Source organism: Pseudorca crassidens, chromosome 14 (assembly GCF_039906515.1).
Source record: "Pseudorca crassidens isolate mPseCra1 chromosome 14, mPseCra1.hap1, whole genome shotgun sequence".
NCBI classification, from domain to species: domain Eukaryota; kingdom Metazoa; phylum Chordata; class Mammalia; order Artiodactyla; family Delphinidae; genus Pseudorca; species Pseudorca crassidens.
Window position 1 is genome coordinate 77,172,356 of NC_090309.1, and position 60,948 is coordinate 77,233,303.

The 60,948-nt window shown below is 42.9% G+C and overlaps 1 protein-coding gene and 1 pseudogene across 2 annotated transcripts; both read left to right on the top strand.

Moving 5' to 3' along the window:
• Nucleotides 1-35,694: 35,694 nt before the first annotated feature.
• LOC137205714 (nucleosome assembly protein 1-like 1) lies at nt 35,695-37,356 on the top strand (annotated as a pseudogene).
• A 3,405-nt stretch (nt 37,357-40,761) lies between these two features.
• On the top strand, nt 40,762-59,613 carry LAPTM4A (lysosomal protein transmembrane 4 alpha). 2 transcript variants are annotated; one of them, XM_067703630.1, is made up of 7 exons: nt 40,840-41,132; nt 49,982-50,102; nt 53,133-53,209; nt 53,954-54,076; nt 56,987-57,082; nt 57,599-57,697; nt 59,004-59,613. In XM_067703630.1, the coding sequence occupies exons 1-7, from the start codon at nt 41,022-41,024 to the stop codon at nt 59,076-59,078; spliced, it is 702 nt and encodes a 233-aa protein (XP_067559731.1). In that variant the 5' UTR covers nt 40,840-41,021; the 3' UTR covers nt 59,079-59,613. The 2 variants fall into 2 exon arrangements, with proteins under 2 accessions (XP_067559732.1, XP_067559731.1); XM_067703631.1 differs by lacking the exons at nt 57,599-57,697; nt 59,004-59,613 and adding an exon at nt 57,168-57,358 and having other exon boundaries at nt 40,762-41,132.
• Nucleotides 59,614-60,948: the final 1,335 nt, after the last annotated feature.

The window sequence follows — 60,948 nt, forward strand, 5'->3', positions numbered from 1 at the left end:
TCACACCTGTTCCCCTGGGTTCCACCCTGAGCATTTCTGAACTGTGTGGTAGCTGTCATTTAACCTGAAAGGAAGGAAAGAAGATGGATGAACCTGTTCTTTCTGATTCTAGAAGTAACAAGAGGAGGCGGGAGGAGCATGGCTGTCCCTAAGCGGGGAGCAGCCAGGTGTGGGCCTCTCTGGGTCACTGGTGGGACCAGCCACCAGATATCTGTCTGCCTGGGGGACAGGGGAGTCTCCAGAAAGCATTAAAATGTGAGGCAGAGTGTATCCTCCAGACGACAGCCCAGACACGGCAAGCTAGACTCAGTAAGGACCACTCAGCCCCCACAGTGGAGGGATAATTGAAGGTCAGCAGTGAAGATCACCTGTCACTCAGATGTATTCCCTCTCCCAGCACCCCCTCATCCTCAGTTAAGTTAATCCCAGAGTGAAGTTAACATAGAATGCAGGGCTTCACTACAGCTCTGTGTGACTGGGGCTTTGAAGCCACCTGACAATGTGTAGCAATTTTCCTGGCATAATGTGGCTTCGAGGATCTCAGAGAAAGCAGAGCCACTGTGCACCTCACGAGGGCCCTGCTCACAGTCATGGCGGTGTCCTGGGCTGAAGGCTGTGCCTCTAGCGATGGCAGGGCTGCCTGGCAAACGTGGCCGAGTCCACTGGGATCCAGCAGCACATCCCAGGTGGGTGATGGTGGCAGAGAGGTACCTTCATTTAGACTCGATCCCCAGGGAATGTCAGCCCAGCCTCGGCCAACACATAGGGTACCTCTGAGAGAATTAGAAACAGGTGCCCCATCTGGGCAGATGAACCATGAAAAGGCACCCCTCCTCTGTTCTGAAGCAGGGCTTGACCGATGGGGCCCAGGCTGAATTTCAGCCTTGCTCCGAGACCAGGCTCTGTTGGACAATGACCCTGGACGGGAGTGAAACACCGTTGGAGAACCAAATGTGCAGGAATGGGGGAAGAGAATGGGGACGTCATGGCGAAGCACTCTGCTCAGAGCAAAACATTTTTAAAATCTAGGAAAATATAAAGAAGAAAACTGAGATGCTCATATCCTCAGTATTTGATGTTCAAGCCTTAGAAAATGTGATACAGAGAGAAATCAGATCCAGAGGGTCCTTTAATGCCCTTCCTTTGGATGGATGAGTGATGGATGAGTGATGGATGAGTGATGTTGAGTCTCACTGGCCAAACCAGGGCCTTTGCTAGATGGGGGACCCAGCTGCTCCCTCACCAGCAAGGCTCCGACCATGAGTAACAAGGTTAGATCTGTTCTATGCTGTTTCTCCCTGGCGGTCATTCCCGATACAGGTCCCATGATACCCCTTCCCTTCCGCCTACCTTTTGCAATATCCTTTCTTCTGGCTCAGGACTAGGCCCTGCCGTCACCTTAAAGGTCCCAGCCGATGACAGAAAGTGATCACAGTAGAAGGAAGGAAAGTGTCACACAAGGAGGAGGTGTATTTGAAGGACTGTGAGGTTCTCAAGAGGTGGAAATGGCAGAGGGAGGATATTTCAGCGAGAGCAGAGCAGATGGACCCTGGGGACTGGCCAAGGGAGCCTCGTGCAGCCTTTCAACACTGTCAGCCCCCTTCCTTCCTTCCTTCCCTCCCTCCCTCTCCCCCTTTCTTTCTTTCTCTCTCTCTCCCTTTCTTTCTTTCCTTCCCCTCTTTCCTGCCTCCCTTCCTTCTTTCCTTCATCACCAGAGATGGCCCTTGAGTCCCACAAACATGACCATTATTCTTGGGGGAAAACTGTAAAGTTATTAACTCATAAAGGACTGTGTATGGACGTGCTGCACTGTGTCACCAAAGCTCTGGCAATGTGTGTGAGGGTCAGGGATGGTCACAGAAGGAAGGGGAGAGAAAAGCTCTGGAAGCTTGTAGCATAGATGACAACACTGCACCTTAATTGTCGCTTGTTCCTGAGGAAAAGGGTGATTGCTGCAATAGGAAATATTGCACCAGACCTCTGTGATTTTTTTAAAAAGCTTTTTCTTCAGGAATGTGGAAATTCAAAATACATAAAAAACACATCCTTGGGCTTCCCTGGTGGCGCAGTGGTTAAGAATCCGCCCGCCAATGCAGGGGACATGAGTTCGAGCCCTGGTCCGGGAAGATCCCACATGCCGCGGAGCAACTAAGCCCGTGCGCCACAACTACTGAATCTGCGCTCTAGAGCCTGTGAGCCACAACTACTGAAGCCCGTGTGCCTAGAGCCCGTGCTCCACAATGAAGAGAAGCCACCGCAATGAGAAGCCCGTGCACCGCAAGGAGTAGCTCGTCACAACTAGAGAAAGCCCGCATGCAGCAACGAAGACCCAACGCAGCCAAAAAATAAATAAATTAATTAATTAAAAAAACCCAAAAAACCAAAAGCCACATCCTTGCTGACAGATAATTGCATAACATTGTTTTGAATTAAAAGAACTGTTTCTGGAAAATAAAAATATTATACAAGTTGCTCTATCAGCAAGCATGAATTAATAGTTGATATGTGTAGGGATATATTGTCAATAAACACTGTGCATTTAACTCCTCCCAGGCCGGTGCTCTGCACGTGTGTGGTGACAGCTGGCCACCCTACGTGGAGAGGGCTCCCAGGGGCGTGCAGGATGAGAAGCGGGAAGAAGCCGAGGGGGCTGCTGGGAACACCAAAGAACAGCGTTCTCTACACTATTTAAAAGAGTTCCTAGACTCCTTGAAACTCATCCAGGGAACCCCCAAGTTAAGAAAAGCAAAAGCTAACACAAAAATAAACTCAAAATGGCTTGAAGACTTAAATATAAGACACGGCACCATAAAATTCCTAGAAGAGAACATAGGCAAAACATGCTCTGACATAAGTCATACCAATGTTTTCTTAGGTCAGTCTCCCAAGGCAATAGAAATAAAAGCAAAAATAAACAAATGGGACCTAATCAAACTTACAAGCTTTTGTACAGCAAAGGAAACAATAAACAAAACAAAAGGACAACCTACGGATTGGGAGAAAATATTTGCAAATCATGTGACCTACAAGGGCTTAATTTCCAAACTATACAAACAGCTCTGGGACTTCCCTGGCGGTCCAGTGATTAAGAATCCCCACTTCCACGGCAGGGGCAAGGGTTCGATCCCTGGTCGGGGAACTAAGACCCCACAAGCTGTGTGTTGTGGCCAAAAACCAAAAGAAAACATACAAACAGCTCATACAACTCAACAACAACAACAAAAAACAACCCAATCGAAAAATGCGCAGAAGACGGGAGTTCCCCGGTGGCCTAGTGGTTAGGATTCTGGGCTTTCACTGTCATGGCCTGGGTTCAATCCCTGTTTGGGGAACTGAGATTCTGCAAGCCTCATGGTGCAGCCAAAAAAAAAATAAAAATGGGCAGAAGATCTTAATAGACATTTCTCCAAAGAAGACATACAGACGGCCAGTAGGCACATGAAAAGATGCTCAATATTGCTAATTATTAGAAAAATCAAAACTACAACGAGGTACCACCTCACACCGGTCAGAATGTCCATTATTAAAAAGTCTACAAATAACAAATGCTGGAGAGGGTGTGGAGAAAAGGGAACCCTCTTGCACTGTTGGTGGGAATGTACGTTGGTGCAGCCACTATGGAAAACAGCGTGAAAGTTCCTCAAAAAACGAAAGATAGGAAATTCCCTGGTGGTCCAGTGGTTAGGCCTCTGCACTTCTACTGCAGCGAGCACAGGTTCCATCCCTGGTCAGGGAACTAAGATCTTGCATGCTGCACAGTGTGGCCAAAAAAACCAAAAAACTAAAACTAGAGTTACCATGTGATCCTGCAATCCCACTCCTGGGCATATATCTGGCACAACTCTAATTAAAAAAGATACATGCACCCCAATGTTCACAGCAGCACTATTCACAATAGCCAAGACATGGAAACAACCTAAATGTCCATCAACAGATGAATGGATAAAGAAGATGTATTACATATATACAATGGAATACTACTCAGCCATAAAAAAAGAATGAAATAATGCCATTTGCGGCAATATGGATGGACCGAGAGATTATCATACTAAGTGAAGTAAGTCAGACAAAGACAAATATCATATGATATCACTTACATGTGGAATCTAAAATATGACACACAAATGAACTTATCTATGAAACAGAAACAGACATAGAGAACGGACTTGTGGCTCCCAAGGGGAGGGCAGTGGGGAAGGGATGGATTGGGAGTTTGCGATTAGCAGATGCAAACTACTATATATATTGATAGAACAGATAAACAAGGTCCTACTGTATAGCATAGGGAACTATATTCAATATCCTGTGATAAACCATAATGGAAAAGAATATGAAAAAGAATGTGTATATATGTATAACTGAATCACTTTGCTACACAGCAAAAATTAACACAACATTGTAAGTCAACTAACTTCGATAAAATAATTTTTAAAAAATCAACACATCTAAAAAAAGAAAGAAAAGAAAAAGCCAGAGTAAATTCTTTCTTCATGGAAAAATCATCACAAATCATTTGCATCGACAATCCTTATAAGAAAATAAATGAAAACAATGTTTGGTACTCTTGGTTTTAATTTAAAAATTAAACTTTATGTCGAAACGTTAATCTTGTTCAAATGCTGTCACGTCCTAGAAGTGGTAAAGAAAGCAGGAGTTTAAACATCCATCAGAAAGGTCCTCATTCTACCAGGACAGGACATGGGATTCCCCCATCCTGTGTGACAATGCCAGTTGCAATAAGAATTTCTTTCACCAGAGTAGATTCAGCAAAGATTTATCAAAAAAATAAAAAGTAAACAAACCCAGGTTATCTGATTCCAAACCCTGATTTTTTTTCCCCATTTACCACAAGTACCAAATTAGGCAGATCTTTAATGATTTAATAACTATGATTACATTGTTGAACTATAATCAAAGGGTATAATTTAAAAAGAAAATCATTTCATTTACATTCCCAGCACTGTGCTGAGCAAAGGCTTAGAAAAAGAACTTTATACTCTGGTCAGGGAAAAGGGACACAGAGACAGGCAGCAAGTAGGACAGAACAGCCTGTGATGAAAGGGAGAGAGCCATAGCTACTTGTCTAAGGGCAGGCCCGGCAGAACCTTGATGGCTCCCTGGCAGAGACGGGGGTGGGACCTTAAAGGCCAAGGAGAGCTGGTTGGCTGGAAAAGAAGTGACTTTACGTGTGTCCTTTCAACGTACCAAGCCTGATGTTTCCTCTCTGGCCCATAAGGGGGTGAGAACAGATTCCTCTGAGGACTGTTCCAACTCTAAATTCCAAGACTGCCCAAGGGGACAGCATAAGCAAAGGCCCTGAGGCTGGATTGAGCCACAGTGAATTGAAGGTTCACCCAGGAGTACTGCCTGCTCAGAGCAGTGGATGTGATGTGTCTCAGGAGATTAGAGGGGAAAGACTCCCTAATGCTAAAGCATGGAACTTGGTGCTGTAGGCAGCGAGAGTAGTAATTGTAGGTCCTAGAGGAGGGAGGTAGTCATACATTTAATTACTCCTCCTCTTGCCACCCCCTCTGCCCATTCCCTCCTGCCTTGCTGAGCTCTGGCCCTGGGGACCTCCAGCTACACCAGGTTCCTGGGGGGCATTTCCCTCCCACCGTCTCTCCCATCACCCTCCCCGCCCAGCTGCCTGCTGTAGCTATTCCTTGGATGTCCTTAACTTTGTATTGCCAAAAAAACCCCAAAACAAAACAAAACAAAAAAACAGGATTCCCCATTAGATTTGAATTTCAGAGAAATAACTATTACCCGAAAACTGTGGTTTGCCTCTTGGTGGGTGTTGAGTCAAAAGACACAACTGAGCCAAAGATCGGGAGAAGGAAAGATTTATTATTACTTGGCAGCAAAGCAAGGAGAACGCGGAGATCTTTCCCAAAGCAGTGTTTCCTGGAACAGCAAAATTGGGGCAGTTTTAAACTAAGAGTACATGTATATTCATGAAGGAGCTTGGGCAGTGGGCAGAGTCCAAGCTTTAGTTGATTGAAGTCCTGAGGGTCAGAAAACGTCGACATTATTATCCCTTAGGTCCTATTGATCTGGTGGTTGAGCGCCCAGGGGGGATTTAAATTCTGCAAAACAGCTCAAGACAGAGCTTCAGGCTAGTCTTTACCATTGAAATAGGACTGGGAGTCTTTACAACTGATGTGTTATCTTTGCTATGGTTACTTCTCTCACCTGATAAGTTTGTCCTTTTGTTTTCTTAAGATCATTATTACTGAGACCTGTTCCAGGACAAGCATTGTGGCCAGGCTTAGCTCACAAAATGGCTCAGGCTAAAATGGCTTCTCTTATGTCAAGAAAGTGACGCTTAGTTCTCTTTTGGGGGAGACCCCCTACCCTATCTGCTTACATAGCAAATAATTTTTTAGTGTGTGTCCCCAACATTAGAGATACAAGTATTTATCCTAAAAAAAAAATCATTTGCTGTTTAGATGAAAATCAAATTCAACCGGACATCCTGTATTTTTATGTGCTAAATCTGGCATTGGAATCCCCCTGAACCCGCCCACAGGCTGTACTGGACCCTTCATTAAACCTTTGTTGGGGTCTTCCGTTTCCTGCCATTTCTGACTCACACACAGCCGTCCGCTTTCCACTGAGGCTCTGGGTGTTGCTGCAGCAGCAGCCGGTCCTGCCCTCACTGACGGTGGGGCTCTGCCAGTCCCAGCCACCGAGCCCAGGTCAGCGAGCACACACTCCCTCCTCCCACAATGCATGATGTGTGGAGGCCCTGAGGGACCCTCATGTCAATCAAGAGGCGGGGCTCCCTTCATGGGGCCAAGCCCGATCTGCCTGTGCCTGAGGAGGACAGCTGAACAGACTTAGCCTGCCCTGCAGTCCTGGATGTCTGGGAGGAGACCCTCAGGATGCCCAAAGCATCATGGCTGAAGGTGGCACAAGGCAGCGGAGCAGCCCTGAACCCATAGATGCAAATCTTGGGCTGGGTGGCCCTGACCGCTGCTCTGAGTGTGTTTCCCCATCGGTAACTTGGAGATATACTCACCCCTAGGGTGGTCGGGACGAATATATATGTAAAAATCTTGGCATGTGGAGGGCATTTCAAAACTAGAAATTCTTTGTAAATATCGTTCATCCTATAGGTCTGTCTCCCCTGTGAGGCTGTGAACACTCAAGGGCCGGAACCGTGTCTTCTCAGCGTCTGCCCAGGGCCCAGCCGAGGGCAGGGCTTGGAAATGTCAAAGAAGCAGGAGTTGGGCTGCGTTCACCCTCTGACAAAGGTCGCAGAATGAGCAAGAGAATGCTCTTTCTCTGAGTTAAGCTTCTGGGAGGGAGAGCTCATTATCAGGGCCAGATCCAGACTTTTCGAGGCCCTGAACCCTAAGCGTGAAGAACAGAGTTAGTGCGATCATTTGCATGATTTTTTTCCAGCTGTCAGTACCCCCTCCCCCAGCTTTTTTGTGCATGTGATCCAGCTTTGCGGCTGCATTAAGTGTAAGCTTTAGCTACGTATTACGTGATCTGGTAGTGGGAGCTGGGACTGGGGCAGGGCATTTCTGGGGCAGGAGACCTCCTGCCAGACAGCAGTCAGTCCCTCGCATAGCCTGGGACCTTCCGCTCCTCGCGAGAGCCAGGACTCCCCTCCAGGGCCGCAGCTTGGCAGGACCAGCCTGATCGCGGCTGGTTTCCCCTGGCTCACAGCCTGCTCACCAGTTCTCGGGTGCCCTGGGCCAGGAGCCCAGGAGGTAAATTACATAAGGTGAAAGAGTTCCATTTACAGAGCCCGGAGGTACAGCACAGACACCCCTACTTTTAGGTGACAATGGGGCTTCTGAGGACCCTAGTTCTACCGCTGGGCCAGCTGACTCCTGGTTTGACGTCAGGCTGGGTGTGGGCTCCATCACGGGCCACCCAGCACAGGCTTCATCTGGTCTTTGCAAAATAAACACAGTCGGCAACACCTGGCCACACAAGGCCAGACCCCTCCTGGCCTCAGACCTCCGGGGCTCCCAGGCCCACATCTCACTAAATTCAATGCTTGGGGCCACGTCAGGCCAGGACAGAGGCAAACCAGTGGAGACCAGGGAGAATCGGAACCACATGGAAGATTGGAGGGCCCATCCCTTTGCTATGGGGCCACAAGCCCGAGCCCCACCCCCATCCGCATCCCAGATGCCCTTCTGCAGGGAGGCAGGAGGAGGGGATGGAAAGCCAAGAATAAGCTGCCCAGGTGCCATCACCTGGAGGAGCCATTTAAACTTATGCATCAGACGAAGTCTCTGGAATGGACTGAAGATGTTTTGCTTTTCTTTCTATCCCGTGGGTGGCAGCTTATTGGGAAGATTGAATCTACCCTCTACGAAATTTAAAAACCTGTTTTCTTTGCAAGTCTGAGCTGTGGTATGGATCAATTTGGGACCCTGTGGCAAACGGAGAAAGTGTTTCGATAAAGTCAAGAATTACACTCATATAGGCACTGAGGGAACCAAGGGTGTTTTGGGGACACTTCCCAGGCTGGTGTCCAGGGCAGCATACTTTTACATCTGTTGTAAAGTGGACTTGAGCCATGACATAGAGATCGTTTGAGTTCTCTTTGTTTGGTCGTTTTAGCAACAAGTTGTCTCTCTGTGGCCACATGTCAGGGGCCAGAGGACCTGAGCTCAGGGTGTGACTTCAGGTGGCCACAGCTCTGAGAACAGCTGTGTGTGGTTATAGACCTGCTGGAGGGCTGGAGAGGGTTCTGCTGACCATGGTTGAAATAGCCCCCCACACCCAACCCTCTCCCTGAAATGCGTCATCCTGGACCCATTTGGGTGTCTGGTGGGATCTTCGAGTGACATGTTTCATCCTTTTTCAAAGGATGGCAAGGAGCCTCGCACAGCCCTTGGAGATCATGCAGTCTGCCTCTCCCCTGCCAATTTAGGAGCTCTCTCACTCAGCAGTGTCTGTTCCTCCTACCCTTCCCATTCTCTTGCATCGGTGGTGCTGGTTATATTTGATGACCTGAAAGAAATAGACTGTCAGCAAAAATGGGTTTATTCAGGGTCAGCAGAGAATTGCAACTCGGGATCTGCAACCAGGCCAGCCATGTGCAAGTCCCTGCACAGCAAGGGAAGGAGAATGCTTCTATAGAGGGGAAAGGAAGGTGGGAGGGCTCTAGTAAGCAAAGAATCCATGGCTTTTCATTGGCTGAGTCCTTGCCAGGAAAGAGGAGGAATCTTTCTTCTTCCTGTTGGGCTCTGCTACAGTCTCAGGATGTGAGAGCTCCCCCTTCCGTTCTCCCAACTCTATTAGTTGAGATTTCTGTTTATTAATTTTTTACATATTCCACTTGCCACCCCTTCTTTGCCTGATCTCCCCTGGGAGGCTGACAGATAGGACTGCATCACACATGTGCCCCTGCTCCCTCGCTTCTGCTCACGTTTGGGAGGTACTAACATAAGATAACAGGGCAGGAGGAAAGAAAGAACTAGGTATTCATCCCCACCTTACACACACACACACACACACACACACACACACACCCCCTCTTTGCAGGTGACACAGTTCCCTCCCCTGGTCCCTTCAGCCTAGAACCATTCACGCTTCCTCTTATGCTGGTTCTAGGGGCTTTTTTTTTTTTTTTTTTTTTGGAGTATAGTTGATTTACAATGTTGTGTTAGTTTCAGGTGCATAACAAAGTGATTCAGTTATACATATACATATATCTATTCTTTTTCAGATTCTTTTCCCATTTAGGTTATTGCAGAATATTGAGTAGAGCTCCCTGCGCTCTACAGTAGGTCCTTGTTATCTATTTTGTGTATAGTAGTGTGTATGGCTCTAGGGGCTTTGACATCCCTTTGGCTCTCTTAACTCCGCCCACACCTCTGACCGGTCCTCTAATTCTTTGCAGTTAAACCTTTGCGAGTTCCTGCCAGGAAGGCAGCCTCAGAGAGGCCCTCACTGCTCTTCTAACACACTGGACACCCCAGGGTCTCTACAATCGTTTAGGAAAAGCCCCAGGCTAAAGACTGGGTCTCAGCTGTTGGGCAATGTTGATGTTATCTACTGCGTTTCTCAGATTCCCCTCCCCCCGGACCTCTGCAGTCTGATTATCTGAGAAGGTTTGGAAGCTGCTACCTCTGCCTGGGCCTGTCCGCACACAGCGATCACCTTCCCTCTATTTCTAAGACTTTTCTAGTCACTGGATGCTTTGGCAAAGTCATAGTAAGCTTTCTAGGAGACCAACCCGCTGGATCGATCTGAGGACCCTGGGAAGATATGACACCGCCTTGACCATCACCATCGTAGTCACTACCTCAAAAACATGACCAGAAGAGCACTGAGGTCAAATTTGGGTCACATGTGGCAGAGGCTTGGGTAAACGGGGCTCCAGAACAACGAAGGGAACTTTACACCTTAGACACCTGCAAACTGGAAGCTGAGAGTTTGCTCACTTTCCACCTGACAGAATTATTCTAGACCCAGCCGAGTTCTCTAATGTCACCTCCCCTGCGAGGTCTCCTTTCCTCAGCACAATCAATTCTGGATTGTGCCCCGCAGTGTGTGGGGACACATCACATTGTGTTAGTTACTGGTTTGCCTGCTGCCCTCCGTCCGCTCAATCAGGACTTGGATCAGGCAAGGCAACATTTTCTAGATGTTCACTGAGTATGTATCACAAAACATGCCTCAAATTTAATTTGCACAGGATCAAATCCAAGAAATTCATCCAGACAGTTTCATTTGCCTTCCCTGAAGACCAGTGGGAAACAGAAAAACAGAAACATCTTAGATCTTAGCTCCCCGACCAGGGATCGAACCCTCACCCCCTGCGGTGGAAGTGCGGAGTCCTAACCACTGGACCGCCAGGGAAATCCCCCTAGGATTTTCAATGGTTGGAAAATGAGCTCACTTCACAGGTGTCTCCTTTGCTGAGGTTAATAAGTGGAAGAAGCATCTGGCCTCGAGTCAGGGGGCGTTGACTGAAATCCAGGCTCCACTGCTTGTCCCTGGGTAACCCTCAGCAACTGACTTCAGCTCTCGCCTCTCAGTCTCTTCATCTGCAAGAAGAACTGAATACGAGAACGGATGTGGAGAACCTGGCCCCATAAGGAAACGTGATAATGGCGGGAGTCCAGCTAGGTGTGTCCTAGTGTTACAAATCCCGCACACAGATAGAAGGGAGTGGTGGCCCCCCAGGAAGGTGTCTGGCAAAACGGTAGATGGACTATTTCGTTGGGCTTTGGATTTGCTGAGTGGAGTACACAGACAGCCCCAGGTTTAGAGAAGGAGGAATTGTACAGAGTGCTCGCTGGAGCAGATTGGTTGGAGAGGAAAAAGGAGGAGATTTGGGAGGCAGAGAGAGAGAAGGAAGGAGGAGCTGCTCTGGGGAGAAGAACTTGGGGGAAGAATAGATTTATAGCAGGTGTCTCAGAGTACATGCAGAATAACATCTCCTCTTTGCCAGGAGATCCTCAGTAAGACTTACCCTAGGCGCCAGTGTCTTGGCAGTCGATATGCTATTTAAGGGGCTACAGTGACGAGCTGAGACTGGCCACAAGGGAAATGTGATGAAGATCACGACTGTCCCCAAAGCCCTAGTCACATTGGACTACATGGGGCTGGGATGATTTGGAAAGGAGTATAGCAGGCATGTAACAGAGAAGCATAACAGCCCTCCCGCCATGGATTCAAAGCCTGGACCATTTGACACCCCTCCTCCCTGGAGCATGGCTACAGAGTAGGGGTTGGACCTCGAGTTTCCTTGCAGACACCTAGACTCTTATACACGGGAGATTCTGCCCAGTCAGTTAAGAGTGAGCTTCTAGGTATAGGATTGAGACTTAACACGTGCAATTCCTCCGTATCTGAGTGTAGGTGGCAAAAATTCCTACAGAAAGAAAAGAAGCCAGTTTCAGAAAAAAAAAAAAAAAAGCTCATCCAAGATGAGTTAAGCATTTGTAGCTCTAGGAGGAGGCAGGATGAAGAAATTCCCTTTCTGGGAATTCCCTGGCTGTCCAGTGGTTAGGACTCTGAGCTCTCATTGCTGAGGGCCTGGGTTCGATCCCTGGTTGGGGAACTAAGGTCCTGCAAGCCACGGCACGGCCAGAAAAAAAAAATAAAAAAGGAAAGAAAGAAAGAAATTCACATTCTCAGAAGGCCCTTAAAAGCATGAGCTCATAATGGTTTAATAAGCTAGGTTATTGCTGATCTGAGTGATAAGAAAATGGTTAATATAGATTTAATTTCCATAGGACCTTGGGAAAGTGTCTTGACAATTGAATATAAATACCCAATATCTGGGAATTCCCTGGCAGTCCAGTGATTAGGACTCAGCGCTCTCACTGCCACGGCCTGGGTTCAACCCCTGGTTGGGGAACTAAAGATCCCATCAGCTGCGCGGTGCGGCCTAAAAAAAAGAAATCCAATATTTGTGTTCCTGGGAATGGTCTTGCCCCAAATCAAATAATGAAGTCACAACGTAGGCCAACGCAGAAGGGGTTGTTCTACCCTGTGTGCCCACTTATCTCCATCTCTCAGACGGTTTTAACACTATGATTTCTGTTCACATAATTCATTTCTTCCCTTTGGCTGCTGACTGCTTAAGGAAGTGAGCGGAACAGTAGTGCTAGAGGCAAGTGAGAACTAACATTCATTGACTGTCTTTCGGGCGGCAGGCACTGTGCTAGGTAGATTGTCCACGTTCCATGTGTATTGCTCGAGGAAGATGGTGTACTGTCCACGGTTGGGTGCAAGGGGTCCACATATCAAGAACTGTGAAGGGTCTCATATTTATTTTATCTTACTTGCAGTCCAGTAACTTAGCCCGCTACAGGGTCACGGATGCTGACAGGAGACACGAGACTCCTGAATCAGAGACAAAGACATTATTAGTCAGGGCAGAGCAGGCAGCCTGAGTTTCATGCTTATGCCGATTCTTCTTACCCCTCGAGGGCAATATGAGGCAATCCTGTGGATGCTGGACATGCAGTGGGTTTGTTTCACAGCTGAGGAACCACAAGTTTAGGAAGCTCCAATTTTTTATTATGGGCTGCAAGCAAACCAGCTCAAATCTTGTCCTGGAGGGAGACATTAACCTTTATTACACTAGACAGTGAACTGCTCTGGAGGGAGACACTGTCTCTGTACTCCAAGGCTGTCCACTACACAGCCATCCTTGAACAGATGTGCAGAACAAAATCTGCACTCACAAGACTTGGAGAAGCATGAGAGACCAATGGAGAATCGTTTCCCAAATACTAGTTAAGTATATTAAGTCACACTTGTTAATTACTTTTTCAAATCTCTAGCATTCTTTGTGCTTGACATATCAATACCTGATGGCAGTGTGTCAAAATCGCTCATCATTATGGCGAGTTTGTTCATTTCTCCCTGTAATTCTATCGTTTTTTTAAATATGTATTTTGAGGCTACTTAAATAGTGGTATACGGGTTTAGAACTGCTGTATCTTCCTGGTAAATTGAACATTTTGCCGCTATGTCATGATCTTCTTTTTCCCTGCTAATGTTTTTGGTTTGAAAATCATTTTTGGCCACTGTCAACTTTCTTTTGGTTACTATTTGCCTGACCTATTTTCCCATTCTTTGATTTTCAACTTTTTTGTACCCTTATTCCCAGGTGGGTCCCATGTGAAAAGCATATAGCTGAATTTTTTAATCCAAGTTGATAATCACAGTCTTTTAAATGGAAAATTAAGAACAAATAAATTTATTGTGCTTTTTGATGCATTTGTTTTTAACCATCTCACTTTGTGCCCCATTGTTCTGTTTTTTTCCCCCTTCCTGTATTACCTTTGATGGCTTCTTTAGATACGTCATAGAGATTAGAAAGAAAATCCCCAAGGAGGACTGAAGAAAGGGAAATAGCCTACAATGTTCGCCAGAGAAAACAACGCTTATTCTAATAAACCCCAACACTAAGCAGGCTGAGTGACTGATTTTCATTTGATCCACCCAAATACATGTTAGTCTCAAAACACTGACATCTGCTTATTCACTGCTCTTGTTTAGTAAAATACGAAAAAGAAAAGAGAAGTGAAAAAATTAAAATTGCAAAAACTTGCAGTCAGCCAGGCGACAGCTATTCATTAAGCACCAGTTTTGTGTAAAGCTCTGAGCCAGAGTTTGGGGCTTCCAAGCTAAGGGGGGAGACAGACAACAGACAAAGACACAGACCCACCATTTCCACATGTGCTCAGCAGCACATTAAAGACAGTGCTTTAGCGAGAGGCACTGGGACCGGGTTGGGGGGAAACTACTTTAAAGGGGATGGCAAGAGACAGTTCCTCTGGGCTGAGATGTGCAGGAGAGGAGGAGACAGCCTTGGAAAGGGTAAGGAGGAAGAGGTGAAGGTGGTCCCGGCAGTGGGAACAGTAGGTCACAGACTGAGATAAAAATAAACTCGGCCTGGGACTTCCCTGGCTATCCAGAGGTTAAGACTCTGCACTTCCACTGCAGGGGGCATGGGTTGGATCCCTGGTCAGGGAAGTGAGATTCCAGGAAACTATGATCCTGTATGTGCATGGCGCAGCCAAAAAAAAAAAGGAACAAAAAAATTAACTTGGGCTGTCGAAGACAGAACAGAGGTAGGGTGGCTGATGGAAAGGAGTGAGGCCAGGAGTAGTCTAGGCGCACTTGGAGATAACTTCGGAAGGAGGTGGGATCCAGCTCACAAAGGGCTTGGAGGCCATGGTAAGGAACCTGGATTTGAATAAGAGACGTAACATGATTTTATCTTTAAAAAATCTACCATTTTGTAGAAGGAACTTTGAACAAGGTAAACAACTCATCCTAGACTGCCTTTTAGGATTAAAAGTCCCATGTCCTAGGAAATCCGTCAGGACAGAGAAAACTGGGAAGACTGGTCATGGTAAGTGTATAGTAGATGCAAATCTTGGTTCACATCCAGATCTTGCCTTATTCTGCCTTAAGGCCATTCCTTCCGGACAGGTCATTATTGAGATTTCTTCCCCTTTCAGGACCAAGAGGGAATCCTTATTAGGTGCTCAGAAAACTGGGCGAGGGCCTCTAGTTGTCATGGTTACAGCAGGTACCCTGACTGTTCAAGACAAGGGTAGTCCCTTCAATGCCTCTGCCCCACAAGTCCCCCTTGGCACCCCAGGCTGCCAAGTTATCTGATCTGGTGATCTCGTTCCCTGGAGCCTTGGCTGGGCTCCTCACTGCTCTCAGATGCCAATCAACTGTCTCCCTTCCCAGTCTGAGAAAATCTCACCTCTGGCTCTGCTGCTGGATCCAGACACACTCTCTATCCTCCAGAACCTCTAGCAAAGAAGCATCTGTGATTCAGGCGCCCACAAGTACAGACATCGTTAGGTTGCTTTACAGCTTTCCTATGATTCCAGGACCATGGGATTATGAAGTCTGTCTATCTGCTTGAAAAATGAAATGCAGGGCAGGGGAATGAAGCAAAGAAGGGAAAAATAGAGGACTTTTCAGTAAACTTTTTCTGCCATGAGTGAAAGCAGAGAGACAAGTTAGGAAGCTATGGTATATTCTAGGAGACAGAGATGGTAGCTTGGATTAGAATGATGGCAGTGGGGATGGAGAGAAAGGGACGCTTGTAAAACATATTTTGGTGATAGGACCAATGGTACATACTACTGGAGGTGGGAGATGAGAGGACAGAAGGACTCAAGGATCACGGCTTAAGTAATCCTTTTGGTTTGAGCATTTGGTATAAATAACTTCTGATTTGGAGACTCGGGGCATGTGACCACACACCAGACAAGAATGTATAGCAGGCCCTGTATTTCTGCCTTGAATGCGAAAGCTCTGGCAGGGGGTGTGGAACTGGGCTGTCCATCCAAGGGACAGCTCTGTCACATGAGGGTGGCGGTTACAGCAACGTGAATGAGCTGCCACCGGCAGTTTCATATCTTGGAAGCTCTAAGAGGCCTTGGTTATATTTGTCTTGTGGAATGCAGCACTGGACACATGATGCAAGATAGTGAAGATACAAGCTGTACTTTTCTCAAAAATGCACCAAATGCACTCAAACCTCTTAAAAGAGTTCAGGAAATAAACAAAATTTTAATTACACGTTACAAAGAAAAGAGAAACATTTTTAAATACAGCTAGACCAGTGGGAAAACTCTGTTTTTAACTTTTTCCTTCTGAGTTAGTCGGACTTAGCAGTTGGTTCTTTACTGAGTCCTGAGCCATGAAATGCTGGTCTTCTGGAAAGAGGGAAAGGAAAAGAAGAAAAGAAAAATCTATTAAAGAATTCCCGGGACTTCCCTGGTGGTGCAGTGGTTAAGAATCTGCCTGCTAGGGCTTCCGTGGTGGCACAGTGGTTAAGAGTCCGCCTGCCGATGCAGGGGACACGGGTTTGTGCCCCGGTCTAGGAGGATCCCACATGCCGCAGAGCGTCTGGGCCCGTGAGCCATGGCCGCTGAGCCTGCGCGTCTGGAGCCTGTGCTCTGCAACGGGAGAGGCCGCAGCAGTGAGAGGCCTGCGTAACACACACACACACACAAAAAGAGTCTGCCTGCCAATTCAGGGGACACGGGCTTGATCCCTGGTCTGGGAAGATCCCACATGCTGTGGAGCAACTAAGTCCGTGTGCCACAACTACTGAGCCTGCGCTCTAGAGCCCACGAGCCACAATTACTGAAGCCCATGCACCTAGAGCCCGTGCTCCACAACAAGAGAAGCCAATGCAATGAGAAGCCTGTGCACAGCAACGAAGACCCAACGCAGCCAAAAAAAAAAAAGGAACTCCCTTCCCCCTCCTCCCTGAAGAAACTCCAACAAAACAGCAGAAACACTAAAGGTCTGCTTTAAAATGTGTGTGGGGGGGTGGGTGTTGGTTGAGTGAGTGGCAGTGGGACTGGGGTTCTGTTCACTGCTTTGAAAACATCTGACAAAGGAGGGTGTGGGGTGGTCAAGATGAGATGGGGAAGTAGGGAATCAAGTCAGTCCAGGGTTTGGGGGAAATTAGGGGACATGGGAGAAGGGAATAGGGAGGGAGGAGCATGGGAAAGCGGGAAGAGGGCTGGAGGAATTTGGAATCGCACAGCACACTGACAGCACACCATTAACCACTACCATATGCTGACCATCAAGTTGCAACACAGGCTGGCTTTTTTTGTTTGTTTGTTTTTTGAGCAAAGCCCTATTATTGTGGAGTCCAAACCTTAAAGACCTTATAAAGCAGAGGGTTCACCAGTCCACCCTGTTCAGGGATTTCCTCTGCAGGCCCCCTGTCAGGAGGGAGGGTCTTTACATAGATTTACAAACCCAAAATGTCGGGGAGAGTCTAGTTTAGAAAGAGATTTCCTCTGGGTGGGTTTAAAGGCCTGTGGGACCTATGTCATCTTTCCCATCCTTGGACCGAGAAGTGAACAGGCCAGACTTCACTGCAAAGCGAAAAGTAATGCTTGGTGGAGCCATTGTGCTCCTTGGCCAACTCAACCTCATCCCAGCTCTTGTAGCGTCCTGTCCCCCCTGTTCCAAGCTCCAGGCCTGCCTTCCCCAGCCCCTGGCCTGGGCTGTCCACCCCAGAGCAAACGGGTGAGCTGTACTCTTGAATCCTGTCCATGCTGCTCCGGAGCATACTCTGGTCTCCATCCCCACCCATCCCGCCTTGTCATCACTTTTGCTCTAAAGTGGCTGCCCCTGTGCCTGCAGCCCTCTGGGAGGAAAGGCTGAGACACATCTCTGATCTATGGAGCTGGGCTTTAAAGCAAAGGCTTCTGTACATGCCATAAAATTTCAAAACTACAAAAGATGTAGATGAAATTTAAAAAATTAGTCTATTTCTTTCCTATTCCCTAACCACTCAGTTCCTCTCTTTGGAGGCAACTGCCTCCAAACTACAAAAGATGTAGATGAAATTTAAAAAATTAGTCTATTTCTTTCCTATTCCCTAACCACTCAGTTCCTCTCTTTGGAGGCAACTGCCTTCTCCCCCATAATAATGTCTTGTATGTCCTTTAAGATATGTACTATGCATCTACAATCATAACCACACACATTATTTAAAATTTTTTAAATAATAGTAGCATATTTTACTTACTGTCTGCAGCTGTTTTCTTTTTTCACTTAGTAATTTATCTTGGAGATATACTCATTCCTTTTTTTTTTTTTTTTTTGCGGTACGCGGGCCTCTCACTGTTGTGGCCTCTCCCGTTGTGGAGCACAGGCTCTGGACGCGCAGGCTCAGCGGCCATGGCTCACGGGCCCAGCCGCTCTGCGGCATGTGGGATCTTCCCAGACTGGGGCACGAACCCATATCCCCGGCATCGGCAGGTGGACTCTCAACCACTGCGCCACCAGGGAAGCCCTACCTTTCCTTTTTAATGGCTACATAGTATTCCATTCATACCTGTGATGGTTAATTTTATGTGTCAACTTGGGTGGGCCATGGGGCGACCTGATATTTGGTCAAACATTATTCTGGATGTTTCCCTGAGGGTGGTTTCGGATGGGATTTACATTTAAAGTGGTATACTTTGCGTAAGCAGATTGCCTTCCATAATGTGGGTGGGCCTCATCCAGTTGGTTGAAGGCCTGAAAAGAACAAAAAGCTGACCTCTTCTGAGCAAGAGAGAATCTACAAGCAGACTGCTTTCGAACTTGAACTGCAACATTGACTCCTTCCTGTGTTTCCAGCCTGACGGCCTTTGGACTTAAACTGCAACTTTCCTGGGTTTCCAGCTTGCCAGCCTCCTTCATCAGATTTTGGACTCACCAAACCTCCACAATCATGTGAGCCAATTCCTTAAAATAAATCTCTTTCTATATATACCCACATCCTATGGTTCTAATTCTCTGGAGAACCTAATACTATAATCTATTTAACCAGGCCTCTATTAATGGACACTTAGCTTTCTCATTGTTCTGCTATTACAAAGAATGCTGCAATGAATATCCGTGTATGTATGTCATTATGCACACGCCACACCCATGTTTTAGCCACCAGTGGTCTTTTGCTTCAGTATAAAGGAATGTAGAAAATCCTCCCAAGCAATAGCCAGGCTAGCTGGAGTAATGTCTCGCTACAAATCTTACTCTGAATGTCATTAGTCATTAGGGTAGTGCAAATTGCAAGCATAATTAAATACCCCTTTGCACCCATTAGCATGGACTAGGATAGCCAAAATGATAAAGACTGAGCAGCGTAAGACTTGGTGAGAATGTGAAGCACTGGACCTCTTCTACCTTGTTGGCAGGAGTAGAAAAAATTACAACTACCTCGTAAAACAGCTTGGCAGTTTCTTAAAGAGATGAAAATACACTGACTGATGATGCGACCCAGCCATTCCATTCATAGGAACTTTCCCAAGAGGAATGCAAGCATATAGCCCACAAGGACTTATACACACACGTTCACGGGAGCTTTATTTATAATAGCCACACACTGGAAACAATCAAATGTTCATCAAGGGGTAAATAAACATATTGTGGGATAGTCATACAATGGAATACCTACTCAGCAGTAAAGAAGAATGACCTACCAATTCATACAATGACAGGGATGAGTGCCAGAAGAATTATGCAGAATGAAAGAAAACAGACAAAACAGGTGTAAGTACTACGACTCCATGTATATAAATTTCTAGAAAATGCAAATTAATCTATAGTGACAGAAAGAAAATTGGTGGTTGCCTGGGGAACTGGTGGGAGAGCAAGGAAACTTTTGATGAATCGGTTCGCTACCTTGATTGTGATGACCATTTCACAGATGTATATGTAGGTCAAAACTCATCAAATTGTACACTTTGAATATGTACAGTTATTGTATTTCAATATTTTAACAAGGCTATGAAGATCCTGAGTGTCAAAAAGTAAATATTAATGCTTTCTTCCTTTCTGCATTCCTTCTAGAACAATCTTCATCTCATCCATGTAAATGAATGCCTCAGGAAAATTAGAAAATATACATACTCAGAAAGGGAAAAGCACATTAATATTTTTCCGAAATATCACCCCCAGTGAGTTACACGTTTAAATTGCGAGTATGCCCTCTACGCCACCCCCTGCTCATCTCCCAGTACACCCAAAAGGCCAGGTAAGCTGCACCACACTGAACCTCCAGCTCCCCAGATCCACCAGCTGAGGTCACTGTGACTTGTCGAGAGAGCAAAGCTGAGACCAGCTGCGAAGTGTTCACAGCAGGAGCTCACTGCCAGCCTTGAAGGCAGAAAGGAGGCCCAAGGGGCTGATGCCCCTCCTTGCTCTGAGTTGAGCTCTCCTTGCCTGGCTGCAAGCTGTGGGAGGAGAAAGATGAGTCAGTGCCCCCATCGCAGCCTGCAAGAGGCCAGCTGAGCAGCTGGGGCACGCCTCATGCTTGGCAGCCTGTGCTGATGCCCACCTGCCTGGCCCAGACAAGCCCTCAGCAGCTGCCCCAGATATAGGGCGGGGTGCCGGCTGAGCAATCGGAAGCTCCGGTTATGAAGCAGCCAGTCCCTTCTGCGTGTCGGCACTGGCCCGAAGCAAGAAGAAAATGGATGCACGAGTGAAGGAGGAAGAGCGGCATGCTCCAGGTGAGGGCTGAGAAGGTTCGACACTAGCTGTCCCGCCCTGCTTCAAGGCTGCACACCAGGGAGGGCCAGGAGCCTTTTCAAAGTCTTCTGCTCACTGTAGCTCAGCAAGCCCTCAACCCCGTGGCCTGGGATTGTCTGAGAGCAGAAGAAGATTCTGGGAAACTTGGCTTGTCTTCTACGTAATTTTCACTGACATCCATTGTTGTCGTAGGGACCCCGTCACTCCCCATCCCAGCCCACTCCTAGCCCCTCAGCCCCTGACGGAAGGATCCGCTAGGTGCATTGTGTTTCTCTTGGACTTCAGAGGACAATATTCTCCATTTTATAAACTGTACAAAAAAAGGTCGACCTGTCCTGCTCACCCAACAGGGACAAACATTAATGGAATCTGCATCGTTTATTACTTTTAAAAATTATACTTCAGGTATTTGGTAAGTTTGTGTTTGTAGGATAAAGAGAGAGATGCTTAAAAGCTCAGATCTTGAACACGAAAAGGCAAAGAACTCTGGGTACTTGAGTTTCAATTGCCCAAGATCCCTTTCCAGCCCCTGATTCCACAGATTCTCCTAATGTGCAGGATTGTTTTCGCTCACAGACCCAGGATCCTTGTATTCCCTGGAGCCTCACATGCTTGGTTATGCTTGGCTGTTTGCCTTCATTTTAGATATTCAAGAATAGCTGTTAAATTGAGTAGTGAGGGTGGTAGAATACTCCATTCTCAGCAAGATATATTTAGAAGGTTCTACCATTAAAAGTCACAGCAGGGACTTCCCTTGTGGTGCAGTGGTTAAGAATCCGCCTGCCAATGCAGGGAACACGGATTCGATCCCTGCTCTGGGAAGATCCCACATACCGTGGAGCAGTTAAGCCCGTGCGCCACAACTACTGAGCCTGGACTCTAGAGCTCACGAGACACAACTACTGAGCCTGTGTGCCACAACTACTGAAGTCCATGCACTCTGGGGCCTGAGTGCTGCAACTACTGAGCTCACGTGCTGCAACTACTGAAGCTCGCATACCTAGAGCCTGTGCTCCGCAACAAGAGAAGCCACCGCTGGGCAAAACTGAAATCTATACGGAAGGTCATTAAGAAGGGCAGGTGGAATTCAGGGGCATGGATGGAAGCTACTGTCTACAGGTAGAATTTCTTCCTCCCCAGGAAGCCTCAGCTCTGCATTTGAGGCTTTTCGAGCAATTGACTCAGGCCCACCCAGATTATCTAGGATAATCTATCGTACTTAAAGTCCACTGATTATGGACTTTAATCACATCTATAAAATGTCTTCACTGCAACACCTAGGTTAGTGTTTGACTGAATAAGTGGAGACTATAAATCAAGCTGACAGGTAAAAAAGTAATCACAACAGAGTCTGCCTGTTGGCCTCAGTCTAAGACATGTCCATGGAGTCCTCCTGAGAAGTCTGGGCCAGTAGGTGAGGTAGCAGCTGGGGCATCTGAGGGATGAGTCCTCCTGCAATGGGTGAATGGAGGGGCCCAGCACAGATTATCCAGCACCACCCCGGCTGTGCACCAGATGGGACTTTACACCATGGGATCCCAGGATGACCAGAGCACCAGAGCTGGGTGAGCCCTTAGAGCCTCTTAGTCAAACTCTCATTGCCCACTGAGAAAACTGGGGCCCGTATCAGTGAAACAGCCAAGATCAGCCAGAAAAAGATCTCCAGCAAGCATGGGGAAAGGAATTAGAAGACTGAGAGGATGGAGAAGCAAGGAAGCAAAAAGGCCTGATGGAGAAGGAAAGGCAAACAGATCCTTAAACCTCCGAGTCAAAAGAAACCCTGGGGTTCCCACAGTCCACCCCCTCATTGCACTGATGGGAAAACTGAGGCCCTAGGAGGGGAAGGAACTCCCTCAAGGTCACTCTGTGAGTTGAGGGTATAACTGGAACCCAAGCCAAGCCCATGTCTCCTGGGATGGTGCTGGGTCCCCGCTGCCCTCCCAGGCAGCTGGAGCCACTAAAGGCTGCCCTCTCACCCTTGGGCATTTGGAGACCGGCATTCTTAGAAAGGAAGAATCAATTTATTGGTCTTAATAATTAAGTTTAGGAACCAGAGAGCTTGGGGACTGTGTCATGAGAACAATTCCAAACTCAGTCTCTGACCTGGAAAAACATAGCCACCTCTGTCCTGTGGCCACAGATGACATCCCCACCCCCAGTCATGCATGCCAAGGGCACCAGGGAAGGGCTAGGGGGCTTGGTGCTGGCCTGCCCCGTCCCACCCTCCTACTTCTCATTCCCAGAGGGACACATGGCTCAGAACAGGCGCCCTGTGGATGGCAGGGGCGGAGCACGCTCCTCTGTGCTCCACCGTGCAGATGGAAACATGGAGCACAGAGGAGTAATCAGCTCAAGGCCGTGCAACAAGCTACTGACTAAACCACCGGCCCTCTAATTCTCAGTTCAGCATCTTTGCTTTTGTTTGTTTGTTTTTTTCCCATTGTTTTTCACCCACTTACAATTGATTCCAGCAGGGCAGCCCAGCACACAGACAGTGCTGTGAAAGTGTCTGAAAGTGTTTTTACTGCGTGTTCGTTGCCCGATGGAAGGTGGGCAGGCTTGAAAGGGCCCAATAAGGTATCATGTAGCTGCTCAAACTCTTACATTAGAGGACAAGTATTCAAGTATGGTTTTGAGGTCCCATGCTTCAAAAAAATAGAGAAAAAAATCACAGGGAGAAGCACCATGGGCCTCTGGGAGAAATGAGAGCCTGGGCCCGCGCCAAGGTTGCATAAACAGCGGTTACGACCATGACTAATCCAAACCCCACTCAGAGCTTTGCAGAGTGCGTCAGCTCTCCCTGTGGCTCGTGAAATCCCTGCTCAAAACTGAACCCTTTTAGGGAAGAGGAAACTGACCTTAGCACGGGCAGAAAGCCGCTGTGCGTCAAGTCACACTCCTGCTCGGAGACACCCTGTGTCAGGAAAGGTCACATTTCTGAATGACTAATAGCTGTACCAGATGCCAAAGCTGGGCAGAATCAGGCTTGCAGAGCTCTAAAATAGGTGCTCTTACAAGACTAAACCGTGCGTTTATCTGCGATTCGGGGTCAGTGACCCCTTTTCTGGATTGCCCATCCATCAGCAAATATTTATCGGGCTGGGCTTAGCGCTAGGTGGTTTGGTGTATAAAAAGATTTACAAATCTGTCCTGGCCCACCAGGAGCTGTCTAGCCGAGGTGGTAAGACAAACTCATACACAGATACTGAACAAAACCAGCCTGGGTCTGCAAGTGAGTGGCGTCCTCTGGAGTTGTGCGTCATGGAAGCCCTGGCCATGGTGGTCAAGGCAGGGGAGCTCAGAGGAGTAGATCCCAGTGGGCTGGGCCGGCCGGGGAGGATGGCTGTTCAATGCCCATATCCCTCCCCTTCCTCTCTACTGCTGGCAGTCACTGGCTGGGTCTGTTGCCAATGGCAGAGGGTAGGAACACTGGTGACGGGCCTGGTGAAGCGCCTGAAGAAGGAGGGCACCAGCATGACAGGAATTCAGCATTCATGCAGATTTCCTTGGCATCTTCCGTGGCATCACTCCGTCATGGCCGGCTGGCCCCTCGCAAGTGCCGTCCAGCAGGCTTACTGGAGCCAGCTCTCCACCATGCTTACCGGGGCCAGTTGGCACTTCCCATCTCTCTAACCAATTATGTGATGTAAGGGACCAAAGTAGTTACGGCTTTTCCAAGTACCTCCCCTCATGCCTTTCCAGAGGGGAAGATTTATCTAAAAATTGTACTAAAATTTTACCATGGTAGCTTAATTCCAATGGAGTTAAGTAGCACCCACCCTGGCTCCCTTTTTTTGAAAGGCCAACAAGGAGGTGAGAGTACTTAGTTGCTATTACCTTGGTGTGAATTGTTTGTTCAGCTTTGCTGCATCAATAGAAACTGGGTCTCCAGGAAGGGCCAGTGGTCCCCTCCTTGGGTCTGCCTGCTCTGTGCTCTGCTGGAAAGTGTATCTCCTGAGAAGCCCACTGCCCTGTGTCCAAAAGATCGCCAGCAATCACCAGCAACTAGGCAAGAGGCACGGAACAGATTCTCCCTCGTAGCCCTCGGAAGGAACCAGCCCTCCAAACACCTCGATTTCAGACCTCTGGCCACCAGACCCATGAGACAATAAATTTCTGTTGTTTAAGCCACTCAGTTTGTGGTACTTTGTTACGGCAGCCCTAGCAGACTAATGCCTATGGCTTCTCTGTTTAATTATTTGTGTAGACCCCTTCCTCTTCTACTCTGAAATAAATCAGGTTCCGGGAGGACTCCTACCTCCAGTCCTGCTACCCAAGTCCATGGATAAGAGGAGATGCACACCTTCTCTTCAAGGTGACACCCTCATCTTCGGAGGCTTATGTTTGCTGATGCTTCCTGGACTATGCTGCTGCTGATTGGGCCTCCCATCGCATCACCACCTCCTTCGTTCTGGCTTCTGTCTGATCTCAGCTGCTCTTAGCAGCTCCGATTCATATTTTGAAGGCTGTGGATCTGCTCCCAATTTTGCTGAACAAAAGTTCATTGATTTGGTCATCCTTCTTGATGCTTTTGCATGACTTGAGAAAAACCAGACAGATGCTAAACCTACGTCACCGCGTTCATCCCAGAAGTCCTGAAGGTTCAGATTTAACTCCATAAGCCCAGGTAGTGATTTCAGCTAAGTGCATGGAAAGTCATTTTCCCATGGTGATAATTACATAGCATTTTTCATCTTCACGGTACTTGGGCAACACTTAACAATTACTCCTTCTAATACCTGGAGCAATTACAAATAAAAATCACACATTTTTATTTGGCTAAAGGAGATAATTACCAATATTAGGAGACAAGGAATACCTTGAGGGACTGGAGGTGAATAATTAAATTGCGGTAGAAATATTTCAAGGCCTGATTGCCTTCTGTTTTCATGAGAGTAAAGAGATTGAAGCTTCATTAGGGGGACTTCCCTGGTCGCCCAGTGGTTGAGAATCCGCCTGCCAATGCAGGGGACAAGGGTTCAAGCCCTGGTCCGGGAAGATCCCACATGCCACAGAGTAACAAAGCCCGGGCACCACAACTACTGAGCCTGTGCACCTAGAACCTGTGCACCTAGAACCTGTGCTCTACAACAAGAGAAGCCACTGCAGTGAGAAGCCAACTCAATGAGAAGCCCGTGCACTGCAATGAAGAGTAGCCCCCGCTTGCCACAACTAGAGAAAGCCCGCGTGCAGCAACGAAGACCCAATGCAGCAAAAAATAACTAACTAAATAAATTTATTTTAAAAATTAAAATATTTATACATTGATTTAAAAATAACAATAATAAATCCATTAGATGTTAACACAGACAACATAATTTTATGAAAAATAACTATTTTTCAAAATAAAAAATAATCAAGAAGATTGGCATTGTTTTACATTTACTTATGAATTTCTGTGATTTTCCTTTTTTTGGGGGGGAGGCATGCAGGGTATGCAGGGTCTTAGCTCCCCAACCAGAGATCGAACCAGTGTCCCCTGCAGGGGAGCGCAGAGTCTTAACCATTGGACCGTCAGGGAAGTCCCTGAATTTCTGTGATACATTTTGATAGCAAAGATATCATTCAGTTTGTTATAGATTATTTCCCACTATTGTTTGCCCTTAGTGCATTTTCTTTCGTATTTTTCCTTATTCCAAAGCACAATTTTGGGGAGGAGGGGAAAAGAAATTAATTTATAACATAGCTTAAATGTTCTACTGACTTTTACTAATAAACTACTCTATGAAGCAGAATTCAAATTTCCAGATTTCTGGGAATTCCCTGGCGGTCCAGTGGTTAGGACTTGGTGCTTTCACTGCCGGGGCCTGTGTTCAGCCCCTGGTTGGGGAACTAAGATCCCACAAGCTGCACAGCATGGCCAAAAAACAAAAACAAATTTCCAAATTTCTTTATCTCCGTTAAACTTCTTTCAGGTATATAATAAATTCCTTAAGTACTATACATATTAAGGGAATAACAATTCTATGGAACTGCAGGCTTTGGGCAGACCACTAATTATTTCTATAAAGTAGTTGTGCTGTTTTGAAGCCTCCATCCTGCGTGATTAAAAGGCAAACATTTCAACAAAACCACAAAATGTGCCAAGTGGGACTTTTTAAAGATTCACATGCCATCAAGAATTTATGAGAAAAAAAACATTTGAGGCGATGGTTATGGGAATGATTTGAGAAAATGAAATGAAGTTCTTTTTGAAATATTTCAATAGAATATTAAAGGAAAGCAGCTGGTTTCTATTTTATTACGGAGTATTTCCAGCCAAAACAATGTTTGCTTTATGAAGAGGACGTGTGGACAGACTATCTTGAATATTCCAGCTATATTTTCCAGATGTCTCAGAACTGATAAGATAGTCTAATGAGGGGTCTAGTAAGGATTTGAATTGATGTTTCACTAATCCTTTTATTTCTGGGAAGTAATGAATACATCATATTACAGGTTCATTCATCTGCTCTAAATGCTTTTTCTTTTTTTGCGGTACGCAGGCCTCTCACTGTTGTGGCCTCTCCCGTTGCAGAGCACAGGCTCCGGACACACAGGCTCAGCGGCCATGGCTCATGGGCCCAGCCGCTCCGCGGCATGTGGGATCTTCCCGGATCAGGGCACGAACCCGCGTCCCTTGCATCGGCAGGCAGACTCTCAACCACTGCGCCACCAGGGAAGCCCTAAATGCTTTTATTGACAGTCAGATTTTCCTTGGTAGAAGTCTTTAAAAATTATTCCCTTCAAGAATGCTATGGTTAAAGTTGATAAAGAAGTATAATATAGAAGACCACATTTTAACCATAAATTATGGTGTGAAAGGTCAAATTAAAATAACATGTAATGATTTTTATGTTTATCTCAGTTCAGTTTTTAGCACTTGTTATCACTGGTGGATTTTTTTATTGGTTTGGTTGCTCCCTTCTTTTTTACTTTTATTTAATTTTTACCTTAATAATTTATTTTATTTTAAATTTTTGATTAAAAAATTTTTTTTCTTTCTTTTTTTCTCCTTTTTCTTCTGAGCCATGTGGCTGACAGGGTCTTGGTGCTCAGGCCTGGTGTCAGGCATGAGCCTCCAAGGTGGGAGAGCCGAGTTCAGGACATCGGACCACCGCAGACCTCCCAGCCCCATGTAATATCAATCGGCGAGAGCTCTCCCAGAGATCTCCAGCTCAACACTGAGACCCAGCTCCATCCAACGGCCAGCAAGCTCCAGTGCTGGACGCCCCATGCCAAACAACTAGCAAGACAGGAACACAACCCCATTAGCAGAGAGGCTGCCTAAAATCATACTAAGTTCACAGACACCCCAAAATACACCACCAGATGTGGTGTGGCCCACCAGAAAGACAAGATCCAGTCCCACCCTCCAGAACACAGGCACCAGTCCCCTCCACCAGGAAGCCTACACAAGCCACTGAACCAACATCACCCACTGGGGGCAGACACCAAAAACAATGGGAACGATGAACCTGCAGCCTGCGAAAAGGAGACCCCAAACACAGTAAGTTAAACAAAATGAGAAGACAGAGAAATATGCAACAGATGAAGGAGCAAGGTAAAAATCCACCAGACCAAACAAATGAAGAGGAAATAGGCAGTCTACCTGAAAAAGAATTCAGAGTAATGATAGTAAAGACGATCCCAAATCCTGGAAATAGAATGGAGAAAATACAAGAAACGTTTAACAAGGACCTAGAAGAACTAAAGAACAAAAAACAATGATGAACAACACAATAAATGAAATTAAAAATTCTCTAGAAGGAATCAATAGCAGAATAACTGAGGCAGAAGAACGGATAAGTGACCTGAAAGATAAAATAGTGGAAATAACTACTGCAGAGCAGAATAAAGAAAAAAGAATGAAAAGAATTGAGGACAGGGCTTCCCTGGTGGTACAGTGGTTGAGAGTCCGCCTGCAGATGCAGGGGTTGTGGGTTTGTGCCCCGGTCCGGGAGGATCCCACATGCTGCAGAGCGGCTGGGCCTGTGAACCATGGCCGCTGGGCCTGCACGTCTGGAGCCTGTGCTCTGCAATGGGAGAGGCCACAGCAATGAGAGGCCCGTGTACCGCCAAAAAAAAAAAAAAGAATTGAGGACAGTCTCAGAGACCTCTGGGACAACATTAAACGTACCAACATTCGAATTATAGGGGTTCCAGAAGAAGAAGAGAAAAAGAAAGGGTCTGAGAAAATATTTGAAGAGATTATAGTTGAAAACTTCCCTAACATGGGAAAGGAAATAGTCAGTCAAGTCCAGGAAGCATAGAGAGTCCCATACAGGATAAATCCAAGGAGATACATGCCAAGACACATATTAATCAAACTATCAAAAATTAAATACAAACAAAAAATATTAAAAGCAGCAAGGGAAAAGCAACAAAAAACATACAAGGGAATCTCCATAAGGTTAACAGCTGATCTTTCAGCAGAAACTCTGCAAGCCAGAAGGGAGTGGCAGGACATATTTAAAGGGGTGAAAGGGAAAAACCTACAACCAAGATTACTCTACCCAGAAAGGATCTCATTCAGATTCGAGGGAGAAATTAAAACCTTTACAGACAAGCAAAAGTTAAAAGCAGTTCTAAGAGGGAAGTTTATAGCAATACAATCCTACCTCAAGACACAAGAAAAATCTCAAATAAACAACCTAACCTTATACCTAAAGCAATTAGAGAAAGAAGAAAATACCCTAAAGTTAGCAGAAGGAAAGAAATCATAAAGATCAGATCAGAAATCAATGAAAAAGAAATGAAGGAAACAATAGCAAAGATCAATAAAACTAGAAGCTGGCTCTCGGAGAAGATAAACAAAATTGATAAACCATTAGCCAGACCTATCAAGAAAAAAAGGGAGAAGACTCAAGTCAACAGAAGTAGAAATGAAAAAGGAGAAGTAATGACTGACACTGCAGAAACCCAAAGGATTATAAAAGACTACTACAAACAACTATATGCCAATAAAATGGACAACCTGGAAGACATGGACAAATTCTTAGAAAAGCACAACCTTCAAGACTGAACCAGGAAGAAACAGAAAATATAAACAGACCAATCACAACTGTGATTAAAAATCTTCTAACAAACAAAAGCCCAGGACCAGATGGTTTCACAGGCAAATTCTATCAAACATTTAGAGAAGAGCTAACACCTATCCTTCTCATACTCTTCCAAAATATAGCAGAGGGAGGAACACTCCCAAAATCATTCTACGAGGCCACCATCACCCTGATACCAAAACCAGACGAAGATGTCACAAAAAAAGAAAACTACAGGCCAATATCACTGATGAACATAGATGCAAAAATCCTCAACAAAATACTAGCAAACAGACTCTAACAGCACATTAAAAGGATCATACACCATGATCAAGTGGGGTTTATCCCAGGAATGCAAGGATTCTTTGATGTATGCAACCCAATCAATGTGATACACCATATTAACAAATTGAAGGATAAAAATCATATGATAATCTCAATAGATGCAGAAAAAGCTTTCAACAATATTCAACACCCATTTACGATAAAAACTCTCCAGAAAGTGGGCATAGAACCTACCTCAACATAATAAAGGCCATATATGACAAACCCACAGCCAACATCGTTCTCAATGCTGAAAAGCTGAAACCATTTCCTCTAAGATCAGGAACAAGACAAGGTTGCCCACTCTCACCGCTATTATTCAACATAGTTTTGGAAGTTTAAGCCACAGCAATCAGAGAAGAAAAAGAAATAAAAGGAACCCAAATTGGAAAAGAAGAAATAAAACTGTCACTGTTTGCAGATGACATGATACTATACACAGAGAATCTTAAAGATGCTACCAGAAAACTACTAAAGCTAATCAGTGAATTTGGTAAAGTAGCAGGATACAAAATTAATGCACAGAAATCTTTGCATTCCTATACATTAAGGACGAAAATTCTGAAAGAGAAATTAAGGAAACACTCCCATTTACCATTGCAACAAAAGGAATAAAATACCTAGGAATAAACCTACCTAAGGAGATAAAAGATCTATATGCAGAAAACTAAGACACTGATGAAAAAAATTAAAGATGATACAAACAGATGGAGAGATATACCATGTTCTTGGATTGGAAGAATCAACATTGTGAAAATGACTATACTACCCAAAGCAATCTACAGATTCAATGCAATCCCTATCAAACTACCAATGGCATTTTTCACAGAACTAGAACAATAAATTTCACAATTTGTATGGAAACACAGAAGACCCGGAATAGCCAAAGCAATCTTGAGTCAGGCTCCCTGACTTCAGACTATACTACAAAGTTACAGTAATCAAGATAGCATGGTACTGGCACAAAAACGGAAATACAGATCAATGCAACAGGATAAAAAGCTCAGAAGTAAACCCACACACATATGGTCACCTTATCTTTGATAAAGGAGGCAAGAATATACAATGGAGAAAAGACAGCCTCTTCAATAAGTGGTGCTGGGGAAACTGGACAGCTACATGTAGAAGAATGAAATTAGAACACTTCCTAATACCATACACAAAAATAAACTCAAAATAGATTAGAGACCTAAATGTAAGGCCAGACACTATAAAACTCTCAGAGGAAAACATAGTCAGAACACTCTATGACATAAATCACAGAAAGATCCTTTTTGACCCACCTCCTAGAGAAATGGAAATAAAAACAAAAATAAACAAATGGGACCTAATGAAACTTAAAAGCTTTTGCACAGCAAAAGAAGCCATAAACAAGACAAAAAGACAACCCTCAGAATGGGAGAAAATTTTTGCAAATGAAGCAACTGACAAAGGATTAATCTCCAAAATACACAAGCAGCTCATGCAGCTCAACATCAAAAAAACAAACAACCCAATCGAAAAATGGTCAGAAGACCTAAAAAGACATTTCTCCAAAGAAGATATACAGATGGGCAACAAACACATGAAAGGATGCTCAACATCATTAATCATTAGAGAAATGCAAATCAAAACTACAATGAGGTATCACCTCACACCGGTCAGAATGGCCATCATCAAAATATCTATAAACAGTAAATGCTGGAGTGGGTGTGGAGAAAGGGGAACCCTCTTGCACTGTTCATGGGAATGTAAATTGATACAGCCACTATGGAGAACAGTATGGAGGTCCCTTAAAATACTAAAAATAGAACTACCATATGAACCAGCAATCCCACTACTGGGCATATATTCTGAGCAAACCATAATTCAAAACCAGACATGTACCACAATGTTCACTGCAGCACTATTTATAATAGTCAGGATATGGAAGCAACCTAAGTGTCCATCGACAGATGAATGGATAGAGAAGATGTGGCATATATATACAATGGAATATTACTCAGTCCTAAAAAGAAACGAAATTGAGTTATTTGTAGTGAGGTGGATGGACCTAGAATGTGTCATACAGAGTGAAGTAAGTCAGAAAGAGAAAAACAAACACCGTATGCTAACACATATATGTGGAATCTTAAAAAAGACAAATGGTTCTGATGAACCTAGTAGCAGGACAGGAATAAAGACACAGACATAGAGAATGGACTTGAGGACATGGGGAAGTGGAAGGGTAAGCTTGGACGAAGTGAGAGAGTAACATTGTCACATATACACCACCAAATGTAAAATAGATAGCTAGTGGGAAGCAGCTGTATAGCACAGGGAGATCAGCTCCGTGCTTTGTGACCACCTAGAGGGGTGGGATCGGGAGGGTGGGAGGGAGATGCAAGAGGCAAGGGATGTGGGGATATATGTATGCATACAGCTGATTCACTTTGTTATACAGCAGAAACTAACACAACATTGTAAAGCAATTATACTCCAATAAAGATGTTAAAAAAATAACATGTAATGAAATAATATTAGTTGGGGTGGGAGTAGGGAGGAGGTAGAAATGGGATTATAAAAATCTGCAGGGAAATATTAAAACAAGGAAAAAAAAATCTGCCGGGAAGCTTAGAACAGATGTAAGAAATCTTTTTCCAGGCGCTAATATAATTTAAACAGTCTATATTAAAAATATCATTAGCTTTCTACCTCATACTACTTACACAAATAAATTTCAAATCAATTATAGCTAATATTTATTGAATGCTGACACTAGGCCCTGTTGAAAGCCTTCATGTGAATAAACTCATGAAATCCTCACAGTACCCACCAGAAAAGTATTATTATCATCTCTGTTTTATAGTCCATTTTATAGGAATTGGAATCTGCTCCTATATCTTGTTAATCTGCCTTCCATGTCATCAATGCTTATTTTTTCTCTCTTTTGTGCTGGGTACTGGTTCAATTTATCATTGCAGTCTTCTAATTTGCCAGTTTTCTCTTTAAAAGACTCAAGAGTTTATCAATTTTGATTTAATTTCTGTGTATGGTATGAGGCAGAAGTCCAAATTCATAGTTTTGCATGTAGATGTCCAGTTGTTCCTGTACTACTTGGTCAAAAAACTCTTTTAACCCATTGAAATATCTTGGCTTCTTGGGAGTTCCCTGGAGGTCCAGTGGTTAGGACTCTGCTCTTTGCTTTCACTGCTGAGGGTGCAGGTTCAATCCCTGGTCGGGGTCCCCACAAGCTGCACGGCGCAGCCAAAAAAATAAATAAATAAAACATCTTGGCTTCTTTATCAAAGATCAGTTGACCATAAATATAAAGGTTTACTTCTGAACTCGCAATTCTATTCTATTGATCCACATGTCTAGCCTTATACCAGTGCCACACCCTTCTGACTATATAGCTTTGTAGTAAAATGTGAAAACTGGAACTCCACTAACCCTGCTCTTTTGCAAGAATGTTTTGGCTATTCTGAGTCCCTTGCATTTTTATTCTTTCTTTTTTTTAAAAATAATTTTTATTGGAGTATAGTTGATTTACAATATTGTGTTAGTTTCAGGTGTACAGCAAAGTGAATCAGTTATACATATACCTATATCCACTCTTTTTTAGATTCCTTTCCCATATAGGCCATTATAGAACACTGAGTAGAGTTCCCTGTGCTATAGAGTAGGTCCTTATTGGTAATCTATTTTATATAGAGTAGTATGTATATGTCAATCCCAATCTCCCAATTACCCCTCCCCCTTTGCATTTCTATATGCATTTTAGAATTAGCCTGCCAATTTCTCTAGAAAAACACAGGTGAGATTTAGATTGGAATGGCACTGAATCTGTACATCAATTTGGGGAGTATTTCCATTTCAACAATATCGTTTTCTAATCCACTAACAAGGATGTCTTCCCATTTATGTAGGTTTCCTTTAAACCCTTTCGAAAGTATTCTCTCTCTTTTCTGTCTGTAAACTCTCCCTCTCTACTGGCACCTTCCCATCAGCATATACTATAGTCAAGTTTCCATCATGTTAAAGGAAAAAAAAAATAAAACAAACTTTCTGGACTCGAATTCCCTCCAGCTCTCATCCTTTACCCCCTTCCTTGACAAAACGTCCTGAGAATGTGGTCTCTCCTCGTTGTCTCCACTAACTACTTACTCTTCAGTCAACTGCAGCTTGGCTTCAGTCCTTACCTCTCCAATAAAATTGCTCTTAACTAGATATCCAAGATCTTGTTCATTTCAACGAGCATTTTCAGCCTCCATCTCACCTCTTACAGCATTTTATACGTTGATTGTTCTTAGTGCTAGAAATTCTTTCCTGGCTTCCAATTAACCACCTCCTCTTGTTTTCTGTGTATTCTCTAGCAGCTCCACCTCATTCTCCTCTGAAGTTCTCTCTGCCACTGTCCATCTCATAAATGTTGGTGTTTTTCAGGGTTCTGTGACAGACCCTTTTCTTTTCTCATTTTACCTTCTCCCAATTGTGACATTTACAAAATGACTCTCCCATAAGTATCACCAGCTCAGATCTCACTCTTGAGCTTTAAGCCCACTTATCCTGTTGCTAAGTTGACAAGACTCTTGGAGAGCCTTTAACCATAACAAATTCAACATGCCCATTCCCTAGTTACATCTTGTCTTCCACTCCCAGACCCCAGCTAGTATGCACCTAATCAGTTGCTCAAGCCAGAACTCTAGAAGCCATTTTTGACTCCTCTCTCTGTTTCCCAGTCTCAACCCTTCTGTCATCAACTCTGTCAATCATATCTACTGAATAAAAATAACTAACAGTTACCTATAATTTAAGAGTTTTAAATAGCTCCAAAGACAAAGAAAAGCACAGAGACTTTAGAATCAGATAATCCAGAAAGGTGAGTTAGACAGTGTACCCAGTTGGCTTTTGGGTCCATGCCAAAACCTTTCCCAACTTTCCCCTACACTTTTCAGGTCTTCTTGATCTGATTCAAACCTTCCTGTCTGACCCAAGCTCTTACCCTTCTCTTCCCATTCCTCTCCCAACCCCACATTTCTCTAATTGTACTAAATTTCTTTCAGATTGGGATATGCTAGCTGCTATAAAAAACAACCCCCCAAACAGTATTGATTTATCCCATTAACATTTACTTCTTATTTGTGTTACCATCCACTGTCATCTTGTGGCCTCCCCTTATTTGGCGATTCAAGTGCGCAGGCTCTATCTGGTGACTCTGCCGTGCCCCAGGGCCTCAGAGTTCTCTGAATTCAGCCAGCGGAGAAAGAGGGAAAAGGATAGCAAAGATATTATGGGGGGAACTATCCCACCCTCCTTAAAAGCCCTGGTCCTGCTTGACTCACGTCATTTCTGCTCATATTCCGTTGGTAATAACTATTCAGTCAGCCACCTTGACAGAAGGGGTGCTGGAAAACGGATGCTAGGTAATGTAGCCCCTGGCAGGGCAGACACCATTTCTGCTGCACAAACAGCCCCTACTCTGTCCTCCCTCTCTCTCCACTACACTTTTTCCATAGTATTGCCTCTGACTTGGTTCAGGCTTTCTCTGTCCCCAGCCTAGTTTCCTTCCACTATCAGCTTAGGTATCACTTCCCCTGGGAAACCTATCCTGATAGGTTAGGTATTCTTGTTCCGTGCTCCCATTACACCCTTTATTACCCTGTGACAGCAGATAGCGTGTCTACCATAATGACCATGATGGACGACTATCTTCTATCCTTTCCCCTCCAGACTGTAAAAAACTACGGGGGAAGGCACATTGTTTGTCTTGTTCATTCTCGTATCCCCGTCACATGGTATATCAATCAAGATGTGCTAAAGTCACGTCAGAGGAAAGAACTGTTGTTCTGAGGGGGAAAAAATGGGCGGGAAGAGAAAATGGTTACCGGGGACCGGAGAGCTGCAGGAATCAGGCCGTGACAGGGTCGGGGACTAAGGAGCGCTCGCCGTCAGGATGCTGAGAGCCGGGACCAGATGGCTGGCCCCCCCACCCCGCCGCCCTCACCCTTCCCGGTACCACGCAAGAGGGACGAGATTTTTGGCGTTCATACAACATGGCAGACATCGACAACAAAGCACAGCCTGAACTTGGTCAAGATTTGGATGACGTTGAAGAAGTAGAAGAAACTGGTGAAGAAACAAAAATCAAAGCGCATCAGCTGACTGTTCAGATGATGCAAAATCCTCAGATTCTTGCAGCCCTTCAAGAAAGACCTGGTGGTCTGGTAGAAACACCAACAGGATACATTGAAAGTTTGCCTAGGGTAGTTAAAAGACGCGTGAATGCTCTCAAAAAACTTCAAGTTAAATGGGCACAGATAGAAGCAAAGTTCTATGAGGAAGTTCATGATCTTGAAAGAAAGTATGCTGTTCTCATGGACATATATACACTGTCAAATGTGAAATAGCTAGCTAGTGAGAAGCAGCCGCATAGCACAGGGAGATCAGCTCAGTGCTTTGTGAACCCCTAGAGGGGTGGGATAGGGAGGGTGGGAGGGAGACGCAAGAGGGAGGAGATATGGGGATATATGTAAATGTATAGCTGATTCACTTTGTTATACAGCAGAAACTAACACACCATTGTAAAGCAATTATACTCCAATAAAGATGTTAAAAAAAAAGTATGCTGTTCTCTATCAGCCTCTATTTGATAAGAGATTTGAGATCATTAATGCCATTTATGAACCTAAAGAAGAAGAACGTGAATGGAAACCAGATGAGGAAGATGAAATTTCAGAGAAGCTAAAAGAAAAGGCCAAGATTGAAGATGAGAAAAAGGATAAAGAAAAAGAAGACCCCAAGGGAATTCCTGACTTTTGGTTGACTGTTTTTAAGAATTGCTCAGCGATATGGTTCAGGAACATGATGAACCTATTCTGAAGCACTTGAAAGGTATTAAAGTGAAGTTCTCAGATGCTGGTCAGCCTATGAGTTTTGTCTTAGAATTTCACTTTGAACCCAATGAGTAATTCACAAATGAAGCGTTGACAAAGACATATAGGATGAGGTCAGAACCAGAGGATTCTCATCCTTTCTCTTTTGATGGACCAGAAATGATGGGTTGTACAGGGTGCCAGACGGATAGGAAAAAAGGGAAGAATGTCACTTTGAAAACCATTAAGAAGCAGCAGAAACACAAGGGACGTGGAACAGTTCGTACTGTGACCAAAACAGTTTCTAATGACTCTTTAATTTTTTTGCTCCTCCTGAAGTTCCCGAGAGTGGAGACCTGGATGATGCTGCTGAAGCTATCCTTGCTGCGGACTTTGAAATTGGTCACTTTTTACGTGAGCATATAATCCTAAAATCAGTGATATACTTTACTGGAGAAGCTATTGAAGATGATGATGATGATTATGATGAAGAAGGTGAAGAAGTAGATGAGGTAATGTTTACCAAATGAGCAAATAATTCTGTATAACACACTGAGAAGCAAATTGAGTGACTTGTGTATTCCTTTGCTATAAATCATTACTCTGTGATATGGGATAAAAACCTTTTTGGAAAAAAATATGATTTTAGAATTCTACAGCCAAACAATGTACGTATGGTTTCAATAAACTGCAAAACTCAAAAAAAAATGTGCTAAAGGCATGTGAATAAGCTGAAGCCATTATTTAAAAGAGAAAAGTAGGTTAAACTTTGCTATTTGAAGAGCTCCAAATTTGCCCTAATTTCTTATATTGTGGATGTTTCTATATGATTTTCTCCCAGAAATAACCAAAAAAAGATAAGCTGCTAATAATACCTTAAAATTATTTTCTCCTTCAAAATGGTGTGCATATTAGATAAAAATTATTCAGACAAAACTTCCATAATCATATTTTTCCCCCTTAATCAACAGTATGTATGTTCTCTGGTGATTGACACTTAGCTACCATCTCATGGTCCATTACACAGAGTCCTAGCACAGGGAAAGCAGACCTTAAGAGCTGATGTGATGCCATGTTAAATATATTTAATTTGGAATATGGATTGATTTTGGCTCATCTAGATAAAACAGATAACTTTCCCCCATCTTATCTTTCTATTCTACCTTATTATTTTTGTTTGATTGTATTGTATTTGTTTTTGTCTGCCACATGTTATATCAAGACAGAATAACATAATGCTGGTCATTAGAATCCCCAGGAGAGCTTTTGTGGTGACCTAAATGGGAAGGAAATCCAAAAAAGAGGGGATATATATATACATATAGCTGATTCACTTCACTGTACAGTAGAAACTAACACAACATTGTGAAACAACTATACCTCAATTTAAAAAAAAATTTAAAAACAGAACTTTTAGCTGGTTCTGTCATCTTCACTCTGAAAGGCAAGTCCATTCTTGTGCTACCCCAAGGTAGGGCTGGTGACTGCAAACAAGGCATGGACAGGGAAGATATTATTACCAATTGGCAGGTCCCAGAGGACACACAGACATACCTGGACAGACCCAGAGTTAGCCTCCAGAATGACTGGAGGCACACAGAGCTGTCTTCTGCCCCAGGGATAGCTGGTTGGGCAGAGAGAGCAGGGAGAGGCAACTGCACCTGGGCAGGGGGGTTCCAGTGTTGGTCATCACCCCCAGTCCTGTACATCCTGATGACTGTGTAGGAAAGCACATGCTCAGTGAGCTAGGAAACCCCACATTGCTCTGTAAGCTCAGACTTATATTCACAGGTCAAAGAGCCCCAGTAAATTCTTCAGTGGAGGAAAAAAATCACCTGGAGAGTTTGAATGTCCAGGTCTGACCCCATAACAATTAAATCATAATGTCTGGGGGTAGTAGCTAGGCAGCAGTGGTTTCTAAAGATCCTTAGGTGATTCTAGTGTGCCACAAGATTGGAAACCACTGGTGTGCTAGGTTTTAATCTAAGTTCTGACACATACTGGCCTTCTAACTTTGGACATGTAATTTAACTTCTTTGTGGAGTTAAATTATGTAAAAGTGGCTGCCTTATAGAGTTGTTTTAAGGATGAAATGATTCAAAATAAAGTGATGGGGTCCATGCATAGAACACAGTAAAGGCTATGGAATTTTTTTTTTTTTTTTTTTTGGTGTGTGTGTGGGCATTATTAGTCGTCTCCCTACCAAGTGGAGAAACATCATAATTCATTCTGAGTTAAACTTCTACCACCCCATTCCATTCTTCAGTGTAGCTTGGCTTAACTATGGCCTCCTAGATAGTTTGAGAGTATTATCCAAACCAGGATAATTGTCCACAGACAATTCCTTCAGTGTTGCAGAAATAAACAGAGTCTCTGCTCTTCTAGAATTTATACTTTAGTGGGGGAGATAAATAATCAACAAATCAATATATAATTTCAGGCAGTGTTCATTGAAGCCATGCCAATGCAATAAACTTTACACTGAATTCACTGTGGTTTTCAGCTAAGAATGGCAAAGGGGAAGTCATTTCTGTTCCCTAAAAGGAAGAGTACTCTCCAAAGAGTGAAACGATATATTTTCTTAAAAAGGTAAAAGTCATGTCTCATACAAATACAAAATGAACATGTGTCAAAGATTTTGTTTACTCATTGATTAACGACGGGACCAGTAAAATCTTAGAACTGGTTTAAAGCACATTGTAATGTACCCACTTACATTGTTCAAATCAGGATTGGGAAATGAATTTACAAATAGCTGCAAAATGGCGTTTTCCAAGGAGGGGGATTCAATATGAAGTTCAATGGACACGAGTACTTCTTGCTATCTGTTACCTACATTTAGAGTTGAACAGATGTTGACTGAAAAAAATACACACAAGCTGTAAGTTGAGAATTATGTTTTATTTGTTGTACTTACTGAGGGTTTAAACCCAGGAGACATCCTCTCAGATAGCTCTGAAGGCCTGTTCCAAAAAAGGTAACAGAGGAGCCAGGAGATACTGGAGTTTTTTTCAAAAAAAAAATTCCAGGTAGTCAGAACATCAAATAATTACTGTTAATTAAAGAAAACCAGATATCTCAGGTCAATGAATTTAGTGTTTTTCCACATATGAGAAGATGCAAGAGTCTGGGCTTATTAAAATTATTCCTTTGATATGCACCATAACCATCTAGGGCTCGTAACCTATTTTTCTCCATCCTGAATCCCCTCAGGATGCGCCACTTGTGGTGGCTGCAGAGGCTGATTGGCTCCATGGCCACAATAGCCTTTGTTTACTGAAATAGCAGGTTACATTCTTTGTCCACACCTAGCTCCACAAAGAAAGATGGAGAGCTCCTATAGATTCAGAATACCCTGAAAGGTGAGCCAGACTATGGCTGGTTTTTCATTGAAAACACCCGGGAATCTTTTAGTCCATTGCATCGTGTTTCACAATTTTTCCCTATAAAAATCACTCTACCTGTAAACACTCAGCAGCTAAGCAGTTCTTCCGCTTTACTTTGCTTTCATTTTCGTCAACCCTTTTGCTTCCATTTTCGTCAACCCTTTTGCTTCATACTTGCCTTTGGCAGGGCTGGATGGTATTTCTTTGCTCCCACCAAAGAGGCGTCAAAGTGAGTGAGAGTGGAAAGCTAACCCTTTCTCCCTCCAGTAAATCCCCGATTCCCTTAGCCGGGAAGGCCCCAGAGCAGGGATTAGCCCCGCCCCCTTTCCCTCGGGCACCGCCCCTGGCCAGCCCCATAATTGAGCTACGCGCAAAACTCACGTGAGCAGTCGTGGTCCCGTGTCGCCTCCGAAGCAGTACGTGGCAGACGTCACTCAGGAAAGTCCTTCGTTCCCAGTTTCTGCCACCTACTCCATCTCGACCCTCTTTTTTTTCCCATTAAATGCTTCTCTTCTTGCCGCTCTCATCTCGGGGATGCTGAACCACCCGCCTCCCCTCAACCCGAACTACCCTAGGCCTATAAGCCCCCCATCTCCCTCAAGTAAGAGGCAGGGATCCATGAGCGCTAAGGCGAGTTGCGGTTCTGATTGGGCGTGAGATCTTGTCAATCTCCAAGTTTTTCCAATCAAGGGCCGGGTCCACCTAGCTTTCCGCTCTTCCATTGGCCTGTGTGCGGGGAAGGTGGAGGAAAAGGGTAAACCGAGCTCGCGCGAGAGCAGCGCTGGGTCTTCAGTGCGCAGGTGCGAAGAGTCTGGCTGGGGCCCGGGCCGGGGGCGGGCTAGAAAACGCGTCGTTTGATTTTGGACAGTGACGGAGTTATCTGGGTTCAACCGCTGGGCAGAAGGCGTTTGTCAGGGCCCCGGCCAAGAACGAGGCCCGCCAGATTCCCAATGGTGTCCATGACTTTCAAGCGGAGCCGCAGCGACCGGTTCTACAGCACCCGGTGCTGCGGTTGTTGCCATGTCCGCACCGGGACGATCATCCTGGGGACCTGGTACATGGTAAGAGCTGGCGAGGCGGGAGGGTACGGCGCTGGGGGGAATGCGCCAGGAGCGGGAAGTGGGGGGTGGTCCGAAAGGGAGGATCCACTGGGAGGGGGTGGGGCGGGAAGGCGTGGGGGACCTTTTTAGGGGCCTCTAACTTTGAGGGGGCAGACTTGTGTCCCGGAATCGGAGTGGTGGTAGGTGGGAATAAGGAGATGGTTTTTGGGCGAGAGTAAGAGGAGGAAAGCGGGACTGGGAAAAGTAGGGGGGCTTGGGGGGCGGGATGAGGGTGCTAGGTTTTGGTTTGGGGAGTTCTGGAAATGACCAGGTTTCGGGATCTTTTTGTGTGCTTCCGTGACCTGAAAGAACTCTCCCTTCCCCCAGTGCTTCCTGGAATTTTTTTTTTTTCCCCAGCGAAACAATTAGGAATGCACCTTGATAGATGCAGCCTAGTTTTAACATTACTTCTTGCTTGAAGGGAAGGCGACATATACATTTTTGACGCAGTTGTCTGTGGTCCCTGGACCTTATTTGTTACAGCGTGTTTGTGATGTAGGCAGAAAGGCCTCTGTTGTGAGTGTGGAAGTACGCTTGGAGGTAATACCATTTGCCAGGATTTACATACACTCGATTTGCCTTTTCCTAATGCAGTAGATCCCCTCCCTCCCCCATCCCGTGCTCATGAGACGCTTTTCATAAAAGACCTATTCCGGTTTTGAGACCTTTGTTGAGGGCTTACTCCGTTTTGGTCACATATGCTGGCATTCCCTGGGGGCCAAGATCTATGTAATTCTATGTCAGAACCAAGTTGGCAGTGTTATTGATTGGTGGTTCACTAGTAATACCTTTGTGATTTCTTACCACCATCTCCAGTATCCATATACATTGAATCTAATTTGTGACTTGTAAATATGTGCTTCTGTTTAGGTAGTTTTAGGTTATGATGACTTTACAGAAGATTTGACAAAGTTCTCATATTGCCGACTCGGTCATGTTCGCTAATGACTTTGTGATTTTTTTAGTTTTTGTTTTTGGTTTGGGAGGTTGTGGCATTAGTGATACTGCAGTTTCTGATAACATCTGTGAACTGCGAAAAAGGAAAAGCTTTATCACAGGCATATCTTTTTGTCTTTCTCTGTTCTCATTTCTTCCCAACCGAGAGGTTTGATCGAAATCATCACCATTTGGCAAACACCAGATGAGAATCATCTTCAGTTAGGCAGATACAGTTTCATGCCCCACCCGCAGAGGACCATTGGAACTCTACTTTATTCCTAATTGCCATGTTGTTATTTACAGTCTTGCTTCATGAATGCACATGAAAAACAACAAAACTTGAATGTGTAGGCTTATTGGGTTGTTTCTAAGCTTATTTTAATATTTCCATTATTTTTATATTCAGAAACATCATTGCTATAATTATATCACATTTCCCCACGAAGACTGCCCCCCCTTTGTATTTTAACTGATTTGTAAAACTGGACATTGATCAGATCAGGGCAACAGCAGCATTGTATTTCTAACTTTTTATTTCTTCATTTTGCTAAGGGTCTGGGTCTTCAGTTTCTTTTGTTTGTCCTTAGCTCTGCCTTCCCTAAATGAATAATTCAAATCTTTAGGGTCCTCAGGCCTCTTAGTCAACCCTGCTTCCCTCATCCCTAGAAGATGACCTTCCCTCCTACTTAATTGAGAAAGAGCTCAGCAGCCTGGAACTCAACCTGCAAACTTACTCTTCCTGTTTCTTCTCATATCCTTGCCTCCATTCACAGAACAAAGGATTTCTAACTCCTCAAGAAGAAAATAAGCACCATCTCAGTTTCAACCATCCGAATGTAATTGGCTGTATTTCTTTCCAAGGCAGATGTTTTTTTGATGCTATGGGCTCAGCTCATAAAAATTAAGGGAATAGCAAGGAAAATTAGGAGTTATAAACCATGAAACTCAAAATGCAGAGAGAAGAACTTTAGTAAGGGCATTTATTCTCCCAACATAGGGAACAGGGAGTTGTAAATCTGTTTCCCACTGGAAGGACTTGATGTGAAAACATTTTGCATAGCATCCTTTTTGCGTGCTTTAGTTTTATAAAAAGATGCCGTAGCTGTTCTTTCTTTGCATGGATTTCTCTGGTTAGTAGAATATTATAAGCTGCTTACATCAGTTAATCTGTTTTAAGACATATATTGATTATCTACAGTGTAAATGGCTGTGGTGCACATACAAAAAGAGTAAATCACAGAGATGTGTTATTCGTCTTTTGTGTTCCTATTAGCTGCCACACAGAGGCTCTGAAGTGTTTCTTGTCTTGGCCATGGCATCTGCCATTAAGATACTGATGGTATTGCAAAGAACTTTGGAGCAAAGATACAAAAGTGAAACTTAACGGTACAGTGTCAAGGGAGAAGGAGAAGGTGATCAGTAATATCAGATTCAAATTACATTAAGAACTGGAAAAGGCCATTGGTTTTGTGGATTACAGTATTGTAATTGTATTGGTGACTTTAAAAAGTGTGGCTTCAGGACCCTGGCAATACAAAGACACAATATCTGTCTAGTTGGGGAGACATGTAACATTCAGAAAACAAGATCACCAAGACACAAAACGAAGAGGAGTTGTCTGAACAGTGCATTTTTTTGCCAGAAGCTTCTTTACTAAGAGAAATAATATGGGAGTGGGTGGGTGAACTGGAATGTCACTTCCCTCTCCAAGTACCTTGTCGGGGATACTCTTCCTCTTCTGTTCCAGGTGGGAGAATATGATTCTCTTTAGATTGCCCTGTGCTGTTTGGAACCTAGGGGTTCAGTCCTCCCTCCTGCCGGGTGCAGACACTGTAGCAACGACTTTGTATCTGATATAGTGTCATTGCCTTCTAGAACTGCCTCTACTGGTCGCATGTTAGGCGATTGCACACTGTATAGTAAAGGATTAATTGTATGGTATTAAGTAGTGCAGTAGGACACAGAGACGCCAGAGCCAGTTGAAAGAAGCATGCCTGGCTTAATACCTGGTTTAAGTCATATGAAATTTCAGAATGAGCTCCAGTTTAAACTCTGACGTTCATAAATTGTTTTTTCTATCATTTATTGAAAAATTTGAAGCCATGTGATTTTAAACAACAGTTTCTTATGTGGTGTAAGTGCAGATGCTTATTGAACGATTGAAAATGAGCTTAAAAGTCTGCTGCAGGGGTGTCCTCTTTCATGGTTAATGGTGTACTACAAGAAGACATTTTGAGCATTTGTTATAATTTTAGGTCTTGGAAAGATTTAATATATGGCTAATTTTTCATGAGTGTCTTCACCATAAACAGTCTAAAAGGTAGGTAGCTGAGGTAGAAGTGAAGACAGGCTCCCTCAAGCTGTGTTCCTTTCCAGTCCTCACCCCCGACTCCTTTAAATAAGGATAACTTGTGTATATTTAAAAGTTAGTATCTTTCCTCAAATACCTTTTTTTTTTGTCTCAGTGCCTTTGAATATGCTCTCCAAAATGCTCTCCCCCAAGTCACTTTTTAAAAACTTTATTGAGAAAAATCTCAAATTCACAAAAATAATGAAATAGTATAGAAACCTTTCATTTACTTATCATACAGCTTCAACCATTAACAACCATTTTGCCAATTCCAGTTAGTTATTTATTATTTTTTTAATTGGGGTATAGTTGTTTTACAATGTTGTGTTTCTACTGTACAGTGGAGTTCCCTGTGCTATACAGCATGTTCTTATTAGTTATCTATTTTATACACATTAGTGTATATATGTCAATCCCAATCTCCTGATTCATCCCACCCCCAACCCCCCACTTTACCCCCTTGGTGTCCATATATTTGTTTTCTACACCTGTGTCTCCATTTCTGCCTTGTAGACTGGTTCATCTGTGCCATTTTCTAGATTCCACATATATGCGTTAATATATAATATTTGTTTTTCTCTTTCTGACTTACTTCACTCTGTATGACAGTCTCTAGGTCCATCCCTGTCTCCACAAATGACCCAATTTCAGTCCTTTTTATGGCTGAGTAATACTCCATTGTATATATGTACCACATCTTCTTTATCCATTTGTCTGTCAGTGGGCGTTTAGGTTGCTTCCATGACCTGGCTATTGTAAATAGTGCTGCAATGAACATTGGGGTGCATGTGTCGTTTTGAATTATAGTCTTCTCAGGGTATATGCCTAGTAGTGGGATTGCTGGGTCATATGGTAATTCTATTTTTAGTTTTTTGAGGAACCTCCATACTGTTCTCCATAGTGGCTGTACCAATTTACATTCCCACCAACAGTGCAAGAGGGTTCCCTTTTCTCCACACCCTCTCCAGCATTTATTGTTTGTAGATTTTCTGATGATGCCCATTCTAACCAATGTGAGGTGATACCTCATTGTAGTTTTGATTGCATTTCTCTCATAATTAGTGATGTTGAGCATCTTTTCATGTGTCTCTTGGCCATCTGTATGTTTTCTTTGGAGAAATGTCTATTTAGGTCTTCTGCTCATTTTTGGATTGGTTTTTTTTTTTTTAATATTGAGCTGCATGAGCTGTTTATATATTTTGGAGATTAATCCTTTGTTGATTCGTTTGCAAATATTTTCTCCCATTCTGAGGGTTGTCTTTTCATCTTGTTTTTAGTTTCCTTTGCTCTGCAAAACCTTCTAAGTTTCATTAGGTCCCATTTGTTTGTTTTTATTTCCGTTACTCTAGGAGGTGGGTCAGAAAAGATCTTGCTGGGATTTATGTCAAAGAGTGTTCTTCCTATGTTTTCCTATACAGTTAGTTTTTTAATAGTTCAGTTGTTTTCTTGATGAAGCTTCCTTGACTCCCAGCCAGAGGGATCTGGTTTCCTTACTGTGTACCTGGAAAAGTTACTGCATACCTCTTGTATGTACTTACTAAATAGTACTAATTACACATTAGTATGATTATCTTTTTAAAAATTTTTACCCCCTACAGCAAGATGTCCTCCTTGAGGGAGGAAGATGGTATGCCTTTCTCTATAAACTGTGTGTTTAATAGTAACTTATTAGAGCATTTGAAGTACTTATTAGACATTTATTAAATGAATTATCTCCTCCAAAAATAGTAGGAATAACTCATTTGTAACTGCACATAATGGTAAACAACAACTGTATACATACATTCAACTATATATACATTTAACAACATTTTTAAAGATAGTCCATTTTGGTCTCTCTCTGATGACGGCTCTCTGACTTGCTTGAGACCCCATCAGGTTGCCCTAAAACACTGTTCTAATTATAGTCTTCGCAGATATTAGGTTGTGGCAAAATATGCTGTGGGAAAACTAAAGAATAATGATTAAAAAATAAAACAGAAACAAAACCGGTCCTCAAGGGTCTTCTGGGATGGGTGTGGCGATGAAATGAGAAGCAAAGAGGAATTACTCTCCCCAGGCTGAGTGCTTCCAAGGATCTGATACTATTCCTTTGAAACAAGTGAAATCTAACACATCTGGTCTTCAACTGCTGTATGTTTACTTATATAAAGTGTGCACTAGGCTTATAACACAAACCATATTGTTTATCTCACTAAATACAGTACTGCTCCTACATTGGTGTGTCCATTGCCCATGCTGTTGACATATTTGCTGCATTCTATACCTCTCCATATTACTAGGTTTAGAAGTTGACCATTATTTTAATTACATTTTTACTAATTTTCTTTCATGAATGCAGTAAAAGGGAAAAATGAATCAGGAATAAATATTCTGGAATTGTTTGTATATAGTTGCTCTCTTCATAGAAATTTTATATTACAAAACTATAAAGTTTTATGTGTGTTTTGAAAAACGCTACATGGAACTTAGTAGAAATATCAACTGTAATCAAAAGTAAATAGGTTAGGGCCTGCTTATGAGCACAGGATAGGTGCTCAGTGATATATCTTTTAAGATCACAAGGATGGGTTTTCCAGATTAGTACTTTAAAATGTTAAGTTGGGGTGCTAATGAAATATAGTTAATTCAATGAAGATTTGAAAAATTGAGCATTTAATGAAATAGTGCTGAATTTATTTTCCCATTTCTTGGTCCTTTTGATTAGACCTATATTTGTTTTGTTTAATATTCGGGGGTATGACTCACAGTGAAAAGAAATTTGAAGTGTCTCTAATACTAGAAGATAATAATGGGTGAGTCTGTGACTTACCCATGGAAGAGAAGAAAAGAGATTTTTATAAATCCTACATGTGATACAAATATTTAAGAAGGGAAAATTGAACTCCTGAATATCTTTGTTGTGTCATGTCCTTCACTTAGTAATTGAGTTTGCATGTTTTTCTTGACATGAAAGTGTTTTTCTGTGCAGTGCAGAGCTTTTAAACTATGACCGTATTGTGCTTAGCAAAGAAGAGTTTGGTGAATTGATTTCTAACTCATTTCCATACACAGAATATACAGTGTTTTAGTAGATATATCTGATTGTTCAATAATTAATTCATGTGATTGTATTAACTCATACTCATACACCACATATACTGTCCAAAACCCATTGCAATAGAAGTGGGCAAAAAAAAAAAAAAAAGTCAGCCTTCAACTGGAGAGTCACCTTGCAAATATGATTGTCCCTTGTAAGACCTTTCAAGCATTGAAGGATAAAATACCTTGCTTTAGAGCAGTGCAAGAAAAAAGGCACGTTACTGAACATATTTATTTAGAGGGTAAAGTATAAACATTTTATAGCCTTAAATAATGGTTTATTTTGGAAAGATCTCAAAACAAGGGTTGCTTAGGAATGGTTATAAGTAATCCTATAGTGGTAAGAAGAAGGATGCCTAAAAAAGAACCAGATTTGTATCCTAGCTCTTCAGCTCAGTGAACTTAACACAAGTTATTTCACTTTGCTGAACCTTAGTTTACCCATCTGCAAATGGGTGTAAGTAATATTTACTTCACAAGATTGTTGTGAGGAATAAGTGAAGTAATATAGATGAATTTACTTATTTATAGTATATAGTCAGAAATATCAATTGATTCTGAATTAGGTATTGTGACACTGTTTATCTTATTTAAAGATAAAACTTGGGCTGCATGTCTTATAGAATGTGAAATGCCTTCAGCTGATAAGCTGTGTTATTCAGGGTGGACAGGAGAGAGCTACATAATAGAGATTGTTTAAAACACTGTTGGTAAAGCTCCCATATCCCTTGAAAGTATCGAATGTTCACAAAGGGAAGGAAGACAGATTCTGTGAACTCTAGATAGGGAAGCCTACTCCAATCCTCAAATCATTAGTGTTGTTTTGATCACTTAAAGGAAGTGGTGCCTCCTGGGATAACTGTACAATTCACTAACAACTAGAGGCCTAGAGAATTTCCTTTTTGAATTGGAGTTACACCCTGGTAGACTAAGAAAATTCACCAGATACCAATGATGGGATTTCAGCAAGATGTTTGACAAAGTCTCAAGATGTTTCTCTGGACTAGATAAAGACTTTTATTCAGAGGTTGCTGGCTGATGGGAAGAGAACAGCCTCTGTCTGGCGGCTTTGTCATCAGCCCTGTTCTTTTGTTTATGACTTAGTTGGAGATTCTCATTATATGATGATCATATTTTCAAATGCAGGCAGCTGAGAGTAAGTCTATCCGCAGGGTGTCAGAATCTAGATGGAGAAAATCTTGATAGGCAAGAATGTTAATAAGATGAAATTTGATTGCAAACATATATAAGCGCTTATGCTTGGGCCTCTGAATCCAACTCTACATGTAGATACAGGTGGTAGCTTAGCAGGATCAAATGTGAAAAAGAACTGGGAGTTTTAGGGAGTCACTCATGTGACATTTAAAAGATTTATGCAGCCAGTGCCGTTTCAGGCTGCGTTAATTGAAATTTGTTAGCCCAGGATATGGGAACTGAGATCCAGATGTGTTGTGATCAGGCTGATCTTCTCTCATGTTAATAGTATGTTGAACAAACTGGAATGTGTGTATGGAGGGGAGCAAAGAGGAACTAGTGGGCCAGCTGGAAAATATGCTGGTTAGAAAACTGGTTTAAGTACCTGAGCGTTTATTCTAGAAAAGACAATATTTGGAGGCATATGTTGGCTGCCCTTACGTGTCAGAGGAGCACTTATTCAGAAGGGGTAGCAAATTATCTCAAACTGTAGAATTAAGACCAATAGGTGAAAGTTAAATGGCACAGTCAGAATCTTTTTAAGCATTTGAGTGTAGCTCAAGAGTTTATAGTTACCTATCGCTGGACAGGAGATAACTGTGGAGGGGCTTTAGGCGTATCTGATGGATCATTACATACTTAGCCCATTGAAATTATATTTATCTGATAGATTAGCTTCTTCAAATCTGGAAATTCTGAGACTGGGATATGAATAAATATGTGATTCAAATGAACAATTTGTGATGATCTCTCATTTTTCATTGTTGTGCCTTCTTCTGTTATATTGACACAGGATCAGTCAAACATCTTTTCTCTGAAATGATTAAGTTTGTACTTTCACTTTATGAAATATTTACTTTAAAGTATTCTTTTTTTGCGTACGCGGGCCTCTCACTGTTGTGGCCTCTCCCATTGCGGAACACAGGCTCCAGATGCGCAGGCTCAGCGGCCGTGGCTCATGGGCCCAGCCACTCCGCGGCATGTGGGATCCTCCCGGACCGGGGCACGAACCCGTGTCCCCTGCATCGGCAGGCGGACTCTCAACCACTGCGCCACCAGGGGAGCCCCCAACTTTAAAGTATTCTTAAAATGGTATTGTGTATTTTGTCTCACAGGTAGTCCCCTTTTTGTGTCTCTGTTACTTCAGGGAAAACAGTGTTAAATAGGGGAAGACATCTAAAGATTGTGCTGAGGACCGCTCACTCCCTGGCTAGTAGTATAATTGGTAAAATGTTATCTTTCACAGGTGGTCAACCTGTTGATGGCAATTTTGCTGACTGTGGAAGTAACACATCCAAACTCAATGCCCGCTGTCAACATTCAGTATGAAGTCATTGGCAATTACTATTCGTCCGAGAGAATGGCTGGTATGTTTTTAGTTGAAAATATCTCCTGCTGATTACACACATACAGTTAACTTGGAGGAGGATTGATTAAATTATGTTTGTTATTATACTTGCCGAGGCACAAAATGTTTTTGTAGGTTTTTTAAAAATTATAATTGAGCATTATAATTGAGCATTTGTAGCCAGAAAATGTAATAGACTGCTAGAAGATTTTTGAGAAATGTGTATTGTATACATTTGGGTACTGTGGAGAGAGGAGGGGAGAAGGAATTACAAAAAAGACTGAGCCTTTGAGGGTTAGCTGACAAGTTGTAGTAGAGGATGGATTTGCTCATGGAGCAAAAATCTTACAGTAAAGTATAAAATGTGAATTATTTGAATATTTGGTGGTATCTTTTGCCCAGGGCCTCAATTCTTAATATATTTTTATTGTTTAGATGAAGATTTGACATTGGCGTTAAAAATAGAGTACTCCTAGAACATTCATGGAATGAATGTTCATGGAAATTACCTTTTTAAACCTATTTATTCCCTGATAGCAGTATTTTTCATTATTTATCTTTCTCTAACATACAGGTTTAATTTTATATTAAAATTATGTTAAACATTTAATATTTGAACAGAAAATTATGCTTCAAACTTTTTAGTGTGAACAATTTCTTCTTCAGAAAAATTTCATTTCAGAAAAATGTTCCCAGTTCACATGTGTGTTGTATTTATATTGTAGGCTCTTTTTAGATTAGCTTTTATCATAAAGTTCTGTACTTCTGTACATTATGATCTTCTCTGATCCATTAATGAAGTTTTAAAAAAAATTTGGTTATTAATTCAAATGATTCATTGTCCTCAGGGCTAACCTATTTTAGGAGCCAAGTAGAGTTTTCTGGCCATCTGTTATACATTGTAGTATGATAACACTAACAGTTGTTCATACTGTGTTTTTAAAGTGTTTTTTTTTTTAAATGAGTTTCCTGATTGTATTTCCAAATACAGTATATATAATCCTTTAATTTTGTTGTCAAATTGATAGCAGAAATACCAAGAACATACAGAAACATACTTTCTGGCATTTGATTTTTTTTCTTCTGAGTAATCTGTTTTTATTTAAAAGCCAGAATAGAACAATAAATAAAACTTTAGCTTCCAGTGACGTTTTTTGGCATTTATACAATTTTACTTTAGGCTGTAAAATTTTACTGAACCTGCTAATGTCAGCGTTTTCCCTTGTCATGTGTGTTTCTCTTAAAATTGAGGTGTAGAAAAAGATTTATGGTTATTGAGATTCTCGTAGGTCTGTACAACTGACTCTTGTTAGAGCTGCAGGGAAGAAGTCACAGATTCATTGCATGTTGCGTGAGTGTTGTTGCTGCTATAGAGAAAATCAGATCTATTCATTATCATATGTTTGTTGATTATATTCTACCGAAGCCCTGTTATTGAGCAAATATAAAAAAAAAACGTAGTTCTTGGTCATATGGTAGTTGGTGTTTCTTTGGAAGGTAAGATTTTACTTTCCTACAGACCCAGTATTGCAAAGGTAAGTTAATTTCTAATCATTGGCCTGATAACTGATTTTTTAAAATGAGGTTTGTGATTAGTTATTTTTAATCAGCCAAATAGTTATTTTTAATCAGCCAAATGAGTGACACTCAGTTTATAGGAAATACTTCTGCAGCATATGCAGGCTGTTTTTCAAATATGAATTCATCCTTATTTATACTCACTTTGGAGATGGGTGGACACTTGGGGCCTCCAAAGGAGGTGCTGAATGTAATGGTGGCTGGGAACCTGAGGTTCTTCTCTGGCATCTAGCCTCTCATATTTTGTTTGCCTTATTGATTCACACATACTGGAGTGTCCCTTGTTCCAGGCATGAAATGTGTTTCCCACCCACCACCCCATCTCTCCTGTTTTGCTTTTTGTTGCTCCAGCGAAAGACCTTGAACTTCACTTTAATTATTCCGACACTTTAAGAAGTCAAAATCCACTCCTAGTCTTCCAGTAACAGATTTTTGAAAGCTGATTGTTTGAATGATAAATTTTGCTTTCAAGTTTGTTTATATTTGAATTCTTCCCTTTGAGTGCCATTTTGCGTGCTGCAGCAGGGAGGTTCTTTAAGTCCTTAACGTTTAGCTATCCTGTGTCCTCTAGGAAAATTTAAAGAGGGCTGTTCTTACTTAGTTTAGTGCCAGATATTGATGCTGTGTGCATTGCCAAGTGACAAGATGATACATAACGTTTATCCAGTAGTGTGGACATTCAGCAGTTAGTCTAATCGTTCATCATTATTAGTGCCTTTCAGGTTCTTAACTAGCCAGAGTCAGAGAATCAGCTTTAGATTTGTGCTGAGAAGCTCATCAAGTCAAGTGTGGGGGCTCTTTTGGTTTGTTTTTGTTTTGTTTGAGATTACATGAGTGCTTTGTGAGAAAATTTAGTGAACATGGATTAATGTAGAGAAAGGCAGCAATCTGAGGAAGGGTTGAGGAACAAAGAAGAAAATAGACCAGGATGTAGCAGAGAAGCCATGGTTGAAGGGATGCGGAGCAGGGATTTTGGGTGTTGAAATGGGAGTGGGGGATTAAGGGAGAACCTTGAATTTCAGGCTGTGTATTTTATCTAAGGCAGTTGGGGGCATCTGTATAACCCTGTGTTTAATACATCTGTCTCTTAAGCAAATACCAGCCTTTTACTCCAGTCAAACCCTGCTTATCTCACAAGACCCAACTTGTACCATTTCTTTCATATTTTTTCCCTGATTCTACAGGCAAAACTAATCGTTTCTGCTTCTGTTGTAGCACTTGCCACACTGAATTATAATTATCTATTTCACATCTTCAGAAGTTAGACTCTGAGCAGAGATCTGTCGCTGGCAGAGTACCTGCTTCATGTGCCGTCCTAAATAAGTGGCAGTGAGTTGTGGCCATTTAACAAACAAGAAAAAGGCACGGATTTCTCAAACTTCATTACTTAATAACATTATTTTGTCATAAAGAGTTTTATTCTTTTTGTTATATAAGTAGCTTAATTAGATTCTTCTTTTTGTTTTCTTAGATAATGCCTGTGTTCTTTTTGCCGTCTCTGTTCTTATGTTTATCATCAGTTCAATGCTGGTATATGGAGCAATTTCTGTAAGTATTCTATGATTTTAACTTTTTTTTTTTTTGCTGTTTATTTATTTTCTTTAATTTTTTTAAAAAATTTATTTTGTATTGTTTTTTACATCTTTATTGGAGTATAATTGCTTTACAATGGTGTGTTAGTTTCTGCTTTATAACAAAGTGAATCAGTTATACATATACATATGTTCCCATATCTCTTCCCTCTTGCGTCTCCCTCCCACCTTCCCTAACCCACCCCTCTAGGTGGTCACAAAGCACCGAGTTGATCTCCCTGTGCTATGCGGCTTCTTCCCACTAGCTATCTATTTTACATTTGGTAGTGTACATATGTCCATGCCACTCTCTTGCTTTGTCACAGCTCACCCTTCCCCCTCCCCATAACCTCAAGTCCATTCTCTAGTAGGTCTGTCTTTATTCCTGTCTTACCCCTAGGTTCTTCATGACATTTTTTTTCCTTAAATTCCATATATATGTTTTAGCATACGGTACTAGACTTTCTCTTTCTGACTTACTTCACTCTGTATGACAGACTCTAGGTCTATCCACCTCATTACAAATAGCTCAATTGCATTTCTTTTTATGGCTGAGTAATATTCCATTGTATATATGTGCCACATCTTCTTTTTTTTTTTTAACATCTTTATTGGGGTATAATTGCTTTACAATGGTGTGTTAGTTCTGAGTTTTACTGAATGGTACCCAGTCATTGCATATACGTGATGTGATGTTGTGGTTGCTGTTTCTTTCCTTCAGTATCAAGTGGGTTGGCTGATTCCGTTCTTCTGTTACCGGCTTTTTGACTTCGTTCTCAGCTGCCTGGTTGCTATCAGTTCTCTCACTTACTTGCCAAGAATCAAAGAATATCTGGATCAGTTAGTAAGTGTGTATGCTAATTAAACTTTTTTTTTCATTCATTGAAATTCAGAGTCAGCTTTTGGGCACTATTTTTATTTTAACCTCCCCTGTTTCTTTTTTAAAATGTTTTAAAGCAATTATTATTACTACTCTTAATGACCATGTTGAAACCAAAAAGATGAAAATAGAATATCTTCTTGCCATACCACGTGGACAATCCACTATTAAAAGTCCCTAAAGATGGATATCATAGAACTTCAGGAGTAGTTCATCTTTTGTTTTGGGTATATGAAAAACATAATAATTTGACTATATTTGGCACTTATTGGAGTTGTAGCTTTCTGTCTTTGCAGGCATCTGTAGCAAATATTTGATGCCTTCTATAGCCTTCACTCTATTCTAGGCAAACTGTTAGTGAATGGTATAAATAGAAACATAACTTCCTTCTCTTCGAGGAGCAAAGCATGTGTTTGGGGAGTCAAGACATGAAGATCTCATTTGTGATAATAAGCTAGGGCTGTCCCATGACAGCAGTAAATGAGCATAAGTTAATGACATGGGATGGAGAGGCAGGGAACACTGTGGGCTGAAGTAAGGTCTGGATGGAGGTGTGGGATCCAGATGAATGGAAGTTTATTTAACAAATGCTGTCTTTTGGGGAATTTTCTTGAAACCCACTTCAGATAGTCCATTTTGCATACCACAAATTTATTATTCATTCATTCAAAAAACATTTGTTGATGGCTTCCTGTGTGCAAGGCACTCTGCTCAGTCCTAGGGCTACATCAGTTAAAACTTACTTTCTAGTGAAAGAATTGGGAAGTTGACGGTTATTGAATTAAAATTGTGATAAAAACAGTGAAGTAAAAGTGTCGGTTGCTTTGTGAGTGGGTATCACACATATACCACACCTGGGGTGGGAAGTGAACTTTGAATTGCACTCAAGAGTCTGAGCAGGACTTGAGATAGGAAAAGTACAGAAGAAAGTTCCAGGTAAAAGAGATGCAGGAAGGAACGTGGCATAGTCAGGGAACTCAGAGGTGACCGCGGTGGCCCGGCAGACGTGGTGGGAGCAGCCTGTGATGGGGCTGGAGAGAGGTGGCCCGGGGCAGGGCCTGCTGGCCTGGTCAGCAGCTTCCTGAGCATAGTTCTCCCTGATCACGTAGTCCTTGGCTGAAAATTTGCAAGGCTTCTGAATAAAATTTATAACGTCCCCCCTGGAGCCGGTCCCATTGAGTTTTTGTCCTTTTCTTATTTATAGATGAAGGCTTAAAGAACACTTTTGTTCCAAGGAGACACTTCGTAGCTAGGGTTTGGGGTTGGTGTGTGGATACGATTTTCTTCTGGTCCTTGGGATTTCTGTGTGCTTTTTTAATGAAAATGTAAAATTATTTGGGCCTTTGTGTTGATGTTTCCATTAAAAACAGTTAGAAGTTTTAAAAGATTAAATGAACTTTATAGAAGAACATCAAAAGGAATTTACTATTCCTTTGGCAGAACCCCAGTGGTTTCTCTGTTCTGTTATTCACTTGGTGTCCCAGACTGGAAGATGCTTTCTCTGTTGGCCAGCTTGTAAATCCTAAATTAGTTTGTAATGCCTTTCTCCCTGAACCTAGCTCATTGCCTTGCACACAGTAAATGCTAAAGAAATATTTGAGTGAATACAGCTGATCTGGGCTTCCCTGGTGGCACAGTGGTTGAGAATCTGCCTGCCAATGCAGGGGACACGGGTTCGAGCCCTGGTCTGGGAAGATCCCACATGCCGCGGAGCAACTAGGCCTGTGAGCCACAACTACTGAGCCTGCGCGTCTGGAGCCTGTGCTCCACGACAGTGAGAGGCCCGCGCACCGCGGTGAAGAGTGGCCCCCACTCGCCACAACTAGAGAAAGCCCTCGCACAGAAACGAAGACCCAACACAGCCAAAAATAAATAAATTAAAAAAAAAATACAGCTGATCTTTTTCAGAACATTTTATGTGTCCAGTAAATAGTATAAGCTTGCCTGGCTTCATAACCAGGGACGTGCCTTCTTTTGGCCCCTTTCTGATGAGCATTGAGACTGACAATTGGCTTTTTTTTTTTGGCCACGCCGTGAGGCTTGTGGGATCTTAGTTCTCCGACCAGGAATGGAACCCCGGCTACCGCAGTGGAAGCACGGAGTTCTAACCAGTGGACCACCAGGGAATTGCTGACACTTGGCTTTTAAAAAATCATTTTCCCCATGTAGGACTGAATGGCCCATGAAACTTAGGTAAATCTCAGCACCTCCTGACTTAGTGAGCCAGGGACAAATCTGGGGTCATTTACAGGAGACAGTGTGTTCCCAAAGGCCAGGAAGATGTAAAATGAGCTCAGTGTAGACTCTTAGGAGTATTCTGAGTGTTCAGACATATATTTTAAGTGATCAGTAGCATGCATCAGTGATGCTGAGGCTTAAAAAGCACTTTGAGTTAAATTCTGTTTATAAATTTTTATTGGAATATCAGTTCTGATTTGGGTGCCTTTTGTATTCTTAAGATGCTTTCTAGGTTATCACAAAATACAGGTGCCATGGCTGAATTATAAGTGTGTGTGTATATGTTTAATTAATAAACTTTAGTTTTAGAGCAGTTTTAGGTTCATAGAAAAATTGAACAGAAAGTACAGAGTTCCCATATACCCCCTCCTGCCCACCCAGCCTCCCTCACAGTCCATATTCTGAGCCACAGTGGATACTTGTTCCAGTTGATGCACCTGCACTGATACATCATTATCACTCAAAGTCCGTGGTTTACATTAGAGGTCACTTTTGGTGTTGTGCATTCTGGGGATTTGGACAAGTGTGTAATGACATGTACTCACCATTGTGATATCATAACAGAATAGTTTCCCTGCTCTAAAAATCCTTTCTGCTCTGCCTATTCATCCCCCACCCCCCCCTTTTTTTTTACAGCCTGATTTTCCCTATAAAGATGACCTCCTGGCTTTGGACTCCAGCTGCCTCCTGTTCATTGTTCTTGTATTCTTTGCCTTGTTCATCATTTTTAAGGTGAGTTGCTCACTAAATATTTGGGGGGCCATTTGGACTGTGACACTGTCCATCTAAACCTTCTTGTTGCTGTGTCTCCTTACAGTTCTCCTATTCTGATGTAGTGGTAGAGACAGCTTCCAGGGAACGTCCTCCCTCTTGTTTCCAGGCAGTGGTTGGAAGCACCAGGATTCTTCCTAAGGAACATCATTGTGTTTTTGGATGTGGTTCATGATTTGGATTGAAAATCTGTTAAAATTCCAAAGGTTCAGAAATAGAATTTCTTCTGCAGCACAATGGTTGCACACTTGAATTGGAATCCCAAACTCTGGTTTCTCTGTAAAACAGTGGTAATAAAACCTGTGACATTTAAGTGAGGGCAGGTAGGGAAAGCACCTGGCCTGTGCTAGGTCCAAGTGGATGCCGGTTTCCTTCTCCGTGGAGAAAAGTGGGGAGAGCATTATAAGTCACCTTCATTTTAGAGCAGGTGGTCTATTGAGTTTCGAGCATATGTAAATTTTGTTTGTATTCTTTTAGGCTTATCTAATCAACTGTGTTTGGAACTGTTATAAATATATCAACAACAGAAACATGCCAGAGATTGCTGTGTACCCTGCCTTTGAAGCACCTCCACAGGTGAATGATCCTTTACAGTATTAAATCTTCACTAGCCTTTATCAGTTATTCCAAAGAGAAGACCCTGGATCTTGACTTTCTCTTCAATGCCATAACTGTGGTTTAGGGATAATCCTAAACTTGTGGATAGCTTGTATCTACAAGTTTCAGCCTTTCCCACTTGGAATCCTGGGTACATGGGCTAGAGGCACCCTGCACTGCTCATCTCATTCTGTTTGGCCAATAGGTTTGATTCGTAATCGGTCTCCAAGCGTTACATTTTGAGGGGGAGATCAGACAGGGAACCGCAGTGTGGGCGAGCCAGGCTCTTGGCTTCTGGAACTTCTAAGGATAGGGTACCATCAACTGAAGCTTGTGTTGCTTTCCGAAAACATCCATATGATCCAGTGGGGAAGCTGATTTTCCTGTGGGGAGATGAATGCAGTGGATTCCAGGAGTCTGTTGGGAGGCCTACCTCTCAGGCCCTCTAGTTGCTGCTGTACTGTTTTCCCAGGTTTCCAGCATGTAGAGTATATGTGACCCATGTAGGGCCAGCCTGTCACATTGGAGTCACTTAGATTAAAAATGCCACTCTTCTACACAGATGTGCCCTTTACCTTAGAGCAGAAGACACAAGTACTTGATCCTTTGCCTACAGATTCTGATGAAATACAGCCTCATAATGGAGCGTTCCTTTAGCGTGGTTCAGCGGGACCCTTCACCGAGATCCTAAGTTCCTGAGGTGTACTTGGCACTGCTGCTTTATCAGTCACAGTGGAGCGAGGGGAGGGTGGCGGCACATACCGCCTGTCAAGGCGTCCTGGTGGCCTCAGGGTCAGTTCAGAAGCAAAATTTTGTCTGCCCTCCCTCCTTCCATCATCCATCTCTAGTGATCTTGGATCAGACGTCTCACCTGCGTGTAAAAGCTCCAGGTTATTAGTCACCTCTACTCTCAGGAGCTATAATTGACCCTCAGACAACATGGGTTTCAACTGCGAGGGTCCACTAATATGCAGATGTTTTTCAGTAGTAAATACTACAGTACTATACAGTCTGCGTTGAATCTGCAGATGTGGCACTGCAGATACGGAGGGCCATCTATAAGTTATATGTGGATTTTCAACTGTGCAGAGTGTCGACGCCCCTAATGCCCACATTGCTCAAGGGTCAGGTGTACTCAAGGGTGAAGTGTACTTAGCTAATGGTTTCTTCAGCTCTTCCGTAGGTTTATATACCCCTATTAAAGGTATTAATTCTGAAAGCTGAATTATTCAGATAGAATTTTAAAGGAGAATTAAGTCTAATATAATTTTTTGTCTCTCTTCAGTATGTTTTGCCAACCTATGAAATGGCAGTGAAGATGCCTGAGAAGGAACCACCACCTCCTTACATACCTGCCTGAAGAAATTCTGCCTTTGTCAATAAACCCTATACCAGCTTTTTGTCTTGTTTATTTTACAAAATGCTGCAACACAGGGCTCTTCAAACTTATTGGATATAAAGTACATTTTCCTTTGTTTAAACACTAACAAGCTTTTTGGATAGCTATTAAAAGTCAGATTTTGTTGTTGTTAAGTGTATTACATTTTAATAGTTTTTGAAGACAATCTAGGTTAAGCAAGAGCAAAGTGCCATTGTTTGCCTTTGATTGGGGGGTGGGTGGGAAGCGGGCATTCTCTACACATATTCTTTTTTAACTGCACTTTCTTTATATAATAGTTTGCATTTTGGTTATTTGCTGCCCTGGATACTTCCAGGAAGAATGAATGAAATATTCAGGGTGAGCGAGTTCGGTATAAGATCCGAGATTTTCAGCTCTGAAAACAGGAAAAATATATAACATTTTAACTTGACTGTGGAAGATGATGGTTGCATGTTTCTAATTTTGTATGTTTCCATCTTTGTGATAAGATGCTTTAATAAATCTCTGAAATATTTATTGTTTTTTTTTTTAAATCTGTTATCCTTTTTTGATAGGTGAAACCCAACATTTTCTATTACAATAAACTCAGACTGCCAGGGTTTTTTAGTACTTTGAGAATAGCCATAGCCAAGCTCGGTGGACCCAGCTGGGCCTGTTCCTGTCCCTGGAGTGGATGTGTGGACCATCACAGCTTCTGATCACTACTTCATTCACAGCAGGTTTGTCTTCTGGGAAAGGACACAGGCCTTACACTTTTTAACTGGAGAACAGTCATAATATATTAATCCCAATTATTTCCACCAAGAAAGGGGAAAATGTTATTGTTAAGGGATCATTTTCCATCAGAGGGAAAACTGTTGTCACGTAACAGTTAAATATCCCAGTAAATACACCCAAACTGTTTGCCTTTAAAAGTTCATTTTTTTCCTTCTGCTAGTGCTAGAGAAACACTAGGTTACTTAGTATATTTGATTCTGAAATTCAGATAGAGGTAACACTGAAAGATAAATGCTTAGTCCTGTTTTTTAAAATAAGCAACTTCACCATGAGTAGCTCATACATTTCACCATTCTGACTCATAAGTTTGATACTCTCTTCGCATTCCCACAAAAATGTCTCGTGAGATGCTGATGCCCTCCTAAATCACAAAGTTCTGTTATCCTTTCTAACTTCATTTTTTTTTAGTCATTCAGTGTTACCAACTACCTAACCTTCAAAGTCACTCTTCTCTTGGCCTTCAAAATATTGTATTGAGGTTTGCTTATCTTTTTAATTACTCAATCTCCTTCTCTAGCTATCTTCACCCACACCTACACTTGTCCATGCCACTCTGTATTGTGGTTTTGGCTATCTTGCTTCACTTTCTCAGCTTTTACTTAACACTGTATAGCTGCAAAAGCTCTGTAAAGTTCCAAGTGTTTCTGAGATCTGTCAGCTCAAGGGTCCCATGAGGCCCTTGTTCCCAAAATTGAGCTCACCAGAATATACATTCTCTCTGGCATCCTCTATTGGGTTCAATACCCAATTCTCACTTCTATTTAATCTTGAGCAAAAGTTTAATGCAATTCAATAAGTTTTGAGCATGTACTTTGTTCCAGGTTCAAGAAATGTAGGGATGGGCAAAATGTAAAAAAAAAAAAAATTCCCTCGTCTTATTTTAGTGGGGAGAGGCAGATGATTTAAAATAACCTGTATAGTAAGTTAGTGATAGAGCTATGGAGAAAAAAAAAAGAAACAAGGAAAGGTTGGGGGAGGGAGAGTGCAGTTTTAAACGGTGTCAGGAAAGGCCACACTTTGAAGGTGACATGTGAGTAAGACCTGGGGAATGAGGAAGGAGGAATATCCCAGG

Bases quoted from the DNA above. Each gene is read 5' to 3' on its own strand.
- LAPTM4A (XM_067703630.1), top strand. From the start codon at position 41,022: ATGGTGTCCATGACTTTCAAGCGGAGCCGCAGCGACCGGTTCTACAGC. The intron at 41,133-49,981 runs GTAAGAGCTGGC...TATCTTTCACAG, and splicing joins TCCTGGGGACCTGGTACATG to GTGGTCAACCTGTTGATGGC. The intron at 50,103-53,132 runs GTATGTTTTTAG...TTGTTTTCTTAG, and splicing joins TTCGTCCGAGAGAATGGCTG to ATAATGCCTGTGTTCTTTTT.